The 72,089-nt window shown below is 33.5% G+C and overlaps 1 protein-coding gene and 1 pseudogene across 1 annotated transcript; both read left to right on the plus strand.

Moving 5' to 3' along the window:
- Nucleotides 1–31,209: 31,209 nt before the first annotated feature.
- Nucleotides 31,210–32,573, plus strand: LOC104901185 (cationic amino acid transporter 1). The gene has a single exon (XM_010688736.3). The coding sequence runs from the start codon at nt 31,243–31,245 to the stop codon at nt 32,557–32,559; it is 1,317 nt and encodes a 438-aa protein (XP_010687038.2). The 5' UTR covers nt 31,210–31,242; the 3' UTR covers nt 32,560–32,573.
- A 9,136-nt stretch (nt 32,574–41,709) lies between these two features.
- On the plus strand, nt 41,710–44,261 carry LOC104901217 (uncharacterized; annotated as a pseudogene).
- Nucleotides 44,262–72,089: the final 27,828 nt, after the last annotated feature.

Here is a 72,089-nt window from a genome sequence, read left to right on the forward strand (position 1 = left end):
GTTATGTTCAGTTCACCTTATTTTTGCTTATTTCAGATCTAATCAGATCAGATCAGATCAGATCAGATCAGATCAGAAAAAATAAGTTCAGATCAGATCAGATCAGAAAAAATAAGTTCAGATCAGATCAGATCAGACCAGATCAGATCAGATCAGATCAGATCAGACCAGATCAGATCAGTTCAGATCATATCATGCTTATATTTAAAAACTCATTATTATTAAATATCTTTCACTACATATTAATAAAAATTATAATAAATGAATATTAATAAAGTACTCATTGAGACGAATCAAACAAGACCCTACATGACTATATTTTTTCTTATATATTGAGAAAAATCTAAAAGATTATCTCTAATTGTGAGTAGTGTCAAGATTCTAAGTGAGAAAAAATACAAAGGGAATATTATTATTTACTAGTACATTTGTTCAAAAGAATTATTATTGTTGTTGTTGTACTTATTAATTATTAATATTGGTAATTATTATTAATCTTGTTGTTACCATTATAAATGTCATTGTTATTATTATATTAAGTTTTTTGTTGTTATTAAATAATAGAAAATTAAAAGCCACGTGTTAAGAACATAAGATTGACGCAAAAATAAGAAATATATAAAATATGATATCTCAAATTCATGACAACGAAACTACTAAGTTCGGATTACATTTCAAAATAAGCTAAGTGTGAGATACAAATTATAAATTTAGATTCGGTATACCTTTTCCTACCGAATTCCAAATCTCTCTAGCTATTTGAAGTTGCACGATATTTATTTATTTTTTGCTCAAGTCATAGTTGTTTGTATATCTTATTCTATTTTATATGGAAAAAAAGAGTTGAGTTTGCCGACTTCTCAAGTGTGAAACTTTTTTTTAAGGGAAAGTGTGAAATAACATTGTATAAGTGCTCTTATAAAATAATGACTTGAGTTATATAATTATTTTTAGTAATAATAATAATTATGATTATAATTATTATTTTTGTGCTTATAATAATGATAATAATAATTATTATTATTAATAATAAAAGTTGTGTAAAAGTTGTAATAGAAATAAAATGATAATAATAGTAATACTATAAAGAAGATCTTATAATGTATTGCATAATAATGATTTACAAAGTAATAATATAATAGTAATAATATATTTTACATAAGATCAGTTCAGATCAGATCAGATCAGATCAGTTCAGATCAGATCAGATCAGATCAGATCAAATCAGATCAGATCAGATCAGAAAAAATAAGTTCAGATCAGATCAGATCAGAAAAAATAAGTTCAGATCAGATCAGAAAATTTCAGGTGAACTGAACATAGCCTTAGTCCAATAACTTTCTGGTTCTTTGGTTTGTTCTCCAGGTGTCAGGCCTTGTTTCTCCGGAACTCATTAAGTTCCTCTTGCATGGTATTTATCCAATCAACCTCTTTGAGTGCTTCCATATGATCCTTATGTTTGTCATAGATAAGAAAGCCTGAAAAGCACAAAAATTCTTTATTTGGGATCTAGTTTGAGTTCCCTTTTCAATATCGCTTATAATTAATTCTAAGGGATGAGAATTTAGTTGTTTCCATGGCTTTGGATCAAATCTCCTGGTTGCTTCTTCAGTTTCTTGAGCTGGTTGATTTATGTGAGATTCTTCAAGTTCAAGTATCACTATATTTTCTTAAGCTCCTCTTGTTGCTTGTTCCTAGGGTGGATCAGGCACAAGGTTCTTTGGATCACGAACTAGCTTCTTCTCTTTTCATGCAGGGGTTATTTCCTCATCATAATGATTAAACTCTTCTTGGCGAGTCAATCTAATTTCAAAGCCATCATCATGACTTTGCTCGTACAAGGAGTTAGTTTCGTCGAATATAATATGGACACTTTCCTCAACACACATTGTACGTCTATTGTAAACACGACAAGCTTTACTATTTGAGGCATATCCTAGAAATATAGCCTCATCGATTCTAGCATCAAACTTTCCTAAGTTGTCTTTTCCATTATTACGTACAAATATTTGCGTCCAAAAACTCGAAAGTAAGAAATATTTGGTTTTCTTCCTTTGAGCAGCTCATAAGAAGTCTTCAATGTAATCGGTCTTAGCATGACTCTATTGATGATGTAGCATGCTGTGTTTACTGCTTCAGCCCAAAAGTTCTTCGAAAAAATACACGCAATTAACATTGTCCTTACCATATGCTCTAGGATTCGGTTCTTCTTTTCTATTATACCATTCTATTGTGGTGTTCGTGGAGTTGAGAAGTTGTGATCTAGACCCTCATTGCTGTAAAATTCATCAAACTTGGAGTTTTCAAACTCCTTACCGTGGTCACATCTTAGTTGTTTTACTTTAAAACCACTCGTTCGTTGAATCTTTTTAGCAAATGTTAATAATTCATTAAATATTTCATCTTTGCTATGAAGAAAGATTAACCCAAGTATATCTTAAATAATCATCTACAATAACCAATACATATCTTTAACCTGATTTTCTTTGAATGCGTACAGACCCACACAAGTCTATACGTCTGAGTTCGAATGGACCTCGTGTTTTTCTTTGATTTGAATGAGGATCTCACTTGCTTCCCTATTGCAGATGGATCACAAACACCATGGTTTGAGAACTCAATCGTTGGTAATCCAACTACTAAGTCTTTCCTATTTAGTTTCTTTAGTGTGGACAAGATGGCATGACAACGACTCTTGTGCCATAATAGGGGATCTTCTTCAATCACACTTAAATTAAACATGTGAGATTGTTCCTAGGAACAAGGTTGAGATCGACCATGTAGGTATTTCCTTTCCTTGTTCCTTCAACTATCTTGGTTCCTGGACTCTTGTTGCTAATAACACATGACTCATTAGTGAACTTCACTATATTCCATTTATCACAAAACTGAGGAATGCTGAGTAAACTATGCTTTAAGCCCTCGGCCAAAAATACGTTATCTATGGAGTGTGACAGAGACTTACTAATCTTACCTACAACTACAATATAACAAGTTAGCTTGTCTCCGAAGGTCATTGTTCCTCCATGGTATGCTGAGAGTGAGAGAAACTTGGATTCATCACCGGTCATATGCTTAGAACACCCGCTATCGAGGAACCACAAGTTGTTCCCCGTCACTTCTGCCTGTATCCAAAAGAAACTAGTCAATGGTAGGAACCTAGTCTTGCTTGAGTTCCTTTTGTGGACTCAAATCATCCTTTACTTTCCATACCTGTTTCACTAGGTGTGTATTTTTTTTTTCTATACGTTCTTCCCTGATGGAATAGCCAGAAACTATGTGTCCATTGTTCCCACAGTAGGAACATATCGTGCTACTAGGCAAATTAACATATTTTTTCTTTTTTATTTTTCTTCTAGTGACTAAAGCTTAGTCCATCTCTTCCTTTATTTTGATACTTTTGTATCCAACTTATAAGGTCAAGTAGTTTGTTCCTAGAGAAACCTAGTTCATTCTCCATGTAATCCCCCGTAAATTTATGGATTTTATAAATATACTTGGATATATATATATATATATATATATACATATATATATATATATATATATATACATATATATATATATATACATATATATATATATATATATACATATATATATTATATATATATTATATATATATACATATATATATATATATACATATATATATATATATATATATATATACATATATATATATATAACATTATATATATATATATACATATATATATATATATATATATATACATATATATATATATATATATATACATATACATATATATATATATATATACATATATATATATATATATACATATATATATATATGTGTGTGTGTGTGTGTGTGTGTGTGTGTGTGTGTAAAATTTGGTTTAAAATAATTTATTTATTTAAAAATTTGAGTAATTTGAAAGTCAAAGGAATTATTTTAAGGATTTAGGGAAGTTAAAATATTTTGTTAAGGCATGCTTTCAATATATATTTAAAATGCTATTTGGATTTAAAAAGGAATTTAAATGTGGCTTGAGGAATCCAAATACTAATTGGTTTAGGAAAATGGACTTATTATGATGTTCGGAGTTTTATTCATCATTCAAACTCTACTTAAAACCCAATTGCCTTTTTCCTAAGCCCAAAAGGAAAATATGCTTATAAATACATTTAAACCCAAATATTTTACCCAGAAAATTTTTCTCTCTCCTCCCTATCTCACTTAAAGAACCGCCCACCATTTCTTTTCCTCCCCTTCATGTTTTTCCCTCTTTCTCTTCTTTTCTTCTCTTCCAAGAAATACTTTCTTACTCAACAAGAAATCCCATAACTTTACACCACCACCACCACCACCACCACCGCCGACCACGTGATGCAGGTGCTGTTGTTGTCCTTCGGCCGACGCTCTTCCCTTGTTCTTCTTTTCTTGTGTTGGTTTGACTACTTTTCTTCTTCTTTAAGTTTTGATTAAAGATTATGTTTTTATGTTTTGTTTTAGTACTAATTATGATTAGAAGCTTTAATTTACAATTTTAATGATGAGTCTATGATTATATAAAATATATATTGAAAGAATAAAAATTCGGATTTGATCATTATATTTAAATTGGATTTTTAATTATCAAAGCATGGATTTTAAGGGTGTTAAAGATTGAAAAATCATAGTAGCATGTTAGAAACTATAAAATTGATTAAACTTATGAATTTAAGCATGTTTAAGTATGTTTAAAGGGAGTTTTGATAAATTATAAGTTGCTAGAATTTTAGAAAGGTTGTTTATTAATGGAGTTTTATGGATTTTAATGACTAGTATAGTAGTATTATGCTAGGGAGTATAAGTAATTGAAGTTTTAATGATGAAAAAAACTTTTAAATATTTTTAAAGGAGATTTAAAGTATTTTAAAGGTGCTGGAATTTATTTGGAGTATTGATTATAAATTCTATTGGTTATTTTAAGAGGAGAATTGTCTTTAGGCAACTTTTAAAGTTGTTAAAGTGGCCTATCAATTTGTCTACACAATGTACGTATATATATACCTATGTGTTGTTTGATGTGGTATCATGAGTTTAGGAAGGAATCAATCTTGGGTTATAAGTTGTATGATCACTTATTTAATCCTAAGATAAAAGAATAAAGTTGTAGATTGTTGATTATATTTTTTATGTGTTGCTTCTTTGTCATAACAAGTAATAATTGATAATCATGTAAAGTGAAACTTGGATAGTAATAAACTTTAGACTGGTGCACGTCTGAAGTTAGACAATTAAAAGTTTGGATACATGGTGAGCGTGCCATTGCTTTTTCTAGGAATCGGATTGATAATGCAAATGAGAAAAAGTAAAATGAGTTTAAAAAGTTAATGAGAAAAACGTAAAATGAGCAAAAATGTTGTGAAATGAGCTATTTTTATTTAAAAGGTTCCTCGATATCGTAGGTCATTTGGAATACGGAGTCACGAGCGTATTTCATCTTCCTAGGTGAAGGTTAGTTTTTAGTTAGACAACTCGGTCCAATGACTATTCCATTAAAGTAATAAAAACGTTGTTAAAGTTTAGTTCAGTAAAAGTTATCCGCAGATTGTTATGTTGTTATTTATCCCCGCTGACTATTTATTAGTATCATGTTAGGAATGTTTATTTATTATTATATTGTACTTAGCTTTGCTGACTACGTGCTTTGTTTGTATGTATTGATCATGGCTTTGCCTTATTGATCTTGCGATGATCCATTTTTAGTGAGCGTTTTCTCTAGTGCATTGACATTCTACATGTAACACCTCGTAATTTTCACCCTTAATTTTTGGTGTTTGTTTATATTAAAATGATATTTTTCATAGAAATAAATAATTTATTATTGAAATTATTTTGAACATGTTGTGAAAATGTGTATATATTTTTATATGTTGTGATACATTTATGTAATATTTATTTTTAAAGCTTAGTTATTTATTTTATAAATTAGGATGCGGTGTTGTCGCGTAGCGTTTTTGTATTATTGATGGACCAACTTGGGTGGTGAAATGTTGCATCACATATGGCGTGTCATGCTGGCCGAAAATCAGCAATTGTGGTGTGGAGGATGAAGAAATTTGCTGTTCATTAAGCTAACCTTTGAATATTTTGTAACCCCCACATTTAATCCTCCCATTAACCCACCTTAATGCACCATTAAACCTTTGTTGAATGATATGATCAATCACATTATTTACTGCCCTCAAAAACTAAACCCCCCCCCCCCCCCTTCACGTCAGCCTTAGAGAGAATGAGAAAGAGTTTTTCTCCCTTTTCGCATTTTTGGCCATTTATGTGCACCCATCTTGTTTACCCCATATCTTCTTCGTCTCTTATCGGAATTCGACGTGTGAATAGTCAAAACTCATCTACTCGAAAAGATCTTGCTCATGGTGTAATGTTTTTTTGAAGAAAGTGAAAGACGCATCTGCAGTTTTCATTTCAAACAGACAACTCGTCCGGTTTTCTTGGAGTTTTTGGGAGCAATGTTATCCTCTTCTTTATTTTCCATTCTAATATTATTTTCTACCTAAAATCCAGGTAACTAGTAGTTATCTTAGAATAAATAGTGATTAGTGTATTATTCGGTATTAGATTATTACGCTAGGAATTGTTTAAAAATACTTTTTAAATGAAATTATTGATGAAATTTGACGTGAATATATTTGATGCATGCTGTATGAATATTGTATACAGAAAAATAATTTTCGTCTGATTTTTAGTATTTATTCGATTTATTTGGTATCTTGTGTGTTTTTGGCTTATTTGCAAAATAATTATTGAACGAATGTTAAAATTGCTGAAATCATTTTTCGTGAATCACGTTTATGTGTAATATGTATTTAATGCCTTGTAACAATTTTTTTCTACTGTTTATAGGTTTATTTAATTGCTTTAACTATTTTTGTATTTTCGTGTCTGTCTGTATATAAATCGCGAAAATTATTTCTAGAGGCTGAAAAATTCATTTCTTTGTATATTATGTATTACCATGAGTTTATAAATGTTATATAAATTTTTGGTATGTTTTGGGCGTTTATTTTTGATTTTTAATTATTATATTGGCTTTATTGAGTATTATGTAAATTAACATTTAAAAATACTTTTAGAGTCCGAAAGTTAGAAATAAAATTTGTACCATGTCATTAGAGACATAATGGTTGTATGATAATTTTTGTGCTATTTTACTGATCGTACTTATTAGTTTAATAATTATTATTGTGTTTTTGTTGTGAATTTGAGGATATTCTTTTTAATTATTTAAGGGCTTGAAATAATTTGTGACCTTTTATGTTCTTGGAAGCTGGTGTTTAGTAGGTTACTGTGAGTATTATTGAGTATCATTATATGTACGTTTGGTTTATGAAAAAATGATTAGTCGTGTACGTTTCATTTATTTAATAAGCCTTGGAGTTAATTGGTGATCTTATTTGATATGATGCATTTCTGATTGGACTATTAGTGCTGTCAAAACTAGTTTATTATCATTGTTGATGCTTAGTGATATTCAAAGTATTAATTGTTGGAGATATTTGTTATAAGTTTGTAAGTTACTATTTTGAGTAATTTTGAAGAATTGTTTTTTTTTTTTTGATGAATCATGGGTATAAGGCTGAGTGGCATTCCTTCTCTCTTCTTTTTGAAGAATGGTTTTGAGTTGGTGAATACTTTTTGATTTTATTTATTTTGAGATGAGAACATCCTGTGGGATAAATGTAGTCCCCGGTGAAGAATATGCCAACCACGGTAAACCTGAGTTAATTGTTGTCGTCTGAGAGGTCAGGGAGTTCTGCGTGTTCTACCCTACATCGGGAGTTTGACCATTCTTAGACACAGGCAGTGGGGCACGTAAGCCCATAGACTGACCTGGAGATTGCAATCTGACAAACCTTTGGAAGTGAATTGCGATTCACTAGCGTTCGGTTTCTAACTCAATAACTTGTGGTACTTTTGTTTTATTATTATTATTTAAGTATTCTAGAGTTGATTTACTCACTATATCTTGTTTACTTGATGTTGACTATCACTTGTATCACTTGTGAGATTTATGGTTTTGGATGCATGTTATTGTTATCATGATCGTATGTTTTCCATTCTTATTAATCTATGTCTGAATCATGCTTTGATTCCTTTTGTTCTGGGAGAACTGCTAGTTACTCCCCACTGATTGTGGATATTTGTTACATATTTTGCAGGTTCTATTGATGGGGATTTACTTTAATTTTGGGCTTGGGTTGAGATGCGAGAAATAATCTATTAGTGTTTTAGTTCTAGACTTCTTTTTAGTTTGAGATAGTTTTCTCATTTCGATTTTAATCTAAGTAATTAATTTATTTAGAGTATTTATATAAGTTTGTTTGTATCACTTAGTTATTTAAAATCTTGGAGTAGTGACATTCCTAGAAGACGATGTTTCCGCCATTGTCCTATAATACTATTAATATTTCTTTCTTTTTCGCTTTGAAATTCTGGGGTGTTACACTACCGGTGTGCAGATGATGCATCATGGGGTTTCTTTAATGGAGAGCTTGTATAGCATGTTGATTATTTATTGTGTTATTGTGGATACATTATATTTAAGTTTTATTTGGAGTTAAAATTAACATTGTTATTTGGTTTAAAGGTTACTTTGTTATATATTATATTTCAATTCTAATGTTTAATTATATGTTTTCCGCTGCAAAATTCGGAATAAGCCGATACGTTATCTCATGGGCGATAATGTTTGATGATTCGCTAGTTTTATATTTGGAAACTATTTTTGGAAAAGAGAGAATTATCGAGGTGTTACACTTTAATACCAGATATACACTTAAAGTATTTTCATAATCAGACTTTAGTTTTTCAAAATTTGTCCTGGTACTAGTTGAAGGAACAGATCCTTCAGGAACAAAGAGTTTCAACTCTGCCAGTTCCATGTTTAAACGATAATTCTCATTTTTAACCTTTTTGAAAACTTCTTGTATACTTTGGTTTTTATCTAAAAGGTCAAAGAACTATTTTTCAGTATTGGTTTTTAAAGAACAAAGCCAATTTAAATGTTTCTTATTGACTTTTAAGGAATTCTCTAGTCGATCCTCCTTAACACACGTAGCCTTAAAATCATCTAAGCTTTCAAGAAGTAATTTCACAAGTTGGCTTTTTTTAAGTTATGTAAGCTCTTCTTCTATAGTGTTAGGACATACCTTGGTATTTGATGACTCTCCTTCATCTTCGGTTTTGGCCATGAGACATAGGTGAGTAGGTTCTTCTTCTGCCTGTTCCTGCTCCTCTTTAGAATCAGATTCTCCCCATGCATCAACCATGGCTCTCTTCATCTCTGTTTTTGAAAAAGGGTTTTGGTTGATCGTTGTTCCTTTCATTGAATTTTCCTTTACCCTTCTCGGTATCCTATTTGGGACACTGTTTGATGAAGTGGTCTGGATTTCCACACTTGTGACAACTTAATTTGGTAGCCTTCCTTGTGATCTTCCCTTTATAGTTCTTGTTAAAGAACTTCTTGAATCTTCGCACTATCATAGCAGCATTGTTGTCATATGTCTCTGACTCTTCTTGATCATCTATTTTGAGAGCCAGAACCTTCGATCTCACAACATCTGATTCATGAGTTTCTAGATGCAATTCATGGGTCATCAAGGAACCTGCCAGCTGCTCTACATTGAATGTAGTGAAATATTTAGTTTCCAATTAAGCAGTAACTTTAGCCATCCCCTTCTCATCATGTGGAAGACTCCTTAGAACCTTTCGAACTTGTTCCACTGAAATAATGATTTTTCCAAGAGACTCAAGTTCATTTATGATGTTTGAAAAGTGTGTTAGCATTTCTTGAACAGGCTCTTATTGTTTCATTTGAAACAATTCATACTTATGCATGAGCATGTTGATCATTGATCTATTCACTTTGCTTGTTCCTTCATGCGTAACTTAAAGGAGTTTCCACATATGTTTTGCGGTCTTGCACCTATTTGTTGTGTTCATGAGGACCAAGACCACAATGGAGTAACTTTTAGCTAAGTTGTTCATCTCCATTTTGTCGAAATCTTTTTTATCAAATTCTTCTAGGGTTTTTGGGATCAGCTCCCCTTTATCATTTTTCTTAGTAACTTCGAAATTACCAATCTCAATTACTCTCCATACTTGATAGTTTCTCGCTTTTATAAAGATCTACACACGATTTTTTCAGTATGGATAGTGCTTCCCATTAAACATAGGAGGACGTTGAGTAGAATATCCTTCATCAAGTATTTCACCTGTAGTGTTCATGGTGTCAGGTACTAGCTCCTTAAGGTTAACTGATTTTTGGAGGTACTAGGGTTTGATACCAATTGTTGTTCTTGTATAACACTAAACCAACTACAAGAGGGGGGTTGAATTGTAGTTGAGGGAAAGTTTACGAATTTATAAAGCGGAGTAAAGTTAAATTTAAAACTTATGAGAAAAGACACACGAGATTTTACATGGCCGGAAAACTTCCTAGGCCCAATAAGAAGAAAATCCTTGACCACAAGGGATTTTAACTAAACTTTCTTTACTGAAATAGGCCAAAAGAATCATTCTTTACAACCTAACAAGGACCTTATCTATTCCTCTAGGAAGCTGTTCCCAGTCACTCAATTTCCCTTGAACTGATGGCACTCACTTTGACTTCACTAGAAGTCCTCTTTTCTCTCGTTCTTTTTCTCTTTTTTTCTCAAGGATATTCTCTGAATTTTTTCTCTCATCCAAAAACTTAGAACATTACAAGGGAAAGTAAAAGAAGAAAAATACAGAAAAAACTTTCTAAATAATAATTGATTTTTTGAGCTAGAAAGTTGTGTCTTTTTCTTTGACTAATCTTCTTCTTATATAACTGTTGTAGTTGATCATCTTCTACCGAAATTTGATTACTCCATGATCTCCTAATTTCATGCTTGTAATATCGTGGAGATCATGGCCTTAGTTGATCATCTTCTACCGAAATTTGATTACTCCATGATCTCCTAATTTCATGCTTGTAATATCGTGGAGATCATGGCCTTAGTTGATCATCTTCTACCGAAATTTGATTACTCCATGATCTCCTAATTTTATGCTTGTAATATCGTGGAGATCATGGCCTTAGTTGATCATCTTCTACCGAAATTTGATTACTCCATGATCTCCTAATTTCATGCTTGTAATATCGTGGAGATCATGGCCTGAATTGCTGCACATACTCCACAAGTATAACAACAGTAAGTAATAGCTTCCATTATCCTTTAGTGGGGAGGAATTCCAACAGGTAGTTACTCGGGAACGAAGCTCAGGATCGAAATTATCTGACTAGGACATCGTTGCACAAGTCTTCATTGAAAAACATGTTGAGGGATAACTACGTATTTACTAGTCAAGGACCACGTAATAGATTGGATGGTTAATTAGGCTAATTTATATTTGAATTTAGTTTAATAAGAGACGAATAATTTTTCTTCATCTTAGCTTTATGGGATATTTAATTGGAAATATTTCTTTCAAGTTAGACAAAATATTATTAACAAAAATTCTTAATAAAAATACTTAGGAAACAAAATATCAATAGTAGGAACTCTCTTTCAAATTAGATTCAGAGATGAGGATCAAATTCTTTTGTCACTTCTTAAAAATTGCATAATGCTTTAAAGATTGGTTGATTGATGGGGTTGTGTGTGCTCCCTAGATTTATGTGTTTACATGTAAAATATATAGAATAGAAATGATTTAGTAACCTGTATCATCGGAGGCTATATAAAAAACATGAAACATAGAGTTGAATATTTTCATACTATTTATATAAGCACTTCATAACCATATCTTTAGAAATTTTTTCTCTCTCTTTTCAATTCATCAAATGGTGTAATTTTCATTTGGCCATATTTTTTTTATTTTAATTTAATCATCCAGGTTTGCAATATTATTCATTTTTTCTTTCATTATTGGAGTATTATTATGACCTCTTATTTGATTTGTATTTTTTTGATCTCCATAATTTGTATTTTCTACTTTCGTTACCTATTTTCTTCCTATCTTGTTGTGAAGATTGCAATATATTCATCTGTGGCTTGTTTTTGAAAGGAAATGAGAAGATACATGAAAAGGAAGCGAGGGTGAGAAGATTCTAGCAATTTCTAACGCTTATCAATGTAAGTCAATCCTTTTTTTCATTAACCTCATTATATATTAGGTCTTGAATTCTATGTATGAATATTTAATATTTACATATCTGACATGTTCAATGAAGATATGGATTATGATTACATTTTATCAACGTACATGTATTCCTTGAAACCATGTCTTAGCCATATAATTATTAATTTATTTTTGAAATAAAAGAAAAAAATATAATTAAATATTCAAATATGGATATGGAAATCTTTCATTTCAAAGCTTGTGTCATCTTTGTTAAGGTTTAGGGAGCTGATGACTTATACTTTTAGGATGGAAAGTGAAATCTAAAATTATGAGAAACGATAAGTGAGCTTCTCGTTAGATAAGATCTAATCCCTTATGATAGAATAATCATATTGGTACTAAGATCCACGTAATTAAACACCCATTCAATAAGGAATTATAAACCTAGGCTCTTTGAAGTCAAATTAGATTACATTTTACGTGTTGATAGCATCAAACAAAAGGACCTATAAATTAAAGTGACTAGAGATTATGACTTAATTACATCGTAGAGAAATGTTAAATATTCAATTTGATGATTCTTATCAATTGTTTATTCTAAACTTCAAAGGCAGACAATATGTATACGAAAAACACTTAATATCCTTTATTCAATATACAGAAGCATGGTAATGTGGATAACTTTAGGCGAATGTTCTTAGAATTAAACTAAAACTAATACAAAAGTCTTGCGCAGATTAAAGAGGGTAGATAGTTTGTGTGAAGGATTGTGTGGTAATTTATCTTATGCTTTTTGCTAACTAACTCTTAATTTTATATTCTAAAGAACATAGGACAAAAGAATCTCTTAAAGGTGACGGTACTCCTCATATATAAGCAATTTATATAGTTCAAAAATCTAGTTATATTGATAAATCAATTTTGGATGATAGGAAAAAAAACTATTGTGATGTCGGAAATAGATTTAATGTTGAAATGTAAATAACCAGAAACTTGGAATAAAATTTCTTTTTCGAATTTTAAGTTGGAAAGTGAAAATTTGAGATGTCATAAATTTAGTGCTTGGACAATGATAGAGTTCTATATATTATTACAAATTAAAGGTTTGTTACTTTCCTTTAATAAAATAAGTTTCAGGTTTAATGTTAATAGATATTTAAATGTGACATGAGAAATTGCGTTACTTACACGTCCATAAGTCTTTTCGGGATGACTTGTGAACCCAATACGACTATTTGAAATGAACAGTTTTTAGAAACATTCCTTAAGATAACGACATTGACATATCCATCTCGTAACCTATAGAATAACATTCGAAATGAGAAATGAATCAAGCTAGGAGCGAGCTTACATTCACCCAATAGTTAGTCTCTACTAAATGGTGATTGGCAATAATTTTATGAAAAAATATAACCCCATAAAAACTAAATACTCTAAAAGTAATTAATCCAATGTGGGTGAATTAATCATAAGTTACAAAGTTTTGGGTGACGATTTATAGAATAATTATTTTTACAATGTTACTTACAAATTCACCAAGGGTGGAAGAGATTATTTAGTTCTTGATTAACAAAAACATTCATAACGGTTATATCAATATAATTAAAACGTGATCAAATCAAAATAACCAAAGAATGTAATTTATTATATCAAGCATGATCATGCAGTTCCGAAATTTTCAAAAATCTACAACTTGAAATATACAAGTCAATAATGAAGAAGCGAAGATAAATAAAGAGCATAAATATTTAGTTGAAGATACTCAGAGTTATACTTCGTCTGAGTTGTTTTTTTAAGGCATCTACGTCTGAGTTGTTTATGTTTAGGAATCTTGATCGAAGAACGAAAGCTTTTGAGAAGAGGTATGTATGTGAGAAAATATGACAAATTTGTGTTTAAGGTATTATTCAATTATGTACAAATGAGCTCAAAAATCTATAACAATTAAGTGTAATTATGAGGAAATATGGATGTAAAAGAAAATACAAAGCCAAGCAAGTAGCCGCCTTCAATTGCATGCCACAGGCACCTTATAGAAATTGCATAAGGCGACAACTTGCACATTATCTTGACATTGTTTTAAATTCGAAACTCCCTCAAAAGGTAGGAATTGTGCAACACACAAAATGGACCATGTGCAATACATAATTGGCATGCCCTAAACACAACCAGGTTGCTCCACATGCAAGGCATAAAAGAGAACAATTGAGATTCAAAGAGAAATGCTCTCTTTAGTTAACCTGCTTATTTAAGGCTGCTACATCTTCCAATCAGATCGAAGAAGTAATTAGCTTTAAATCTAGTTTCTTTGATATGTCTTTATTTTAATAGGTTTTTTCAAAGATATATTCTAATTTTTAAAAATTATATGAAAGGTAGAAATACATTTTGCAAAGATATATTCTATTTTTCAAAGATTGTAGAATACTAAAAAATACTTATATCTCTTGAGTCAATGCTCTAATCTCTATGATTCCCTTTGAACTGATCTAACTAATGTATTAATGTTAAATCAATTAATACAAATTTTTCATATTCTGGGAACTAAGAATTACTTTTATATACTCAAGATTTTGATAAATGATTGCAATAGAAAAGAGACTTCGAAATCCTATTACACAAAAATCATTGAAATAATATGTACTCAAAGAATATTTTCCATATTATCCTATATTCCCTCTTCCGTCCATAATGTAGTGCTTGTTTCTCACTTCTCACGGGAATTAAAGGAAGTAAAATATATCTTAATTTATATTTAATGCTTTACTTGTATTAGGTAGTCAATGATTATTTGCCTTTTCTTTTTTTAAAAAAACTACAAGACAACATTATTTAAAATTTGTGGTAATTAAATTGTGCTCAATGTTTAATAAAATGAACTTCAACAAATAAAAAAAACGAATATGATTAGGATAAAGTTAATAATTAAAATATAAAGATTTCACATAGACATTATATTTGGAACACCCTAATTGATATATATTTTGGGACGGAGCTAGAATTGCGCACCGATCAAGGACGAGACTAGAACCGTGGACTGGTGGACCAAAATCAAGAAATATTTTACTCTGATCGGGTCTAAACCGAACCCGTTGAACCGGAATCTGTATTTTCTATAAAAATAATCTCTTTTCTTAAATTTAAACATATTTACAAATTAGATACATTAAAATTTAATAATTCTAACTACAATAATCCTAAAGACTAGGTTTTTTCCTTCCTAACTTTCTAATTTTTTAAACTTTTTATGAACTTTAAACCTTTTTTTTAATTAAAAAAATAGAAATCTCGGTCCAACGATCCAGACCAATTTTTTTGGGATTTGGAATGGATTGGACAGGAAAACCGAAATCACAATTTTCTGTGGACCGAGGACTAGGCCGGAATCTTCGATTTGGTCCATTACGAATTCAAATCTGACCCTGATCTTTGAACAGTCCCAAAAAGAGTGATGTACAGTAAACTAGTATAATTACATACATTTGTTTTTGAAAAATTGGTCATTTTATCTAGATATCATAAAATTTATTTTCCAATTAGATCATTCAACATTATTTCAACTCAAATATTATAGAAACTTACCTAGAATCGGGCTCTTAACCTTTACAAAATCACATTTAACGCCTTATAATAAACTTTAAACTTAATTAAGCATAGAAAGCAATAAGATCATGTAGCTATAAGATCCGTCTATAACATGAGAATTTATAAAAAATAATTATCTGTATTAGATGAAAATAATAATACATATAGCGTGATTTTTTTTTGTACTATTGAAAATATATCATTAGTGTTCCATACAATTAGTTTGAGGTATATGAAAACCATATTTGAACAATAGGTGATGGGCTAGTGGTATTGGCATCTCCTATGATCCTAGAGGTCTTAGAATCTAGTCTCATCTTTTACATGGGTTCCTAAATTCTCCTCTCATTGCAAGAGACTTCAACTTACCTACCTAAAAAAATAATATATGAAAACCATATCCAACTCACAAATATATGAATGAGCACAAATTCAAAGGATAAAAGGTAAACAAGTTTAGTACGTACCTTCATTGAATTTACTTAATACCTCCATTAAAAGAAATTTATTTTTTTCCAACTTTAGAAACTTGTAGATCAGTCTCATAACCATCACTATGACAAAGTAAAGGAGAGAATAAGACGTGTATGAAGGAAAAACAACCATCTTAATGAATTGTATTTCAAGTAACTCCAACTTCAAGACACCATAAGTCCCTTTAAATTGATTCATTATGGTGATATTTCTGTAGTAGCAACAACTTTTAGTTAAAATCAGGATCATAAAACACAAAAAAGGGAAAAGAACTGGCACCTCGCACAGGTATAACCAGCAAAATTTGCAGGTCAGATTCCTTGGAGGGAGGAGGATGGTAAAGGAAACCTCACCCTCAAGGAGCCCCTAGTGGGATTTGATCCCATGAAATTGAAGTCATGAGGTCAATCTTTACCAGTAGGTCAAGCCGTGCTTAATCAAAGTATAACCGGGTAGACATATTTATGAGAGAGAAAGAGGAAATAATTTTTTTAATCTTAATTTCAGGTCGTCGTGGTCGGGTTTAATATCACTAAATATAATATTAAGAATTCCTCATTTATTTATTTATGTTTTCAGCTTTTTCTCAAAGAATATAATATTAGGAATTCCTCATTTATTTATTTATTTATTTACATATCTATTCATTTATTTACTTATTTACTGATTTATTTATTTGTTTAATTATTTTTTTATTAATTAAATAATTAATTTATATATTGATTAATTTATTTATTTATGTTTCTACTGTGTTTCCAGCATTTGAGATATATAGGGATACCAAACTTAAGTGAGATGATAAAAAGGAGAGGATGCTCATGTACAAAAGAAGATTTTCTACCAGAAAACTCATTTCAAAGTTGGACCAATTACTTAAATGCTCTTAAGGAGATACCAACTCGATTTATAGATCGAGTTGTGGCTCGATCACAAGATTACATAGAGTTACATGAAGTGAAGGCTCGAAGTCAAAATGAGATGATTAAGATTCTTACCGGGTGGGACCTAATATGGTTTGGCGTAGGCTCACTAATTGGTGCCGGTGTATTTGTACTCACTGGACTTGAAGCTAAGGAGCATGCTGGCCCTGCTGTCGTTGTATCGTATTTGATAGCTGGAGCATCGGCCATGCTTTCGGTTTTGTGTTACATTGAGTTTGCTATTGAAATTCCAGTTGCAGGTAATAAACGTACATATTACTTCCCTCGTATATGTATAAGTGATACACTTTCTCTAAGAAGCTTTCACATCAAAATGGACAAGTGTATCACTTATTTAGATATGAAGGTTAGTAAATTTCTTGATTTTTCCTTTATTCATTTAAGAAAATGCTTTGATTATTCAAATTATTAATTAATTAAATTATTTCTAGCCTTATTTCATTTTACTAAATACACTATCTAAAATCAAATACATAACCATCTTTTGAAGCATTGTTATTATAAGACTACTACTGACGGACAAAGATGATATTTTTTTTTCTTCTTTTATATAGTTCTAATGCAATATCTATTTATATTAAGGGAAATATTTCATTTGTTACTCAATCGATACATTATTTTGATTAAGAATACTGGCTAATGTATGCATAGTTTTGATCACTAGTAACTTCAATTGTATATTCTTAATATATTACAAATTATTGTATTAGAAGGGTTTATCTCTATTATATAAGGAAAGGGAAGAGAAAAAATTACCGTTATTGATCTAACGATATGAAAAAAATAACAAAATGAAATAATTTAATAACCCTTTCTCATTTCAACCTGTCATTCTAAACAAGTTAAAAATAATATATGCACCAAATATTTCAATCAAAAAATTATATGGAGAAAATCACATCTTGACTTTTTTTTATAAGAGAAGATGTTATACATGACATCCACCTGAAAAATCTAAAACACTCACTATATTTGATACTCTTCAATTCAGTCAAACCAACTCATTATGTCTATTGTTTTTGCTCAACATTCATTCACAAAGAGTTAATATCAAAAAACCCTCACAACCCCTGTTAGTTTTTTACATTAGTGAATTAATATATCTAATTGTAATAATAATTATAGTACATAAGGAATATCTAATATAATAACAAGTTTTGGATTTAAAACACGTATCATGTATATATAAGGCTAGTGGTAACTTATTGTACAACGATGGCTAACTTTGCATCCGAATAACCCGTTTAATTAAGGTAAAAAGTTACATGTTGGACGGGGGTAACTATGTTTTATAAATGAATCACTTTACCTTATATAGAAATGAGCATCTAAGGTTAACAAAAGAGCATGATGAAATAATTCTTTACTTTCCCTTCAAGCTGGAATTTGGATAGAAGTTCAAGCTTGGAACAAAGAGCATGATGTTGTGTAGAGGATAATGACATAGTGAATAAGTATGCCAACTTGTTATCAAACATAGTGCATATCTCTTTTGAGATGTTTAGTCTTCTCATGAAATTTGGGATTCTGAGCTAGATGTTCTGCAGATGAATTATCACAACACATTGTGATAGGAAGAGAAATAGGAACTTCTAGATCTTCTACTAAACCATGAAGCCAAACCAACTCACTTATTGTAGCTGACATGCTTCTATACCCAGCTTCAGCTGAAGATTTGCCAACTGTAGATTGCTTCTAATTTTTCCATGCCACTAAATTACCACCAAGAAAAACAGCATAAGAACTCAAAGACCTGCTTGTAAATTGACAAGCACTCCAGTTTACATCACTATAAGCAAGAACATCCAGTTTGCTATGAGTAGAATAGTATAAACCATGATCCATTGTACCCTTAAAGTAGTTAACAACATGTAAAGCTGCTCTAAGATGAGGAACCCTTGGTTGATGCATAAATCGACTTAGATGTTGCACTAAGTATGATAGATCAGGCCTTATGAGACCTAAGTATAGCAACATACCAACCAATCTTTTGTATACATCAGGCTAAGATAGAATGTCATCAAATTCAGTTGATAACTTCAAACCAACGGGCAAAGGTGCAGGATAAGGGTAACATTGTAGCATCTCACAACCTGTAAGGATATCTTTGATATATTTCTTATGAGAAAGAAATATACCATATGAGGTTCTTGAAATTTCAACTCCCAAAAAATAATTCAGACCTCCTAGATCCTTTATTGTGAATGGACTATCTAGAGACTTCTTGACAAAATTAATTATTGAGTCATGCTTGTGCATGTGATCACCATATCATCTACATATTCTAATATGGCCAAGAACTGATCATCCAACCTCCTAGTAAATAAGGAATAATCCTGTTTAGATTGCAAAAAACCCAGGATTTTAAGGAATTTACTAAGTTCCTTATTCCACTGTCTTGAAGCTTGTTTAAGTCCATAAATGGACTTTTTCAGTTTACAAACTTCACTTTTAGTAGCTTTAGAATACCCAACAAGTGACAACGTATAAACTTCTTTTTCTAAATAGCCATGTAGAAAGGAATTATTGAAATCCAATTGACAAAGAGGTCAACCTTTAACATTAGCAACAACGATCAACAACCTGACAGTTGCAAGCTTTGCCACATGGGAAAAGGTTTGAGTGAAATCTTGACCTTCTATCTGTTGATACGCAATAGCAACAAACGAGACTTGTATCTTTCAACACTCCCATCAGGCTTTAATTTAGTTTTAAAAACCCATTTTGAGCCAATAGCATGCTTTCCAATAGGATAAGAAGTCAATCCCCATGTTTTATTGACTTCAAAAGCTTGTAATTCTTTTTCCATAGCCATAATCCAATTAGGATCATGTTTAGCCTGGTTATAATTCTTAGGTTCAGTAATATGAGAAGAGTTAACAACAAAGGATGTTGACTCTGAAGAAGGGGAAGGTAGTTTGTTTAGAGTAGTTTTGTGGGGAATATATGTAGTAACAAAGTCTGTCAATTTGACAGATGGAACAACTTGTCTAGAAGATTTTCTAGGCAAAGGATGATCAGGAGTAAAAGAATGTGTATGGGTAGCAGTTTCAAGTTCATGAGATATGATAGAAGAATTAAAAAGAAAGTTTGGAACAAAATCAAATGTTTGAGAAGATTTAGTGTTTAGAGTAGGTGAAGTTGAATCAGAAATATGAGTAGGAATAGAAGAATATTTAGTTGAATTCTGAATGAAAGAAGAAGAAAACATTTAGGGGTTTGTGTTTTAATATGAGACGAGTCTGTATTATTATCTTCAGTACTAAAATTGACAAGAATTGACAAGAGAAGCAGGAAAATGAGTGAGAGTAGAAGAGTACATCTTGTGGAATATGGAAAAATAGTCTCAAAGAATATCAGATATCTAGAGAAAAAACAAGTGTGAGAATGCAAATCATATAATTTGTTTCCTTTCTGGTCATAGGGGTATCCCAAAAGGATTCATTCTGTGGCTCTTGTGTTAAAATTTTCCCTATTAATGTGCATGTTATAAGCATCACATAAATACCCAAATACTCTCAAGTTTGCATATGAAAAGGACTGATGAAACATGATTTCATAGAGTGACTTCCACTGTAAAATTTTAACAGGTAACTTGTTGATAATGTGTGCGGCTTGAAGAAGACAATCTCCCCAAAACTTCTTAGGCAAATTAGCATTAAATCTTAATGTCCTAGCCATTTGAAGCAAGAATTTATGTTTCCTCTCAACTCTTCCATTTTGTTGAGGAACTTAAGGAACACTTATCTAATTTATTATACCCTTGTCATCAAACAATTTAAAACATCGCTCCTTGATAATTTCAATCCCATTATCATATCTAATACCTTTGACTCTTGTATTAAACTGAGTTTCAATCAATGCCAAGAAATTAGCTATAGTTTTAAATACTTGAGACTTACTGCGCAGCAAGAAAGTCCATTCAACTCTATTGTGATCATCTAACGTAGTAAGGAAATATGATGCTCCATTTAATGCCTTCACTTTGTAAGGTCACCAAAGATCTAGAAGGATTAGATCAAAACAAGCTGAATCTCTAGTTGTACTTATATTAAAAGGAAGTCTGTGCTGTTTGGAACATAAACAAACATTACAATTATATTCGTTTAGTCCAGTACAATGACAAATGGCAAGATGTTGCATTTTGGATAAAGACACATGACCTAAACGATAATGTGTCATGGACAAAGTTATTTCAAAACTACATTTATTTTTGGTACTAGTTACAGTTTTATCAGGCCATCTCATACTAATTGGAAACTAAGTAACAACGACATTGCATGAACTATCAATACAAGATAATTTATTACTATGTACCTAAATATCTCTTGATTGCTTGAAACACTCAGCATTGAAGATTTATAAACCATGTACTTTCCTTGTAACAACAATAGTATCATTACTAAAGAGGCCATGAAAACAACATCCATTGCTTGTAAATGATACTGTAATTCCAGACTTTGCAATAAGTTATCCTATATACATCAAATTGTTCTTGAAACCTTCCAACAAAAGTACATTAGGAAGTACTAAGTCTTCACTTAACATGAATTTCCTAATCAATTTTACAACCTATAGTACCTTCAGGTAGCCCTACTTGAATAGGTGTCGACATAACTCTTTTATCTACTAATAAATTAACATAAAAGATCATATGATCATGTGCCAGAGTCAATAAGCCAACTTGCATAATCAATCACAAAACAAGCAAGTGAATTTAGTTGTATACCTATAATGCTTGCAAAGCTTCCAACTCCAGTTGAGGAATCAACCACCTCTTTGCCCTTCATGTTCTGTATAACTTGTAGCAAATAGAAACTACTATATCTGGATGAGATGTTTGAGAATTTGTACTAAAATTATGAACTCCACCATATTGAGCTCCACCAGAATTGTCAAAATCCAAAGGTGAATCTTCATAGTCAGTATATGCATTGGCAACAATCTTGTGTCTAACATTGTTGTATGCATTTCTATCTTTTTACCAGCCTTGATCACATTATACCACTCAGGATGTTCGATCAATTTGAAGTATTGATCCATAGTATGACCTCTGACTTTGCCATTTTCACAAAAAAATATCATTTTTCTCTTTCTTCGAATCTCTCTTAGCCACATTAAATGAGGATTTATGTGACTGTTAGGATGAGTTTCTATGCGTTCTTTGTGTTGCCATGACACTACTTTCTGCAGTAATTTCTACATTGCCAGCACTCACTTCCTTCTGTTTTTCAATTTATTGAATAATTGAAAAGGACGATTAATAGTAGGATGTAGATCCATATAAAGAATGTTTGAAAAGTAGAATTAAATCCACTATTTAAACCAAGCAAGAACTGCATTAAGCTGTCTTCAACTTCAAGATCTTGTAATCTCTTCAAGAAATGATTACAAGTAGAAGAACTCACTACTCCACAACTTCATATTGGAAAATTCTTCAAACTTTGCAATTCATCCCATAATTTCTTAATTTTTCCATAATATGCAATTATATTCATTCTTTCTTGTTTCAAGATATCAATTTCTTTCTTTAATTGATAGATCAAAGGTCCATTATATTGACCAAAACGCTCATGTAATTATGTCCATAACTACATGGAATTCTACATTAATCCGAATTCATCTGCTAACTCAAGATATTGAACTCAATATCCAACTCATCACCATATAATTAGGATGTTTCCACTTCTAGAAATTCTTGTCCTTCTCATCAGGCATAGATAAGAATCCATTAATGAAACCTTCTTTGTTTTAGCTATTAAAGCTCTCCGCACATTTCTACTCCATCGCATAAAATTTCCCCCAGAAAATACAGCAATAACTAAAGAAGAAGTAGGATTATTAGAAGAAGCTATGAAAAGAGGATCTATATTACCTCCATTATCAACATTGCCTTTATTTCCACATTTTTCACCATTCAAAGATACCTCTGAATCTATCGCCATGAAATCTTGAAGAAACGAATTGATTACCAAGATTTAAGAATAGTAAATCAAACGCTGAAGAATTTGAATGAAAAACACTCAAATTCAACCTCAATTTAATCAGGAACAAACAAAATGGAACTGAAATTTCAATTTCAAAACAACAATGAAACCTCAATCTCATGAAAGTGATTGTGCTCTGATACCATAAAGAATCTGAATATATAGATTCCTTTCATTATTAAGATGAAATCTAGAAATAAATCTTACAATGAGTAGAAGAAGAAAACTGTAATAATGAGCTTAACCACATAATGTAAGAGAGGAAAAGTATTTATACATCAGTTTGTTATGAACTCTAACTAACATGTTGACTAGACTAACCGACTAGCTTTTATAATAAATTATAAATAATCTTATATAGGTCACTTGAATAGATATGTGAGAAATTTTTTTTCTTAAAGATGGATGTCCAATGATTAATAGTGAACATTTATAAAAGGGAAGTTATATGATTTAAAGAGATGGACGGAAGTATATGAATATGCCAAAGACATAATAAGATTGTTACAGAGATATTGTATCCATATCTATCTTAAGCTTTACTTCTTACTTATAAATCCTACATTTGATTAGTTTATAAATCGAACTTTTATTACTCCCTTCATCCCGAAATAATATACACTTTCATATTTTGTTTGTCCAAATTAACCTTGAGCATTCCATTTTTGGCAGGTTTCCACTATTATTATATTCTCCTTCTAACACCCCTTTGACTTTCACTCTACTTCTAACCAAAATACCCAACTCTCTCTCCTCCAATAAAAAAAAAAAAATCCAACTTTCTATCTTCTTTGATAAAAAAAACTCTATCAACTCCACCAACTTTGACATGGGTGCACCTAACACCACAAAGTTCGACTAGTAGTCAAAACACCCCAAACTATTGACATGAGTGCATCGAGTGTCATAAATGACGCTGGAGCTAACTTTTTTTTGCCAACTTTGGGGAATCCATGTTAACTTTTTTTTTCATATTCTCCTCTTTTTCTTTCATATATATTATATTGATTGGAAGACTAAGTCACGTGAACCTGTGTCGAGAAAAGCTAGATTCGGTGTCATTTATGACACCTACTGCACCCAGGCCAATAGTTTGAGTTGTTTTAGGTAAGAGTCAAAGTTGGTCGCGTTGGGTGCACCCGCGCTGTGGTGTTGAGGCCAGTTTTTCCTTTATTTTATCTTAATGGTTGGGATTGTAAAAGGTGGTTTATCAAAGGTACATTAGACAATTAATGTACACTCATGTTTTGATACTTTCCGTAAGAATAAAGATAGTTAGGAAATATATGAAGTCTTTAGGCTCGTAAATTAAGCATTAAATACATTTTCTAAATATTGAAACATAATCTGATTCCAGCTCAGTAGCTCCTCATAACTAACTTATCTTCTCCTTTCTTTCTAGTTAGTTCTTTTTGTTATTGTTTAGTTGCAACAAGATTGATGGTAGCTCAATTCTAGTTAATTCTTGTATAAGTATATGTACTCCTCTCCTTTGTAAATTAATTCATTCATCACAAGAAATAAAATTTCCATGAAGCTGTATAATTTACAACTTAGTCTCTCTATTATGTTCATTATATTTCTTTGAAAATACATCTGATTTCTTGCAAATTATCATGGTATCTAGCAGAATCTTGTTCTGCGATCCTGAAATTCACCAATTTTTTGAAATTCTTCATTTGCAATTCGAATTTTCCATTCAAATATATCTCCATATGAAGATCTAAAAAAGAAGTGTGCAATTTAGAAAGACTGATGTATTCCTTCTTTAATTTTATTATTGAATTTGAATCTAATTCATTGACCTGGATGATTAGAATCGATATTAATCTGAGAATTTGTTGCTGAGATCGTTGAAATGATTTACAATTCACTTATCAATTGAACATTTGTTGTTTGATTATCTGAAATTCTAGTATGATTTTTAGCTCATTAATTTGAACTTTTTCATTTTTGAGGTTCATAAGATTCTACAATTAGACTGAACGATAGATTCCTGATTGATTCTTCATTTGATCATCTGAAATCATTCTGGAGCTGCTCTGAAATTGATCTGAAGTGACTCTTTCTTCTTGATCATCTAACATTGTTATAAGATCCTTATGAATATGATTCTTCTTCGTTCTTGAAATCATTTTTTCTGTTTCAATTCCTAATATAAACATGCCTGAATCAGAAACTACAAATCCTACACAAAACTCTAATCTACCTCTAAATCAAGATCCTAGCAGTGTGTATTGCATTCATCCTTCAAATACAAACTCAACTCAGATTGTATGTGTTAAGTTCAATGGTAGTGCATTCAATGATTAGAAGAGATCTATGATGATCTCATCATCTGCTAAGAACAAATTATAATTTTTTGAAGGAAGTTTAGATGTTACTGGCACATGAACAACCGAGTAAGTTGCTTGGGAGAGGTGTAACAATTTAGTGATATCTTGCTCCTTTCTAATCTTGATCATATTGTTAAGAAAAGTGTTCTTTTCTTTTAGACTGAAGGAGAAATATGGAAAGTTTTGAATGAGAGATTTCATTATTCTTCCATGGCTTAAGTGTATGCATTAGAACAGAAACTTGTTGAAGCAACTCAAAGGAATGCTAGTGTATCTAAATTTTACACACAACTGAAGATAATTTGGGATGAGATCAATGAAGTTAATCCATTACCGTATTGCTCTTGTCATAAATGTACTCGATTGTAATCTTACACAAAAGATACGTACAAGAAAGCAGGAGTAAAGATTGATCCAATTTATGATGAAATTGAATGAATGTTTCTCTATTGTGACAGGAAACATTCTATGTCTCAACCCTTACCCAAGGTGGCTCAAGCTTATAGAATAATATTTGTTAAGGAAAAAAGGTATAAAGAAGTTGATGCACTTTCCTCAAATACTGAATCACTAGCCTTTACTGCTACTGATAGAAATAGTTTCAAGCAATTATAAACTCTTAAAAGTCTTGTAGTTTAACCAAGCCTTCAACTCTGACTAGCAACAAAAGACCAGGCTCCATAACTATTGCATTCACTTTTAGATACCAGAACACAGTATGTAAAGATGCTTCAAAATACATAGGTTTCCACCTTGAGTCAAAGGATTTTAAGAAAAAAGAGGCAGCCGTTTCACATTCTTCAGAACATACTGATTCTTCTTTGTCTTCTGAGCCTAGGGTTGATTCTATCTCTACTAAACAATTTCATAAACTTATGAGCCTTCTCCAGCAACAAAAATAAACTAGTACATGTCACAAGGTTGGTGGTCATGCTCTCATGCCAGGTACTTATTGCTTATTAACTATTCTTAAATATAACTTGGTTGTTGGATAGTGGTGCGACTGATCACGTATGTTCAAATCTAGCTTTATTCCACACATATACTCGAACAAATGATCCTAAACATCACATTACTATACCTGATGGTAGACACAAACCTGTTAAACGCATTGCTTCTGTGCAATTGACAAAATACATTACGTTGACAAATGTTTTTCATATTCCTAATTTCCAGTTTAACCTCTTATTAGTGCATAAATTTTGTCATGATTTAAATTGTTACATTATATTTACTCATAGTAAATGTTATCTTTAGGGACAAATAGGTCCTTCAATGCCTCTTGGTAATTTACAAGGAGGTCTTTACAATATCACAACTTCCTCAGTGACTTCAGTGGAGGATTCTTCTCTTAATGACTCCATTTCTTGTTTCTCTGTTATAGATATAGCTAAACTTTGGCACCTTCATTTAGGACATTTACCTTTTTCTAAAATAAATCATGTCTTGCCTGATTTTAATGTTAAGTCTTGTCATCATGATATGATCTTCAAGTTTGCCCCACTATAAATTAAGCAAACTCGGAAACCATTTCCTATGAGTAGTATCAAAATCACTAAGCCCTTTGAATTACTTCACATAGATGTCTAGGGTCCTTACTAGACTACAACACATTTTGGTTGTAATCTTTTCTTAACAATAGTGGATGATTTCACCCATTTTACATGGGTGAATTTTATTTAACACAAGTCTTATTGTGCTAATATACTTGATATTTTTTTCACTTACATTCAAAAAAAAATTTAACTCTTATGTCATTTATGTGAGATCTCATAATGCCAAAGAGTTGGAAGAAGATTTATGAACAAAGGGGAATACACCATCAAACCAGCTACTCTGACACTCACCTAGCAGAATGAGGTAGTTGAAAGAAAACACAAATATTTGTTAGAAACTGCAAGAGCCCTATTCTTTCACTCTAAAGTTCCAGCAAGATTTTGGAGAAATTGTTTCATCTATGCAGCCTATCTCATCCAAAAAAATGCCCCTAAAAAGTCTTCAATCTACCACTCCATATTCCAAGTTATTTCCGAAGACTCCTACCTTGGAGCATCTCAAAGTCTTTGGCTGTCTATGTTACTTATGTACTACAAAAGTTCATAAGCATAAGTTTGATCCTAAATTTTATCCTGGAGTATTTCTTGGTTATTCTGTTACACAAAAGGCTTCAAAGTTCTGGATCTTGTTACTAATCAAGTAATTGTTACAAGGGATGTCACTTTCCATGAGAGACACTTCCCGTTTCACTTGCTTACATCTGATTCTACAGCTCAAGAACCTTCCATTTTTTGTTCCCAATACTACTCACGCTTTCTTTGATGATGATTATCCTTCTTTCTATCCTACATCTCTAGCTCCATCCACTAGTCCTTCACCTTCTACTAGATCACCATCAAACAGTTCTACTTCCAGTTCTGAACCTTCTACTTCGTAAACTAAACCTCCTTCTATATCTTCTTCCTCTCTAGTAGTTGAGTAAATTGATTCATCATCATAGACATTATCTCCTTCTAATCTAGTTGACTTTAGTCATCTACTATCACTACCATCACCACTAGTTAGCAGACACTCTACAAGAACTATTAAACCTCTAGCCTATCTAGTAGATTATCAATGTAATCATGCTACTGCCAAGTCTATATCTCAGTACTGGTGTAACTTGGTCTTTATTTTAGCATATGCTACTTCAAATAAAGCCTTCTTATCTGTCCCATCTTTTGGCATAAAAAATACGTTTCCTATGCTGCAACCTCAACCAAACTTAAGTGGATTACTTCTATGAACAAAGAAATTAAAGCTCTCACAGACAACAATACATGGGTACTAGTTCCTCAACCTCAGGGCAAGAAAGATGCAAGATAAATATAGTTGCCAAAGGTTATAATCAAGGACATGACATTGAATGAGGAGACTTTTTCTCCTGTAGTGAAAATGCCTATCATTAGATGTCTCATTGCACTCGCTACTCATCAAAAATGGCCTATTTTTCAGCTAGATGTCAATAATGCATTTCTTCATGGAGATTTACATGAATAAGTATATGGTAACACCCCTAGGTGTGCAGGAGCCCACTAGTAGCTATTGTCCTCTTTGGATCCTAGCCTACAAGGATTTTCTTTGGTATAGAACCGAATTCCTATCCAAAAGGTGCCTAAGATCTTGGCTATCCCACGTCGAAAGTTGAAGAGAAGGAAGCCTTTTTTATTAGGAGGTGGACACCTCAACCTAGTGAGACCTTTCGGGTAGGACTTCGATTCTGCACCAAAGCAAATCCTTGCAGGTCAAGGCCCAAAGAGGACAATATCTACAAGTGTGCTCTTGCACACCTAGGGGTTTTGCAGATGGTAATAGAGCTAGGGCCCATTTCGATGTCCTGTAATGCCTACGGGACGCAGGCTCCTTAAAGGAGGGGAGAAGTTGCCTAAGATCTTGGCAATCCCACATCTAAAGTTGAGGAGAACGAAGCCTTGTTTATTAATAAGTGAACACCTCAACGTAGTAGAGGCCTTTTGGGTAGGATTCAGTTCTGCACCAAAGCAAATCCTTGCAGGCTAGGGCTTAGAGAGGACAATATCTACTAGTGGGATCATGTACACCTAGGGGTGTTACAAGTATACATGAAAGTGCATGTTGGTTTCCCTAATCCACATAATCACGTATGCATGCTTTGAAAATCCTTATATGGCCTTAAACAATAGGCAATGGTTTGCCAAGCTTGTGTGTGAACTTACTACTCAAGGTTTTTCACAGTCTAAGAATGGTTACAGTCTTTTTTATTGAAATATCTGAGCTACATATAACCATAGATGTAGTGTATGTGGATGAAATCACCCTGATTGACACAAATATGTAATCCATCACTGCCTTGATCGGAAGACACATCTTTATCATACTTTCAGTATAAAATACCTTCGTACTCTTCACTATTTCCTTGAAATTGAAGTTGGATATGTTCGTGAAGGGGTCATTTTATGCTAGAAAAAGTTCACAAGAGAATTAATTGTTGACTGTGGCTTTAATCTCACTCAGAAACCTTCTACGTCTCTCCCTCTCAATGCTAAACTTCAAGCTTATGTTGGTGATATTCTTCCTTGACCTAAAAGTTTCTAGATCACTTGTTGGTTAGCTTAATTTTCTTACCAACACTAGACCTAATCTAGCTTACTTAGTAATAACACTAAGTCAATTCACACATTGTCCAAGAACTTCTCACTTGAATGCCTTACTTCACACCCTTAGATATATTAATCATTATGAAGGGCATGTTATTCTTCTTACTGGTCATGATTCCTTGACTTTATAAGCCTACTCTAATTCTTTCTGGCATCATGTAATGACAGTAGAAGATCCATCATTATTTATCTTCTTTTATTTGGCAAATCCCCAATTTCTTGGAAATCCAAGAAACAAAGTATAATCATCAAATCTTCATTAGAAGCTAAGTATAGGGCAATGATAGTAGCAATTGTAGAAGTTACTTGGGATGTCAGGTTGTAAGAAGAGATAAGTGATACTAATATTTAACTAGTTACCTTGTTTTGTGACAATCAAAGTCCATTGCATACAACAAAGAATCAAGTCTTTCATGAGGAATAAACACATTGATATAGACTGCCATTCTACAAGGGACAAAGTCATGGAGGGTCTTTTGCAACTATCTTATTTGCCTGCTCAATCTCAACTCGCTGACGTCCTTACTAAGTCTTTATCTTCTCCTCACTTCAGGCTTCTCCTTTCCAAGTTGGGATTGGGATAAGTTGATTCTACAGCTCATACATCCACCTCCCAACTTAGGGGGGGGGGGGGGGAGGGGGTATTGGAACATTACCTGATTCCAGCTCATGAGCTCCTCATAACTAACTCTTCTCCTTTCTTTCTAGTTAGGTTTTTTTTATTAGTTAGTTGCAACAAAATTGATGGTAGCTTAGCTCTAGTTCAGTCTAGTATAAATATATATGTACTCCTCTCCTTTCTAGATTAATTCATTCATCAAAGAAATAAAATTTCTTTGAAGCTATAGGATTTACAACTTATTCTCTTTATTTTCTTCATTTTATTTCTCCGAAAATACATCTAATTTCTTGTAAATCATCACTAAAATAGTACTCCCTCCGTCCTATAATATAATGCTTGTTTTTCGATTTACACAGGAATTAAGAAGAGGAAAACATGTTATGATTAACATTAACAAAGTTGCATGGGAAGTGTGTACTTAGATACGTCTTGGGGAATAAAAAATAATTTGAAAAATGTTGTTTGGTACCGCACATGTCTACGATTTTACGGAGTATTTGGAAAGTGTGTCCTCCTTCACAAAAAGACGATATTTCTCCTTATGCATTAATGAGGGATTAAGTCTTGAGGAAGAGGTGGTAACTCAATGGAGTACCACCCTGAATTTGAGGGCATTGTCCAGTGTTTGAATCCTCATCCCAACAATATGTTGGGGAATTCGTTTCTAGGATGTTTAGTTTCTTGTACCCAGCCTTCGAGCGGGTGGTATAACCAAATGGAATACATGCACTATATTATGGGAAGAAGAGAGTATTAATTTATGAATTTATAATATAACCACACGTCAATTAATGCAAACTAGAAAAAATTCCATTTATTATTGAGAAAATAACTTTTATAAAAGTGCCAAAGAAAATTAAATCGGTTTGAACTATTAACATAAATGTTAAGTATTCTTTCATATTAGTGTAATTGCAAAAGATTACGATTGATCTGAGATAATAAGCACAAATTATATTTCAGGTGGTTCATTTGCATATCTAAAGGTTGAATTAGGAGACTTCATGGCATTTCTAGCTGCAGGAAACATTTTATTAGAGTACATCCTTGGTGGTGCAGCCTTAGCTAGAGCTTGGACATCATATTTTGCTACATTATGCGATCACGTTCCTGATGAATTTCGTGTGACAGCACCTAGCCTTGGCAAAGATTATAATCAACTTGATCCAATTGCGGTAGTTGTTGTTGCAGTAATTTGTGTCTTGGCTGTTACTAGCACAAAGGTCTCATCTCGTGTTAACTTCTTTGCAACCATCATCCATATGGTCGTCATAGTTTTCATCATTATAGTTGGCCTTACAAAAGCAGACATTTCAAATTATAAGCCATTTGCACCATATGGTGTTAGAGGTGTATTTCGGTCTTCCGCTGTTCTATTTTATGCATTTGTTGGATTTGATGCTGTTTCCACAATGGCGGAGGAAACAAAAAATCCGAGTGAAGATATTCCCTTTGGTCTGATTGGATCTATGGTTATTGCAATTGTTTCCTATTGCTTATTAGCAATTACCGTTTGCCTTATGCAACCTTATTCACAACTTGATCCTGATGCTCCATTCTCAATTGCTTTTCAAAAAGCCGGGCTCGGATGGGCAAAGTACGTTGTGGATATTGGTGCTCTTAAAGGCATGACAACTGTGTTACTTGTTAATGCTATGGGTCAAGCTCGATATTTGACGCATATTGCTCGAACCCATATGTTGCCTCCCTGGTTTGCACAAGTTAATAGTACATTTGGGACTCCTGTTAATGCAACTGTTGTAATGCTCATTATTACTGCTATCATTGCCTTATTCACCGACCTTCTTGTTCTTTCTAATTTACTATCAATTTCCACATTAGTTATGTTCATGATGGTTCCAGTGGCTCTCTTAGTTCGAAGATACTACGACGCAAATGTAACCTCATATATTAATCGCATCAAATTATTTTGTTGCATTGCACTTATACTTAGCTCTGCTATTGGAAGTTCTATATACTGGAGCATCAACGATACACATTGGATAGGATATATCATAACAACATCTATTTGGTTTATATCAACATCATTTTTAAAGATATTTGTACCACAAGCTAGAGATCCTAAGATATGGGGTGTGCCATTAATGCCATGGGTGGCTTCAGCTTCTATTTTCATCAACATCTTTCTACTGGGCTCAATTGATAAGGATTCTTTTACAAGATTTGGCATATGGACTGGAATCCTTATGGTTTACTACCTGTTTTTCGGATTACATGCTTCATACGACATTGCTAAAGCTACGGAGGATAATAATATGCGCGATTTGAAAAATTTGAAAATGATTGAACAAAGTGATTAGAAATCTAACATAGATAGGGCATTTAAAAAAAATCCTAAGTTGGGAATTTTTCTTCACTATTCTAATTTGTTCCTCTCTTATTGAATTATTCAAAATTGTTAACGTTAACTTGTGTTGTATCATTCATATTGTACATTAAAGTTGATTCTTTATTAATGATAGAAAGTAATAATTTTTTTTTTGAGGGGATGATAGAAAGTAATAATAATCGTAACATGAATTGTTATTTTATTTCATTGTACTTTGAATATGGTTCTTTCCATGATATAAGTAATGGTTGTAAAATTACAAGGATAAATTTACAAAAAAAATAAATGAATTAAGCAATACAATCTATTGTTCTTACTTCATCTTGACGTTCTACTAGAAAATCATCAAAAAGTTTGCATAAGACATCTCAAACTCATAACTTTTTTGATTCAAATACCTCATCCGTTCTGAAATAAATGAAACACATATGTGAACAAGCTCTCACATAAAAGAGAGAAGCATTCCATTTATTTAAGAATGGAGGAAGTATTATGATCTCACCACCAAGCTTCATATTTTACATGCAACCAAATTACAACAATTAAATCCTTATGAATTTTCATAAAATCTAAATGATAAAATGACAAGAGAAAAATCAAATACGAAACACAATCTATTATTATTATAAAGCATGAGCGAAAAATGTAGCATATGTATTATGTGCCTAACTAATTATATGTCACGCTTGTCTCAAACAATATTATAAAACTTCATAATAGCAAAGTAACCAAAATAAAGAGAAAATTCATCCTTATCAATTATATAACTTCATTGCTTAACTTCTTGAATTTTAATTTATTATACTGAAACTCTCTTTACTAACGTAAACATAGTGTTTTTCCTTAAGAAATATGAATAAATTATATAATATTATTCACTAATCATCGGATGAACAATTGATTCCTTTCCTTAATCAACAAAACTATCAACTTGTAGACATAAAATAAAATAAATTAATTTTTTATTTGCAAAATTGAAAATAAATTAATTTTTTTTTAGTTTGTTCGATAGTTGGTTAACCAATTTTTCTACTAGATTATGATTAAGAAAGATAGTTTAGATTTATATATGTGTAGCATCCCCAAAATCCATACATGTCTAAACTACGTCGCATCGACTTTGGGAGTATTACCGCCGCGGTGAAAAGCAAGGCTTATTGAAATGAAATAGTAAGTTAAAACATTATTACGAAAACTAAACTGTAGCGGAAATAAAATGTTAACTACGACTCAGGAATCATCATTGACCCCTTTTCATTCAAACCACAAACTAAGTAAATTATAATAGTTGTATAATGTTCAACCAAAAAATTTAAAAGTTTAGGAACCAGAGAATATTCCTCGTATGCCCATTCTCCTGCAGCAAATCCAGCATACCTAGTCTGCTTCCCATTGAAGCATCAATGGTTCATCACAGGTCAACAACAAACACGAATAACAAACAATCAACTATGCTGAGTACGTACTAAAACATTGAGATAATATACTAAGCATAATAAAAGCAATGAAAACTTTTTCTAGATATGATAGTACATAATATTACATATATTACTTTTATAATTTAGTTGGTAGCGAACGGGCATCGTCATCTTACTAGAGTCATACGAGATGCTTAATAATCCTTAATAGACAACATGGTGTCTTAGATGAGATGCAAATACGGTTTTGTTTCATCCCACTTCCATCACCTTAGTATGCATACCCCCAAGATTGTACAGAACCTTTCGCCTACTTGAGTTATCAAAATTTACAAGGACACTACTGTTGTCACAGTAGGCCTGCATAGGAGTGTAGAACAAGTCCCACACTCCACCCATTGTTCATTACTCGTAGGGAGTCCGACTACAAGTTTATTGCCAAAATCCTTTCTTAATATTATCCATTCACATAACATTAAACATGTAATCATTTAGTGTTCTTGCTTAGATACATTGCTTAATTCCTTAGCTCTTGTAACATCCTTCCTACACAATAAATCAAACGATTCCAATCCAATACATTTAATGCTTGTGGTGCGATAGAATTACACATTCTAATAATAATGCAATCCAATTCACAAGTCAGACAATCAATCAGGTTGTACATACAGATTTCCAATCCATTTCATGATACCAAACAATCTCATCAATCATAATCATACAATTGTTCCTTATCATGATTCTAGGTTCCAATAAAATAATTCATTGTTCCTTATCATGATTCTAGGTTACAATTGTTCCTTACGCTGACTATTTAAACGCCCCGCTTATGAATTGGGATCTTATCGAATAATAAAATATTTCAGTGCTACAACCTTGATATTATGAAAATAAAAATAGCTTGACTAACTATGTAAAACTTAGTGTTCCGAAATAAAATAAAACCAATCTTCTTGTTTGAACTTCCTTTCTCATAAACTTTATTGACACTAACGTCTTTGGAAACTAATAAATAATATGTTTGCAAATATGATTTTACTTAGCTTATATTATACTTACTCATAATAACCAGAACTTAACCCAATATGTACCAGTCTTATAAAATCATATTTGAATAATAAAATTACTATAAAACTACAAATATAATTGTAAATCTGATTTCCTTACTTAATTTATAAGTTGCTAGAATTTACAAATTTAATCAAATTACAACTTAATCAAATTACAAACTTAACCAAATTACAAACTTAATCAAAGATACATTAGAATTACATAAATTAAATTTTACAAATTCATTTAAAATTAAAATGAGAAAATTTATATATTTTTACTGAACGGATCGCCGGTGAAAGAATTCCGGCAGCACACTAGCCACGCACCACCGCTTGCACGCACGGTACACAACTCCCACACACACCACGAGCCTCGACGCACTCACGCGACTCGCACACCAGCACTGCACTTTGCACTCGACGCACCCCTCGCAGCCTCGCACTCTCACTCCACTGGCTCTACCCTCGACGCACAGCGTGATCCTCGCACCGCACACACACGCAGCCTCGCTCGACTCGCCTCGATACACCTTGCATAACACCCACTCCTCGCACACTCTCGAAGGCCTCGTAAATTCTTGAAGGTCTCATATGCCACACACACAACATGACCTCGTCGAAGGCCGACGACATTCAGGGAAGGGGAATAGTGACGATAGAGAAGAAGAGAGGAGAGAGAAAACTTTGAGGGAAGAATGGAGGAAAAACGGTTGATTTGAAGGAGTTATGGTTTAGTTATTTGTTTTCTTTCTTTTTCTCCTATTTATAGCATGGTAGACCTCGGTTTAATAGGATCTGTTTCCAAATCAAATTCCTATTTGTTATTTTATCTACTTCGAAATTGAATAAACTAAACCATAATATAATAAGGTATAGAAGGTAGGTTGTATATTTAAGTTATAACTATAGGCTTAACCATATTATATTTTTTTGTAAATGATATTAATATATTTTCAATTATATTCTTTGTATTTTCTTATTTACAAAAGTAACTCCCAAAAATACGGAGTTTTAGAGGCTTCCCCCCTTAAAAAAAAGTTTTGTCCTGAAACTTCAAGGTAGCCAGTCTTAATGACGATCTTTTGCACTTCTATGTCCTAATATTTCTCAAGCGTTTTCTAACTTTGGCACGTCACATAAACAATAAATACACATAATTAAAAGACTTAACAAACTTAACAAACTTTAGGGTGGAAGCGCGAAATTTTATCGCATTCTTCACCCTTTAAAAGAAAATTTATGTCCTCGTAACTCACCTACCTCTTGAATTGAAAAAGATCAGGGTACTTCAGACGCATCACATCTTCTGCTTCTTATATGGCTTCTTCAATTTCTCCACAACACTTTGACAATTTTGACGTCCTTATTTCTCGTACTGCGCACCTTTTGGTCTAGGATCTTGATGGATTTGTCTTCGTAGGACAAGGTTCCATTGACCTTGACGTTTTCAGGTTCTAGGACATGTGACTCGTCAAGTACGTATTTTCGGAGTTGGGATACGTGAAACACGTTATGAACCCTTTCTAACTTGTTGGGCAATTCCACGCGATAAGTTACTTTGCCTACTCTTGCCAAAATCTCATATGGTCCTATGAACTTAGGGCTCAGCTTCCCCTTTTTCCCAAATCGTGTCACTCCTTTCATAGGGGACACCTTAAGCAACACTTTTTCTTCAACTTCATAATTCTCTTCCCTTTGCTTTTGATCCGCATATGACTTTTGCCTGTCCTTTGCAGCCCTAATATTTTCTTGAATGACCCACACTTGATCCACTATCTCCTGAATCATTTTAGGACCTAACACCATAGTCTCACTAATGTCGTTCAAACATAAGGGACTATGATATTTTCTCCCATACAATGCTTCAAATGGAGCCATTTTAATACTAGCATGATAACTATTGTTGTATGAGAACTCTATGAGGTCCAATTGGTCTTCCCATGATCCCTGGTAATCTAAGGCACATGCTGTAACAACCCGATTTTTGAGCTGCTAGCTAAACACACTTAAGATTCACTAATCACAATCAACGCTTAATAAATCTCGAATTAAATATTTACTCGCAGCGGAAGCATAACCTATAAAATGATCATGGACCTGTGGGTTATTGCACCCACAAAACAAAATCCTTTGTATAAGACTTCAATTACATAGTCATTGAATCTCAAATTCAATGGCAAAAGAATAATCTATGTTATAAGTAATTCTAAATAAACTCCTCTATATACAAACTTAATCCTTAATCTAGGACGACATCATAATCTTGCTTCACTTCCATTCTCGAGCTCTTGATGCCTAACCTGTAAATTCAGAGAAGAAATACAAAACAAACAAAATTCAAAAATGAGTGGAAAACTCGTAACCTTTACTTCATCCCGTTATAAACATTTTATTTCTCAAATAATTTTCATCTCGTTACAATGCTGGCATAGCTCACTCTCTTAAACAAATCAGTGGCAAGTACAGGCTTTGAATAAAGGACAAACGCTACCTCCAAACTTCACTATGGATCCCAGCAATACTACCTCCAAGGTTCGTTATGGAGCGTAGCCGACCGTATCAGGTTAAAAGAGTAACCATCCTCCACCCACACCTTTCCCACTTTCTATTTTCAGTTCATAAACTAAGCCAACAAAATAATTGCGTATGCATATTCATCGAATAACATTTCCAGAATCAACTCACAACATCACATTCAAAACTATGGCCATAGTACGAACTTAAGTATCAAAAACAGAATAGAGATCCACACACACATGGGCATGAGTAAATACATTTTTACTGAACATAACCGCAATCCAATTTCTTAATCTCGGAATAGTACTCCACTCCATGACCATCCTCCAACAATCACCTCATAACAACAACAGTAATCAATAACCAAACTTAGACTAATATAAACTAGAAAACATAATCATAACTAATTCCCAATTTAGAAATTATCAACCTTTAACATCCCTATTCCATAACAATCCTCCAACATTAACCTCAAAATAATATCAATTTAACAAGACTAATTACTAACCATTCTCACAAAATCTCAATTAAAGAAACTAATCTAATCAAGCAATCTAATGAACCTTTCTTAAAACAACCTACTACACTGATCAAACTAAATCCCAGAATAAAACCTAATGAAACCCATTTTCATAACTCTTAAACTTAACATCAAACATAACCACTATAACTACGAATTCAAACTTACTCAACTAAGAAATAATTCATTAGAGTATAAATCTAAATTAAAACTAAGACTCAATCCAACAACTCAACAACAACCGTTACAACGCAGCAACAATAACAGCAACAACAACGTAACAACACCCACTGCAGACAACCACCACCCAACAGTAGTGGCACAACACCACCACCATAACAACACATCACGACCACCAACAATCCCAGCAACAACATAATAACAACATCGGTAACCACATCGCAGCTACAACAAGAACAGAACAACAACAGCAATACAACAACACAACCAACAACAACCACCACAACAAGAACCACCACAACTCCTCTTAATTAAACTATACTCCATAATTAAACTCCAAATCATAATCTTAATATAAATTAGGCTTGAATTACTAATCAAGGAGTTTGAATGAGATTACCTATACTCTACTAGGAGCAGCGAAGAACAAGGGACACAGGGGGTTTCGAGGCCTCTGTACCCAATGGTGGAGCACCAATGACGTAGTGACAGGCCATGGCGGCACCAAAACCGCCACCACAATAATATCAACGAACAAACAGAATAGAAGGTGGAACCACAACACAAGAGAGAGGAACACGACAATAACAACAACATCGGTGTGGTGGCTTACGAGCAGCACCACACGCACAGCTCCGACGAGTAGCAAGGCTAAGACAACGCGTTTCACCGACGATGAAACAATCGGATTCCGGTGAGGCAGGAAGTAGGGGACGAGAGAGAGATTGCGGATTTAGGGTTTTGGACTTTCTTTTCCGGGGTTTGGGGTGTCCTTCTTTTTGGTGAGATAAGGATGAGGGAGTTGGGGTTTAATTCATGGCCTGACAAAATAACAAAAGGGGGAGGGGGTTTTGGTTACCTCCTTAAACCGACATCGAAAAGTAATAGTACGAGAAACCGACTTTGGTTTCCTAATCGGGTATATACAAATCCAGAAATTACTTATTAAATGCGATATATAAATAATATATAATAATAACTCCATAAAATTAATATAACATATATGTTACAAGAACGATAAATAAAATTCATACTCGATAACTCAAATAAAATAATATTTTTAGAATATAATTAGCTTAATAAATATATTTATCTTTCAAATAAAGACTATTAAAAATCGAGCTATTACACATGCTCTTAACATGTCTTCCAAGGTCTGAATGGTTCTTTGTGTTTGATTGTTTGTAGCAGGGTGAAAGGTTGTACTCATCAGTAGCTCACTACCAAATGCTTCTTGGACCTTTTTCCAGAAATTCAAAAGGAATCACGAATCCCTATCCGACACTATAATTGTGGATACTCCATGCAATGAAATGTCATGTTTAACGTATGCTTTGGCTAGGGCTTTCATGCTCCACGTGGCTTTCATGGGTATGAACCACACGGTTTTGGTTAGTCTGTCCACTCTTGTGTTATTGCCTCCCCGACTCCTAGGTCAGGCTACAACGAATTCCACGAATATCGAATCCTACTTTCATGTTGGAATAGGTTAAATTTTTCCTTGTGGTCTCTGGCTTTCACTCTTAACCTTCTGACACGTCAGACATTTGGAAACAAACTCAGCTACTACCCTCTTCATCTCAGGCCACCAAAACATCTTTTTGAGGTCCTTATATAACTTATCCCCCCTAGGTGGACGGAATAGTTCGTGTTATGGCCTTCACTCATTATTTTTTGCTTCAACTCCTCATATTTTTGCGGTACACACCACCTCAAATCAGTTTACCACCACTCCTAATCATCCAAATTCTCCCAATTCCATTAATAGATTCTTCTTTCCCATCACAATTCCACCTAATTACCCTTAAATTTCATTCCAATTTGCAAGAATTCTTCATTCCCAAATGTCATCAATCTCCATCAATTAATTAACCATTCTCAATCTCCATCAACTCCATTAAAATTTGTCATTTCTAGCTCTCTTCTCTTTCAACTTTCTGTCACAAAATAATTAAAATTAAAAAACTTCTCTACTGAATTAGCTCCCATTTCATCCTCTTCAAATCGTTATCTTTAGGGTTAGGTTTCAAAATGGATCCCGTTGCTTCGATTGTTGAGAAATTAAAGTCTTTCGCAAAATCCGGCGAAGATTTTGTCAACGGTTTGCTGTCAAATGCTGAATTTTGTCTTATTTTTGGTCAATTATTTATGCTAATGTACAAAAGTGCTGCAAATATTTTCTTGGATAATGTCGATTTCTGCCATATTTGTTTGTGAAGTATTCTTTGTGACATTTGTGTGGATAATTGGTTTAGTATTGGTTTATTGTTTTAGTATTTTCTCATGATGATTTTTAGCTTTCCTATTGTTTTCTTTCTACTCTTATTTGCAATTCTACCTCCATTATTCTTTTTGTAAAGATACTCTTTAGCCACTTAGAATGCTTAGATTCCCATTGTTTACAAGGAACATTTCGATCCTGCTTGATTCTTACTTGCTCTATTATTCTTGTTGTTCATCGAGCATTCATGTTTTACCAAATAGATTGAGAGATATGTTGGGGGTCCTTCTTATTTGTAGTCAAAGGTTGTTGTAACATTGACCTACAACTCTATAATGTGGATGTATGAGCTACATTTTTGGTGAAATATTTTATGTTTCATGTACAATGTAGATACCAACATACGTAATGTATGTCCTGCACTTGCTTCTTTTATCTATATTAGTATTAATTATGGGTATTTGTACAAGAAGGCTCCAATAACAAAAGCAATATTACACTATGTTTATTCATCATAAATAATAATTAAAATATATATGTGAAACACCATAGAATTGATATATGTTATTTTGGATTGTATTATAATTCCATTACCTTTAACATATATAACTGTTTTTTAGTGCCTAACATGTTTCTTCATGTAAATTGTTGTCTCTACTATGTTGCGAGCTCTCAATTTTTAATTGAGGCTTCTGTTTCTACTTTACTCTCAAAACATGCTACTTTATTTAAGCAACTAAAGTATTTTCTTTTGTCGTCTCAAGCCGGAGGAGAGACAAAACTAGGGTTTCAACTTGCTCGCAAAGTAAGATTATACTTGCCCTTTTAGTTGTTGCTTCTTAGTGGTTATGTTATAAAGGGTTTCAACTATTGTCTCACTGGATGCCATATTATGCACTAGGTTTGTACAATATTTGGTGAGATTTGGTGCTTATTTAGAAAATCAAGATTATCTTTTATGCCACTGGAGGTTCTGGAATAATGCCCACAACAGTCTACTACTCTACTCTGGAGAAGTTTTGGAAACTTTGCGAACAACATATTCATATATCAAGTAAGTCTTTCTTTGGCTCCTAGATAGTCACCACTATAATTGGTTTCATGAGTGATTGATTGGTTCATTACTTCCTTTGGATAAAAGTTCACTAAGAGGGGTTTGCTAGATAATATTGGGAAGTACCCATTTGATTATATTAAAATCAGATTATTTCTAATGTTTCTAAGGCTTGATGTGCAAGGAAAATTGTTGATGTCAGAGCTTTGGCCGGGTGTAAATTATGAGATAGGGTACGTTGTTAAGTTGACAAAATCAGCATCTGGGTGGGAACATCCAGTTAATTTGAGATTGATTGTTCCAGGTATAGAAAAACCTATGATTAGGAAAGTTAGCTTGTTAATGAATCCAATAGAAGAATGGTTTGAGCTAAATTTGGGCAGTTTTAAAGCAATGGAGAATGAAGTTGGACAATTACATTTCGATATCATAAAAAATAGCAATCATTGGAAGAGTGGGCTCATCATCAAATCTGCCATCATTAGGCCAAAACAATATAGCTACGTCGTAATTTCCTACGATCTTGTTAGGATTTTATGATATTCAGTTGATTTTCTGTTAATTGGTTGTTTCATTTGAATAAATATTTTATGATCAAATGTATTCAAATTTGTAGGAAGTCGTCGAAATGCGATGTTTTTTTGTAGTTTCACGGAAAATTAGTTGTTTGTTAAAAATAAAGGAAAGGGTAAAGTAGAATATAATGGATAAATAGCTACTTGATTCTATCAAAATTTGTAGGGAGTACCCATTTGATTCTATTAAAAGTTCACAATTAGTTGTTTGTTAAAATAAAAGGAGAGTATTGGTGGTGAATTTGCTTTGGGAAGATTTATTAGCTTGATCTAGATTTTCTTAACACAAAATCTTCTATGTGGTAAATCTCCAATACGAAACCGAATGTAGTGGACCACAACTTGATGTGGATGTTCTTAGCAAATAAATCGATTGGTTCGTACCAAATTGGCACGATATTTAATGAAAGTGGAGATAACTTTACATGCATGCATGGGGATCTTCGTAGGAGTTGATTTTTCCGATTATTAGACTATTTCATGTTCAAAGGCTTTGCTCGAGTTTAGAAGTCAATGAAAGATGAATGTTAAATGCCCGTCAAGTACAAAAGTAGAAAGAATGAATAATGATATTGTAGCATAAATGATGAAATAATAAATTGGGCATTCCATTATGATCTATAATGAAAAGGAACTGGTGATCATTTATTCTATAATGTATTTTTTTTTTCTTTTGTCATTGAGATCAAATGATAATCTCTTATGAGTTATGACTTAATAAGCCACTGGAATTTGTGGTTCCATCTTACATGTTTTGGTTTGGTGATACTTGCCCTTTGAAAAGGGATGTAACATGATATTTTACTTTTGACTTGGCAATTAGATTTCTTTCTGATGCATTATATCAATTGTATTAGTCGAGCTCTCTAGCTCATGGATTGACAAATAACATGGATCTTGATGCTAGAATAATTTGAAAAGTTTGGTCTATGTTGCATTGGGTGAGGGATTTCGCATGTGTTTTTATGGTCTTTTTGTCCAGCTTTGTTTAAGTTAGTCCAGCTTTGTTTAAGTTATCTTATCTCAAAATAGCTTTGAGCATAAGAAAAAGAGTTTATTTTAAACGTAGTTGTCAGAAGCAATGTGTGATATACACATAAGTAGAATCTTTTTTATGCGGTCCTTAACAATTGTATACTTATATTGTCTTGCTAGGTGGTGATTTTGGATGATGGGCGTGTTGATGGGACGAAAAGAGTCGCTTTTGACTTCGTCAAAAAGTATAAGGTGGACAATGGCAGGGTTCTCCTTCTTGGAAGAAACTATGACAAGGGAGAAGCTATAAGAAAAGTGAGTTAACTCAGGCTAGTCAGCAACTTCTACTAGGAAGTATTTTAATGCTTCTCAAGAAATTTTGTTGTATGCATGCAATTTAGCAATAATTGATTGCAACTCTTTACTTATGTGGAAGCATTGTGTAACAGGGAATAATGCTTGATTCACATGGTGAATTACATCTCATGCTGGATGTAGATGGAGCGACAAAGGTCAATGATTTGGAGAAACTTGAAACCCATGTTGGTGTCAATTATATAAATTTAAGATCAAGTAATGTAGAGAATGATGGAGATTAAATAATTAGATGCATACTTGCTCATAGAGTAGCTGATTTATTGCCCATCAGATCCGTACAGTTGCTGGAAAGGAGTTATAATTGGCTGCTGTTGCTGGTAATTTAGGTTTGGAAATACCTGATATTCCTATTGTTGCATTTTGTTCTCGAGCTCATCTTGAGGAGAAGGCTCTCGCCGTGGTTTGGCTCCTCGAGCTTGATCATACCCTGTAAGTTGTTCTTTGACTTACAAAATGAAAACTAATATATCCCGTTTTGCTATTTATAATCAGAGAAAATGGCATCGTAACTTTTTGATGAAAGGATTTCATCTGGTTGTTCTCTTAGCTGTTGGTCCTGGGAGTTGTGATACACAGGTATTCCTCTATGGCTAGGGCTGATGAATCTTTTCCCCTCATAGAAATTACAGTATTTCTTATTTTTGTTCTAGAAGTTTTGTTAAGTAAACCTGAAGATGTGTCCTTACCATTGGTTTTGCTTGCCTCCAGTGTGGTTTTAAGATGTTTATCAGGGCTGATGCGCGGAAGCTTTTCAGTAATGTCCGCTTGAAAAGGTTACTTTAAGCTTTTTTTGCTCTTGTGTTCATATGCTTTAACTTAAATTAGAATGTATTATCTGTATTGTAGTGAGATTGCTCTATGTGATATATTGTGACTTCATTTTATACGTATATGTGTAAAGTGGAATATTCATGCTTTCTTGCATTGTGCTTGTGGTATCATGATATGTGATATTGGACGACTGACAATTTATTGTGCTTGTGGTATGTGGATGGGTGCTAGTTTGCTTTACGTCGATGGTTCTTGCGTTTGAGCCATTCTTGAATTTCAATGTCTAGCTCATATATGTTCTCCAATTTCAGTCGTCTCTTGTGATTTTCATACTAAAAAGTATAGGAAAAATTGATTCTAATAATCCAACCTTTGGGCAGTTCGCTCAAAATAATCCAACCTTTTCATTATTATTTAATAATCTAACCTTTGAGGACAATTTGCAAATAATGCATCGTGACCTGTTGAAACAGGTAGGTGACTATTAGAATAGGTTAATTGCACACGTGTCTTGCTCTGATTTGTTGTGATCTAATTAATCAATGTTAATCTTAATTAAGATAACCAAACAACACCCCACCCCCACCACCACTACTGCCACTCCCAATAACTCCCATTTCACCCCACCACCACCACTGCCAACAATGCCCCCCACCACCACACAACCGCAGTACCAACCATCACTGCCAACCGCATCTCACCCCCTCCACCACCACTGCCAACCGCATTTCACCCACACCACCACCATTGCCAATAACCCCCATTTCACCCCCACCCCAAACAACACCACCACCACACAATCGCAATACCTTACATCACACCACCAAACAACACCCCACCCCACCACCACCACTGCCAACAACCCCCATTTCACCTACACCACCACCACACAATCGCAGTACCAACCACCACGAAACCATTTGCACAATCTGCCCCAAGATTGGAGGCGTGGCATCAGCAAGAAGAAGAGAGATAGATTCGAGGGGGGGGGGAGGCGATGCTGCGGGATTCGAAGGGGGATGTGGGGCGGAGGAGAGGGTGGGGGAGGGATTCGAAGGGGGATCGGGGGCGGGGAGGGGAGCGGGATGGGAGGAGATGTTGTGGGGAGGGGGCTAGTAGGGTGGGGTGGGGTGCTCAAAGTAGGGTAGAGGGCAGAGGAGGGGGCGGGGTGCTCACACTGGGAGTTGGGAAGGGCAATGGAGGGGAGGGGGTGCTAATTGTGGGGGTCGGGGAAAGGAGAGGGGGGAGGGGGCAGGGGAGGGGAGGGGGGTGGGTGAAGTGATGAGTAAAGGGTGGTATAGGGGAGGAAGAGAGATAGGGAGGGAGGAGTTAGAGAAAAAAAAAAAAGAAATATGGGAAATAAATTAATTTTACAACTTCGACAGGTTACCGGTTTCATGGATCATTATGAGCAAATACAACTTCAAAAGGTCGGATTATTAAATAATAATCAAAAGGTTGGATTATTTTGATCGAACGACTCAAAGGTTGGATTATTAGAATCAATTTGCCAAAACTATATGTAACTCTTGTTGGTGCCTTGGCGTGGTCAGTGGTGTTTCTCTTTTGTTTGCAAAAGATCAAGAAAATAATATAATTATGAAGAATAAGATGTTGCAGTGTAAAATGTTTGTGGGAGTTAGAGATAAATTAGGGTTTAATTTTTTTTTTTTTGAGAAATATGCTTGGCATTTACCATTCTCTTTTTGTTTTTTTCCTTTTTTCTTATTTTTTGGTGTCCCCTATGTGTTGTCTTATATAATAGAGATACATATATATACTGATTCTAACTATAATTATCTGAAATTATTTTGTAGTACTTTCTAGCAATTCTTAGTACTTATTCCCAAGAGATGATTGACGAACGAGCTAAGATATATGGGTGAATTATTTAAACAATCAAACACAAGATGATGAAGATTGAAGATGACGGTGAAGTTTGAATTGTACATATTATTTGATTATCTTAGAATTTTAGTTTTAGTAGCTAGCATTAGATTAAAGAAACTTTATTTTAAGACATTATTAGAAGAAATTGATGTTTTGAATAAAATTGGTTTTGTATATAAATTCAATATAGCAAATATTTTTGACATGATGAATAAAGCAAGCAAGAATTTATATTTAATAATATTAATGTGGCTATTTATAAATTGTTATACAAACGTGTAAAAAAAATTAAAAAAAATTGTCATTAAAAGCGAAGCGTATATACAAGGAGGCGCAAATACACGATAATGTATGTATAATATAACATTTTAATTAAAAAATTACGTATAATAAACCTAAGAAACCGGTTGTGCTCAATAAATGGTTTCACAGGGTAAGGTAGGGAGACCGGTTTTTAATGTTAAATGGTCTCCTAACCTCTTTACATATTATATATACACTTATCTAAGAGACTGGTTTTACCTGTCAATTGGAGAAATGTTATAGTTCGGTTTCCTAAGCCATTTTCAACTGGTTTCCTAGGCCTTTTTTGTAGTAGTGGACCCCTACAGCGTATACTCACATCTTCATGGATTTCAAACCCTTTTGCTTTGTGCTCCTTAAGTTTTGCTTTGACTTGCTCATGTTTTATATCCCCAGGCTGACTCTCTCTTATTTCATCTAGAAGGTTCGGTTGCATGGTTAGGGCACTCAACAACTTTTCTACTTCCCCTTCATGAACCACCTCTATTTGGTGTTTAGAAAATTACTCACAAAGTTTGTCGGCAACTACCAAGGTGTTCAGGCTATGGCTAGATTATTTGCGACTTAATGCATCAGTGACAACATTTGCTTTACCCTTATGGTATTGTATGTTTAAGTCATAGTCCTTAATAAGCTCTAACCATATGCGGTGTCTCATATTAAGGTCTTTCTGGGTGAAGATGTATTTGAGGCTTTTGTGATCGGTGAAGATTCGACAGGTTACCTTGTAAAGGTAATGTCTCCAGATTTTAAGGCAAAAACAATTGTAGCCAACTGTAGCTCATACGGTTTAAGTTGACGCGACGCATAGGCTATGACTTTTCCATTTTGCATAAAAACATAACCCAACCCATTCTTTGACCTATTACTATAGACATCATATCCCTCATTCACATTAGGCAAGGTTAGGACAGGTGCTGAAGTTAATTTCTCTTTTAGCGTTTGAACGACTTTCTCACTGTCCTCATTCTAGTTAAACCTAAAGTCTTTCTTCATTAAGTTGGTCATGGACTTTGCTATTTTTGAAAAGTCTTTCACAAACCTCCTATAATAACCGACTAAACCCAATAAACGTCTTATGTTTGTGACATTCTTTGGTGTAGGCCATTCACTCACAGCTTTTATTTTTGCAGGATCTACTGGCACACCCTCCTTAGAGACAAAATGACCCAAAAATGATACTAGATCTTTCTAACAAAAATTAACACTTTGAAAACTTTGCATACAATTGGTTTTCCCTAAGTGCCTGTAAAATAAGCCTCAAATGACCCTCATGTTCCTCCTTGCTCCTTGAATAGTTCAATATGTCCTCTATGAATACGACTACAAATTTATCACGGTAGGGTCAAAAAATCCTATTCATGAGATCCATGAAAATAGTAGGTGCATTGGTTAACCCAAAAGGCATGACGGTAAACTCATAGTGTCCATATCTAGTCCTGAAGGCAATCTTAGGTATATCTTGATAAGAAATCGTCAATTGATGGTAAACTGACCATAAGCCTATTTTCGAGAACATCCCTGCACCCTAAAGTTGGTCAAACAAGTCATCTATCTTAGGTAATGGATATTTGTTTTTCACATTGACATTGTTCAACACACGGTAGTCTATACACAATGTCAAACTACCATCCTTCTTCTTCACAAATAAGACAGGGTCTCCCCATGGTGACATACTAAATCTAATATACCTATTCTCGAGTATTTCTTCCAACTGGTTTTTCAAATCGTTGATTTCTGCTTGAGCCATTCCGTATGGGGCTTTGGAGATAGGTCCAGTTCCATGTACTAGGTAAACAGTGAACTCTACATCTCCCCTTGGAGGCATACCAAGTATTTCTTTAGGAAAAATATCCTGGAACTCTCTGACTATAGGCACATCCTCAGGTCTCAATGGATCATTCTCAACCCTTCTCAAAGAACACATAAATAAAGGCCATCCTTTGTCTATATAACTTTTACGTTGTATGGCATTGATCACTTTAATCCCAGATTCTCGAGGTATTCTCCTATATGACACCCTTCTTTCCCGAAGGATCTCTCAGTTCCACCTTCTCTGCATCACAATCTGTCTTAGCATTGTACTTCCCAAACTAATCTATTGACAAAATAACGTCTAGGTTCGATAAATTAAACTCTATTAGATCGGAAGGAAAGAAGCCTCCCCAATTTTCAGCGACACATTTAGGCTTCTTTTAGAGCAATTATAAGGATCCCCTGATGGAAAAACTATAGGCATAGGAATTGACTCGGACTCAACCAGTGCTAGATTTCTATCAGTTGTATGGGTAATTAAAGAAAATGATGCTCCAAAATCGAACAATACTTTAATACGAATATAGTTGATAGAAAAAAGTACCCGTGACAAAATCCCTACAAGCTTCCTCTTTGCTAGCCGTCATCATATACAACTTCCCTTTGCCATTATTATCATTGTTGTTGGTCACATGATTCCCATTTGGTGCCTGATTATTGGTATTTGCTGGTGGTTTGGAGTAATTGGAGTTCCCTGACCCATTGTATGCATTTCCACCATTCTTAGGCTTGTCTCCGTAGTTCCCTTTCTTTTGACCATTGGGGTTAGCTTTATTCTTCGAGTACCACTCATACGCTATATGCCCCAATTTCCCACATTCACGACACTCCACCATACTACCCTCGTAATCTCTCCCTGGATGGTTGTTTGGGCACTATTTACACCTGTACACATGCTCAGGTCTGTGGTTTTTCGTGTTATTGTTGCGGTTATTGTTGTTGTGGTGAGTGTTGTTGTTATTGGGTCCCTTACTGAAGTTTCTTTGGGATTTCTCGTGGTTCTGGTTCCCATGGTGTTTCTTTTTAAATCGTAGAACCTCGGGTTATAGATTCTCCTTTCGTTTCTCACCTTATTTACCCCCTTCATCTCGTTTCCTTATGGCATATAAATGAGCAGCTTTGCCAAAAAATAGTCTAACAAGGTGAAGGTATCTCCCCCAGTCTCCCTTGCAGGTCAAGGGTGATCCCTAATTCAAAATATAAGGCCTTAGTTTCCTCAATATGGGTAATTACAGGAGCAAATATCATCAGCTCGATTAAATTACGCTAATATTCCTCAACAGACATGCTCCCTTGTTCTAGCATCATAAACTCACGGGCTTTCTGCTTTTTGAGGTATGGTGGGTAATATTTATCCCTTAAGACCTTCTTGAAAGCTTCCCACCCAAAGCCAAGTTGTTTTAAAAGGTTGTCCTTAGCTTGAGTCTACCAAAAATGGGCATGTTCCTGTAGGTAATAGCTAGCTAAGGGCATGGTCTTGTCATCCGGACAAGTGAGGGTGAAGAAAAGCTTATCAAACTCCCCAACCCATTTCTCCATTTCGTCCTCCCCCCCCCCCCCCTCCTTTCCCATTTAGTACTGGTGGGTTCCTACGGGCAACCTTTTCAGACAAGTCCCCATACCGCTTATGACCTTAGGCTAGGTTACCTGTAATTTGCACTAGGTCACGTATCGATTTATCGAGAGTCAGTGAGGTCTCAGGTGTGCCTCCTGATCGAACCATTTTGCGCTAAAAATAACACAACAACTATCTCAGTGACATACACATAATCATTCATTCGCTTAGCCATTACACATTTTCACACACTCATACAACACGTTTTTATTGCGAACAAATACTAAGTCTTTATTGACATGCAACATAAACATCTCAAATAAGACGTCACATCCAATAATAAAAGAATGAAAAAAACTGTATTATTGTTGAAAATGGGAAATTTATTATTTTAAAGGAAACATGATATAAATAAATAAAGGAATGAACAATGCTAGTTTACTACTTGGCAAGCAAGCCTTATTAAAACTAAAATGAATAAATAAAAGAAAAATAAAATAATACTTTAAACCTAATTATATTTTTTTCAAAAGAAACTAGGGGCTATAATGGTGAGCTTCGTCATCTGACTCAAGATTTTTTATTCCTTCTTCCATGCCAGCTTCGTCCTCAATAGGCTCATCATCCTTTTGGGGTTCCTCTTCCTCCAGGGGTTCTTCCTCATCTTTCATAGGCTCATCTTCTTCTTCTATTGGCTCTTCTTCCTCTACATGCTCTTCCTCAATCGGATCCCCTTCAACAGGCTCATCTTCATTTTGTAAAACCCCCAAAATCCATACATGTCTAAACTATGTCGCATCAACTTTGGGAGCGTTACCGCCACGGTGAAAGGAAGGCTTATTGAAATGAAACATTAACTTAAGACATTATTATGAAAACTATATTGCAGCAAAATTGAAATGTTTACTACAACTCGGGAATCATCATTCCCGCTTTTTATTCAAACCACAAACAAAGTAAATTATAATAGTTCTATAATGTTCAACTAAAACATTTAAAAGTTTGAAAACCAGAGAATATCCCCCGTATGATCATGCAGCAACACCATCATATGTAGTCAGCTCCCCATTTAAGCATCAATGGTTCATCAACGGTCAGCAACAAACACAAATAACAAACAATCAGCTATGCTGAGTACGTACTAAAACATTGAGATAATATATATACTAAGCTTTATAATAACAATGAGACTCATTCTTAGACATGATACTATGATAGTATTACGATGTCATCAAGATACACCACCACACATCTGCCTAAGAAAGGGTTCAACACCTCATTGATCAACTTCATGAATGTGCTAGGTGCATTAGTAAGTCCAAAAAATGGCATGACAAGCCACTCATATAGCCCCATCTTAGTTTTGAATGCAATTTTCCACTCATTTCCTTCTCTCATCCTAATTTGATGGTAACCACTCCTCAAATCAATCTTAGAGAAGATAGTAGAACCATGTAACTCATCAAGTAGGTCGTCCAATCTAGGGATAGGAAAACGATGCTTCACAGTGTTGTTGTTAACAACCCTACTATTAATGCACATGCGCCAATTGTACCATCCTTCTTAGGTACCACCAGTGCAGGAACGGCACATGACTCATGCTTTCTCATACATGCCCTCTAGACATCAGTTCTTCGATTTGTCTTTGTAATTCTTATGTCTCTTAAGGATTACACCTATAAGCAGCCTTGTTAGGAAGAGATGCACCTGAACTAGGTCAATTTGGTGCTCTATGCCTCGAATTAGTGGCAATCCTGGAGGTAGATCTTGAGGAAACACATCACTGTACTCATCAAGTACATCTTAAGATGCTTAGGGATCTTGTACCCTTGCTGCTCCCCCTCAACTTCACGTGCAACCAAGATGTACCCTTCACTTTCCTCTTCCAATTCCCTTTCAATCTCCTTAGCACTCACCAAAAATGAGCCCTTTGATGTAGGAGAGGATGACAAAGGTTTCAAGGTTGTTTTCTTACCTCCCACAGTAGTAATGCACACATTTGAGCGCAAGCAATCATATTGCCATGGTCTCCCTAACAAGATATGACAAGCATTCATATTGCATACATCACACAAAACCTCATCCTTAAACTTGCCAATTTCGAACATGATTAAGGCTTGTATTGTTACTTTAATACCATTATCATCACTAAGCCAATTTAACTTGTAGGGGCGTGGGTGATCAGAAGTAGGTCATTTTAGTTTATCAATGAAGGTGGTAGACACAACATTAGCACAACTTCCATTAGTAATGATCAAGTCACGTACCCTTTGTTTCACTAGGCAACGAGTGAAGAAGATCTTGTCCCTTTGAGCTGGTTGTGTATGCAACATGCGCCTAACAATGAGTTGTTGGCCTTCATGGACCGGTTTCTCCTCATAATCTACCTCATAAGCATCCTCATCTTCATGATTCTTATCCCCATCATGCTCCTCTTCTTCAAAGTTATCCCTAGCATAGCCAGCATCAATCTCTTGGATGTCTCTTAAAGTCATGTCCCTATTGTTGGGTCAATCCTTCAAGATATGGCCATAACCCTTGCATTTGAAACAAATGCGCCTATATTCAATAGCTAAGGGTGTGGAGGACTTCCCTTTGTCACCTTTGAACTTCTCAAACCTAGTTGAAGGTGTAGAGCCACTTACTTCGTCTTTTTTGGCGCCACTTAGTTTGTCCAAGTTCTTCACAAAAGGCTCAACGGTTGAGGCTTTCTTGGCCTTGACATACTTCTCAGCCCTCATGGCCACTTGCACTACCTCCTCGAAACTCCAATAGGGTTGGAGACCAACCTTCTTATCTAACTTCTTGTCTAATCCAGATATGAATCGAGTAATCTTGTGCTTGACATTCTCATCCACATCACAAAGCATGTTGATCCTTTCGAGCTCCTCCACATAGTCTTCAATACTTAAGGTGTTTTGTTGAAGAACTTGAAGCCTTCGAAACATGTCTTGTGTGAAATTAGAGGGGAGGAAGCGTTTCTTCATCCTTGTCTTCAACTTCTCCCATGAACGTAGGCTAGGCTTGACATCCTTGCGCCTTTTAGTCCTTAGGTTCTCATACCATAGGCTAGCATATCCTATGAGTTTTAGAATAGTCACCTTGAATATCTTAGCATCATCATAGTCCTTTTAGTCAAAGACTCTTTCCATTCTTTGTAGCCACTCCAAGAATTTCTCAGGTTTCATGGCGCCATCAAACTTTGGTGGTCTTCTATGCCTAGAATTGTTAGTCTACTCATCAGAACTAACCTCTTGGGTGCTGGTTAGAGTACTCCTAACAAGACTAGGAGTGTTGTTGCGTTGAGTGCCACACATACCTTGTTGCATCATGTGCATCAACTCGTCCATGTGTGTGATTAGATCTTCTAACTGTCGATACCTACGCAAGTTTGGGCTGGGTGGGCTGGATTGGCCCGCACTGTTGGCGATCTCTACTTTCAACACTCGACAACTAGTAATGATGTCCTAATACAAGTATAACTAGGAAAGCAATAAAGATAGTATCAGTCCTAATAGAACTAGAACTCTCATAGACATGTTAATATCACACGCCTATTCCACGCTACCTAAGTTGGTTAGCAAACATGATACCACCTTGGTAGTCATCCCCATGAAGATTCCTCCATGTACATCAATTGAGCCAAGGTCCACTGAGACATTCTAATGAACAAGAGCTAGTAAACTTGCATCAACTACTCTTGTATCATGTTAGCTTGGTAACTATTGAAGATATAGATATTCAACATAGTTGGTATTATGATGCTTGCAAAAGATGTAATAGTGGAGTGGGTTAAGAAGGAGATGTAAGTCGATGTAGGAAGGACAATTATGTTATCAAATCAACCGTCCCGATGTAGGACGTAATTTCATAATGAAAATTATTTTTTATGTTAGTTTTATATTTCAATAATAATAATAATAGAAACTTTGTTTTTGTTGTTTTCTTTGTTCCACAAAATACTAATATAATAGGTTCAAGATCAAGTTCATCGTATCAGACAAGACTACCGATACTTCTTTCATAATGATTGATAAAGAAGTATCTAACTTGGTTGGTAAGACGGTCAAAGAGATACTAGACTTGTAAGACAAGGTTGTTATGAATATAATTACATAAATTAGTTCACAGTTTTTAGATTTTTTATTTAATTAAATTCATTCTCAAAATGATCTCTAATATATCTGTTAAATTATTTTTCTTAAGGATTCTATGGAAACTACATTCCCTTAACAATTCAAGTTTTTGCTTGGTAAAATTTTTTATTTAAAGTGAAGGTTCCATATAACAATGTTGTAGATGAAAATTCTACCTACACTGTTGTAAGCACCACTGATGAGATTAGTGTGATCGACAAGTGGATGGGACTTTATATCATGATTGACGTAATTACATCATCAACAACAATTTTGCCAATTCAATTGAATGAATGTTTAGTAAAGTACTCCCTCCGTTTCATTTTAATTGTTACACTTTGACATTTTATACTATTCACAAGTTGCACTTTGACCCTCGTTTCTGATTTATACGTGAATAAAAATATAGTCATGCGGGATATTGTTAGATTCGTCTTAGTATGTATTTTATAAATATGTAATTTTTATAATTCTTACAATATAAAACTAAAGATATATGTCCTCAAAGTTTTGCATTGGCATGCGTGAAAAGTGTAAGTATGTAGATTCAAATGAAACGGAGGGAGTATCTTCTTATACTAATATTTGTTATTTGTATTTTTTCGTTTTCATAGCATGACTTATATATGAAGAAGCTAAATGAGGCTGAAAGTGTCAAAGATGGTAGATGTGATAAGGGATGTTGAAATTCAAATATTGTAAAGTTTAAAATCAATAGTACTATTAATGAAATCAATGTATTTTAAGAAAAGAATATATGCAAAAAAAATATATAACATTGTTAGATATGTTTTCTTGATTTGTAATAAAAAATTTATGTGAAAAATATTAATCAATATATACTATGCATGGATACATATTCAAAAATACTTAAAAAAGCCGAAATTCCTTTACAAAAACTAATATTTACTTTCCTTCTAAGAATTTTTTGAATAAGTTATCTTTGGTCAAAAAATATACTTTTAACTTTGTTCAATAAGTAAATAACTATAATTACATATATGTTGCTATTAGATCATATATTATGATCAAATATTTCTAGGAAAGTATAATTTTCGTATAGTTGATCTCATGAAACCAAAAATTTGTACAATAAAATTGTAACCTAGATATTTTTAGTTATATATTAAAAAGTTCTTTACACAACTTAAAAGATTCAAAATTAACTAATGATTTGATGTGTATCCTACACTAATTCTTATTATGAAGCGTAATTCAGAAAAAAAAAATCTATTGGAGTGCCTTCCAAAAGAAATTGTGGTAGACATAATTTCACCTGTTGCAGCTTTTTTTATTGGTGATTTGTTTAGGTGCAAAATAAGGTACATTAAATGTTTAACAATTGATTAAAATGTTCTTAATGTAGTTGCAAGGGAATTAATAATATTTTTGATGATAAAAAAGTTCTACAAAAACTGTCTATTGAAAGCTTGCTAAACTTATCATGGGATTGCATTGGTAAGATCGATTTTTTTTACGCGATGTTTAGAGTGCAGCAATCTTGAGGCTATTGTACGAGTTGGAATGGTAATATATATATTAATTTTTGTACATGATTGTCTATGAAATATTAGTTTATAATTTTATAATTTATCAATTTATTGATTTATAAACATGAAGGGATATAAACATGATGTTGATATTTAAATTTTTATTAATACTTCTAGGTACAGTATTTTACTCAAATGAAGATAAAAGATGGTATTGCAAGTTTTGAGAAAGCATCAAATGAAGGCTATTTAGTTGCAACCTATTTACTAGGCCTAATATCTCTATGCAGTGAAGACGTGAATTCTAAGAAACTTGGTTTAAAAATGATACCAAATACACTAATTAAGATGGGATTGGAAGAGATTGTAGAATGTCGAAAGAAAATCTGCTATAATTTCGCGACTATATGGATAGAAAATAAAATTATTATATAATCGGAATTCTTTTTATGCGATAACAAAAAAGTGAGGTCAAAAAGAACTTTTGGGAAGGTGATGATTACTATTATGAAGTTTCAGATGAACCTAGCATAGTATGTAATTGCAAATGTAATCAAGAACTTATTTTCTAACCTATTATTTATGTCATTATTATAATTAGATGTTTAATTTGTAATAAATTTCATTTTTATATTCTTTAAGTTTTGTCTTCATATTGTCTCTCCAATATATATTATGGATGAGAAATGTTTTTTAAATGTAAGATTGTTTTATTTCGTACTACGTCCAACAATTAGTTTTAGCCATCGTATTGGTGATCATAATAATATAACCTACATTTTATTAATTTAGTGAAATAGTAAAAAAAAAACCGTTTATTTTTTTGGTAAAAATAATTATTTGGTTGGTAAACGACATTTTTTTTGTAAAGCATAAAAATTGTCTAGAAATAGAGTTAAGTTTTAGGCATTTTGTAATTTTCAAAACAAGTAAGTAAATTTAAAAAAATTGTCATATAAAACTTGGTTTTCAAATTTATTTTGAATAAGTTATATCTTTGGTTAAAATATATGCATTTAACATGCTTGAAAAGGTAAATAACTATAATCACACATAGTTTTTAATTTAGCATATATTATGATCTATTAAATTTGGGAAAATAAATATTCACAAAATCAAATCTTATGAAAATCGATTTATCGTACAAAAAATCGTGTAACATAGATACGTTTAGTACTATTTCATAAAAATCAACATATATATAACGTCTTCTTGATGCATAAATTCATTGTACATATAAATAAGTTATTTATACAACTTATATGATTTGAAATTTCATAAATCCAAATAGTATAAACTAATTCTTACTATGAAGCCCCAATATCGAAATATATGTATACTAGAACGCCTTTCCAAAGAAATTGTCGTTGAGATTATTTCACATGTTGGAGCTTATTATATTAGAGATTTATTTAGGTATAAAGTAAGGTATGTTACATGTTCAATAAATTATCCATATGTTTTTAAATTACTTATATATAAAATCTATAAACATCATTCTTTTAATATAGGTGCAAGGCATTCAATATTATTTGTGAAGATGACAAAGTTCTACAAAAACTATTATTAGAAAGCTTGCTAAGCGTATCGTGGGATTACATTGATAAGATGGATTTTTTATTTATACGATGTTTATAGTGCAACAACCTTGAGGCTATTGTTTGAGTTGGAATAGTAACTTTTTTATAATAATTTCCTCAAAATATTTATAATTTTATAGGACTTATAATGCACATTATAAAACAATGATATGTGATGTTTTTTCCAGGTCTATTTTACATTATTTTATTCATATATGTACATGTTTTTTATAGGTATACTTTTTTACTCAATCAAATATAGAAGATGATATTGCATTTTTCAAAAAGCATCAAACGAAGGATATTCAGTGGCAACTTATTTATGAGGGCTTATATATCTATGTAGTAAAGACGCGAGTTACAAAGAACTTGGTTTCAAAATGATACCAATAAGGACATTAATGAACATGATTTGAAGGGATTGTAGAATGTCGGAAGAAATTTCGTTCTAATTTTTCGTGAATATGGATAGAAAATAAGATGTCTATTGAATCAGGATTTTTTTAATGTGATAAAAAAACAAAAAAAGTTAGGTGAATAGAAAGGTTTTCGAAGGTAATGATTGCTACTACGAAGTTTCAGATGATCCTAGAATAGTATGTGATGCTTGCAATTGTAATCGAGACCTTATGTTATGTTTAAGTATAATTATATGTTCGTATTTTTAATTTATTTCATTAAAAAATGATTAATTTGTGTCTCCAAATTTTCTACTCAATGTATATTTGTTATTATAATAGTTTTAAAAGAATGTAGGTTTTATGTAGTTGGAACTTCGTCCAACATTTTAAATGTGACTTGAATTTACTCTCATCCCTTTTTTCAGTATAACCTTCAACTAATCCAAAAATTATGTTTACAGTTAAATAATATATACATATTTACTCCTACCATAATGCAAGACGTTCAACCTTAATATATATACAAGTTAGTATTATTTTTATTTAAGAATTTTTTAAATCGTAATTAGTGTTTATTAACAAGACGTATGCAAGATTTCAGGTAATATTATCTTATAATATCCATTGTGATTCTGATTTTTATGAATTAAAATATATATTTCGAATTAAGCTTCTATATATGTTACATTATAATTTAGACTAATTGTAGCTAGGTAATATTTGACAACTCAAATTTAAAAGAAAATCAGGATTGTGATCTTTGCCAACCATAAATAATCTACTCCTATTATATAATATATATTATGTAATAGTTTATAATATCCACTCAAACAATATACGAACATACTCAGGGTCATTCATTTCTAATCTTTCAAATTATTCATGCAATTCGAGATGAATAATGAAAATGATGATCCAAGAGTATCGAAACAAGATGATCACGTTAAGAGGGAAAGGGGTTCAAAACAACTTGCATATCATACAGGTATGTATTCCTCTAAATATTTAGTACTTAGCTTTTATATGTTAATAATATGATATTCCACCTTCTTGCTAATAAATACAATGACCAAATAATTAGATTACATATTCACTATAAGTAAATTACAATAACTAATTATTACATTAAACATTTCACGATATATATATATATATATATATATATATATATATATAATAAACAAGTTAGTAGGTGAGATTTGATTTATTTGTCTTTATTTTAACATTTATGTTATGGATATCTATATATAAAAAAATCTTAATAAAACACACATATCCAACGTGTTATTTGTAAAAAAAAAAAACTTGTTTTTTCAAGTGTAATTATAATTTGTTTTCATTTTAATTATAGAGATGTTTATAGACATTCAAAATGTCATGGTAAAAATGGATTGCATTTCATGAAATTTGCGAAATTCATATGGTGTGGTTAAGTATGTATGCTTTTATCTAATTAAGTTCTTTTATTAATTTTTCTTGCATTTTGTTGTAACATATTATATAAATATATTAATATACTATATCAATTTTTCTTGCATTTTGCAATATATTAATGCATTTCGAGATGAATAATAAAATGATGATCCAAGAGTATCGAAACAAGATGATCATGTTAAGAGGGAAAGGGGTTCAAAACAACTTGCATATCATACATGTATGTATTCCTCTAAATGTTTAGTAGTTAGCTTTTATATGTTAATAATATGATATTCCACCTTCTTGTTAATAAATACAGTGACCAAATAATTAGATTACATATTATCTATAAGTAAATTACAATAACTAATTATTACATTAAACATTTCACGATATAAATGAAATATCAAATATATATATATATATATATTAAAAACTAAGTATAAATGAGTTAGTAGGTGATTTTTGAAAGCAATAAAAGATAATATATAAATAATCTAATATATAGGTATTAGGATTCTCACCTAAATTCTTCATAAAACTTGTGCCATTTGGTGTAAACTTTTGAGTTAACTCATGTTATTCGAATGCATTTCCACATGTAACACTAGTAGAGTAAATGCTCTATTGCGGTCGCGCAACAATTAAGGACGTAGCAATAGGTAATTCAACTATTGCTGAGGGTTTTAACCACAGCAATAGAGCCACATATTATTACGGTTCCTACCCAAAACCGCAACAACAAGTTTTTTTTTAAAATAAAAAAATGAAACTTATTGTTATGGTTTTTGCCCAAAACCGCAGTTTTAGGTCCAGGTACAAGTAATTTTGTTTTTTTTTTTGCATTTTGCCATCAATTTAAAAGGCAAAAATGTAGAAAGATAATAAAAACTAAAAAAAGATCCAGCTGATACCGCAACAATCCAAAAAAGAGTTCTTAAAACTACAAGATCAGGACCATTAAGATTAAAAGTCGGAACATGAAATTGGAAATAACTTCAAAAATTGGGACGTGAACCTCTTTAGTCACAAATTGGAGACTAACAAATCACTAACACTCATCGTCCATAAACGAAAAACAACACACTCATCTTCCAAACTAAGATGGAGCCATATTAAAATAAAAATGATAATCCAAAAAAGCAAGTATCACCAACCTAACATGATAACTTGTAACGAAAAACAAAACCTAACTAAAATAGGAAAAAACAAAAACAAATTGAAAATAAGAATCATTAACACCGAGCAAGACTTATCAGATCTCAAAATATGGCCATTAACACCGACGAGCACCATTAACCCTTCTTACGGTCGAGTGACATCGCTGGGCTTCGCAAGCAACGAGTGTCGGCCGTGTATTTTCGGCAAAGAAAGAGGAGAAAAAGGTCGTGTATATTGAGGTTCCAGCCATATCAGGTTGATAAAGAATGATTCGCATCTGACGAGTGGGAAATTGGTACATGTAGTTTTGTTAGGATTTGATGGAGTAGGAGTCATTAGGGAGGCACCTCACAGAAATGTAGAGAGAATTTTTGATGAGTATTTTCGACGACCAGTGAGAGAAGAGATAGTGAAGGAGGGGGAATGGTGAAGGAGTAAGGCGTTAAGGAAGAGAGAGTGAAGGAGGGTGAATGAGAAAGGGAATAGTGAGAGGGAGGGAGATCTGCGAAAATGAGGGAGGAAGGCGTAGGAGTGAGATGGAGAAGTGTGAGGGAGGGAGGCGTGGTAAGTTATGTTAGATTTAGGGTTTTGTAACATCTAAGGCTGCGATTCAACAAACATAATATTGAGCCTTTTTATTGCCGTGTTTATTTATAAAAATTGCAAAAATAGATTAAAATTGTAGCACTCCGTCCATTCATAGGCAATGAATAAACAAAATAGAAAGATTTATTAAGTAGTGGACGACAGCGGAAACATCGTTAAGACGAACAGTGTCACTCTAAAGCTCAAATCTAAAACAACAACAAAAATAAATCCCAAAGATCATTAATCCAAAAGAATCTATAACGAAATAACATGATCCCAAAATCCCACAAATAACGCAAAGAAACGAAATAAGTAATCCTCCTAATTAAGCTCGTCGGTATCTCTCAAACCCCATGACAAAACCATACTGCAACATATTAACCTGCAAAAATATCCACAATTAGTGGGGAGTAACTAACAGCTCTTCCAGCTCAATTAGAATCCATGTAGAAGTTATCAAGCATTAATGATAAGTCCCAATCAACATAAAATAACAAATCGAACCAAATAACAGCCAAACAACAACTAACAGTTTAACATGGTTAAATAAAGTAAATGATGATTAATAAATTTAATATAAGCATACAAGATCCATAACACAAGCCTCCAAAATAATTAATCAAAATAATATAATAGGTTTTGAGAAATAACAGATGACAGTGGATCGCAACCCACTTCCTAAGGTTTGTCAGATCGAAATCTCCATACAGCATATGGGCTTACGTTCCCTACTGCCTGTGTCTAAGAATGACCAAACTCCCGATGCAAGATAATACCCAGCTAAGTACTACTCAACCTCTCGGATGACAACAATTAACCCATGTAAGACCCTTAAATCGCAACCTAGGTGGTTGGCATGCTCTTCACTGGGGACTACGTCTATCCCACCGGATATCTTAATCTCAATAAAACAGTTCTACAGAAAAAAAATTACTAGAATGTATTCTACAGTTACTCATCAAATATAAATAATAAGGATGCCCTTCAGGCCTTATACCTTAAATCAGTAGAAACTAGGATCGCAATCCAAGAGTCACAATTGAACAATATTTATTCTTCCCGAAGTAATAGTAATAGTAATACTAATAAAATCATTTCATCAAACTAAAAAGAAAAAACCTTCATTAAACATAAATTATACGCCATGTAATCCTCCATAATTTTAAATGATTTTATAAATATATTTAGTATTTATATATTTATATTTAAACATAATCTAGTTTTAAAATGATTTGATTATTTTAAAAGTCAAATGAAATTATTTTAAGGTTTCAAGAAAGTTAAAAATATTTTATTTAGGCATGCCTTGAAAAACGTTTGAAATATTAATTTGACTTGGAAAAGAAGTCTGAGTGGGCTTGAGGAACCCAAAATTCTAAATAGATGTGGAAAAGTAGTTATATTGATGTTAGAAGTTCTATTTTATTTATTCTATTCATCATCAAACTTTAAATGAGCTCAATTTCTTTTTCCTAAGCCCAAAAAGAAGCCTCCTTATAAATATTCTAATACCCAATTATTTTACCCCGCACAGATTATTTTCTCTCTCCTCACGGTTTTCTTTTCCTCCCTTCACTCGTTTTTTTCTCTCTCACCCGAATCTGATTGACCATATTTATCATAGTTTCGTTTATTTTTAGCCAAAACTTCCTTCTTAGAAATTGTAGATTTCGAAAATATATTGAACTTAGGCTCAAGAATCACTTGATTCCGATTATTATTCTATCAGTTATGGCCTCTGAAAATTTCGCAATTTTGCTGCCATATTTCACTCGCGATTTTGGTATTTCACTCTTTTTCTTCCTTTTTCTTTTGATTCTTTTCCTCATTTTCTTATATATTGATTTCATATATATTTATTTAATATTTTGTTAAATTATTGTTTAAAGATTGTCTCTTTAATATTTCAGATTATATGTTTAATATTAGTAAGTAAAAGAATTTCAGATTTAATATTTTATGTTCAAGATGAGATTGAAATATTAAAGTCTTGATTTTTGAGGTTTTAAAAGCCTATTTTAGTAGTATCATATTTTAGGGTTTGAAATATATAATCTTTGGCGTCAAAAGAATTTTAGAAAAGGTTTTGACACGTTTTTAAGTGAAGTTATATTGCTGAAAATTTATTGGTATACAGGCGGAGATTATTCCCTAGGCAACTTTTAGAGTAGAAAAGTGGCCTATCAATTTGTCTACACAATGTACGTACATACCTGTGTGCTATATGATTAGTATCCTGATTTAAGGAGAAAGAATTTTTGTATCATGTATAGGAACTTATTAAGTTCATATGTGTTTTATGATATTATTGATTGTTACATGTTTTATGCCTGTCTGCAAGCATGTTATTTTGAGATTTATTATGAGTAAAGATTTTCATGTTTGTATGGAATAATTGATGCAAGCATGTGGAAAGGAATTTTATTTATTAATTCACATGAGGAATTAATATTTGTTATAGGGATTGAATCATGTTATTCTTATGTTGCCTTATATATTATTTTCAGTACATTATGAGGACTGTGGGCCTTATTTGGTAAGTTGATAAATCATGTCTTTGTAAAGGTAAGTTGGATTGTTGGCTAGGTTCAACAAATAAGATGGATTGAAATTAAAGGAAAATCTCTATTATATAAGGGAAGGGGGAGCAATGGTATCCTCCTTTGAAATGCCTATTTTGCCCCTCTTCCCATTCTAAATTACAATTCACTTACAAATCAAATGGGGCTTCAAACAAAAATTCTAAAAATATAATTATAACAATCACTCACAAGTCAACTAAAATCATAAAATTGCATAATTTACGTTATCACTAAAAATGAGGAAACTTTATAAAAATTTAAAAATTGACTTACAAACTACAACCTATGAAAAAATGTACTTAAAATCAAAGTGTCCACTTTCTTTACAATTTATGAAGTACTGTACTTAATTCAAAAATCAACTAAAAAATTATAATATTAGAAATCATAAATAAATTCAATAAATTTTCTATTTTGTTCATAGTATTTAACTTTGAAAAGTAAATAACTTTGTATGTATGTCTAATGTTCAAATTTTGACTCTTATGCCAACGAAAATCGAGTTTCTATTTCGAAAAAAATTCAAGCACGCATCGCGTGCAAAAAATTCTAGTAATCTTGGGTTGTAAGTTGTGATCACTTATTAAATCCTAAGATAAACGAAGTTCAGTTGTGACTATTTGGTTGTTATTTCTGTGTTACTTGTATGTGTGTCATAACAAGTGATAATTGGTAATTAACGTAAAGTGTAATGAGAATAGTTGTAGACTTTAGTCTGCTGCACGTCTAGAGTTGGACATTGGGAGTTGGAGTACATGGTGGTAGCCCATGGCTTTTTCTAGGAGATGGATTGATCACCATCCCTCTTTTTTTTTTCAAAGGTTCCTCCATATCGCGGATCATTCTGGAATACGGAATCGCGCCCGTATTTCATCTTCTTAGTGAAGACATTGGTGGTAGGACAGCTCGGTCCAATAACTATTCCATTTGAGTAAAAAAAAAAAGATGTTTAGAGTTAGTTCAGTAAAAGTTGTCTGCAAAATGTTACTCCCTCCGTTTTTTTTTAGATCTAACATTATACTTTTCACATTTGCCGAGGCACAACTTTGACCGATAATATCTCCAATTGTATAAAAGTAAAAATTATAAAAAATATATATTTGGAAAGTGTATACCGTGACGAATCAAACAAGATCCCACATGACTATATTTTTTCTTATGTATAAATAACAATTAGTGGTCAAAGTGTAATGGATGAATAGTGCCCAAAGTCAATATGTTACATCTAAAAAAAATGGAGGGAGTATATGATTATATTATTATTTATCCGTGCATGTTGTTTATTAGTATCATGTTAGGAATGTTTATGTTTTAGTATGTAGTACTCAGCTTTGCTGATTATGTGCTTTGTTTGTGTGTGTGGTCATGGCTTTGCCTTATTGATCCTGTGATGACCCATTTTGGTTAGCAGATTCAGTAAAGTATTGACATTACAGGTTCGCAGATGTGCATCATTGGGAATCTGGAATGGAGAGAATGTGTAACTAGTTTATTTTATTTTTCTGCATTAGTAGGAATACACATTAGTAAGTTGGTGGGAATAAGATTCATTTAGATTGTTGATTTTCAAATACGTGTTTATTTATTTATTTATAATAAAAGGTTAAAATTTAGTTATATGTTTTCCGCTGCAAAATTTTGAATAAGTCGATATGTTATCACACGGGCAATAATACTTGGGTAATTCTCTACTTTTATATTATAAAGGTATTTCTGAAAAGGGAGAATTATCGGGGTGTTACACGCCAAGACAATATAGTCAAATACTCCAACTCCTACACTTTCATTGTCTAAGTTTGGGTACAAGGTTAATTACAACGTTAGTTATAATACCCCTGGTACATAACTCTTGACGAAACGGTACTAAAGACAGTATTATTCTCGCTCGAGTACTGAAACATCGACAACTTAGATAATAATTTATAAAACTACAACAATATATATATATATAACCTCAATTTGATACAAAGAGACAAAAACATTATAAAATAATGAATTTATTCATAAATATTTTACAAAGATGTAGCCAAAGCAACTTACGACCATAACCAGTATAATAACCAGAAATAAGAACTCAACTATTTATAAACATACAAACATATCACAAAAATATATATAGTCTTAGACCAAACAGTGATATATTGAATGTAATATACTTCATAACACCAAAGCATAGTACTTCTTAGCATATAACACATTTGACATTTCACACCAAACTGGTAAACCAACTAAGATTTGATGAAGCTGCCACTGCTCGAATAACATATAATAAAGGAAAGTAAAAGAAACTAAGTAACTCATATAATAACATAAAACAAAAGGAAAAGAAAGAAGGAAAGAAACAAAAACTATTAAAGTGGTAATACATAACACGTTGAACAACAATGCAACAACAAACTAAGCTTTCTGCATGCCTCATGAAATCATCGAAAAATACAAGAGAAGGCAAGATTTACACGCAATGAAACTATCCCAAGTCTGATGCAAGAACGCTTCTCACGCATGAAACACAACCACAACTAAACAACAACATTACATCCAACAAAAGCCAACACCAATAACTACTCACTCATCTCTCCAATGCAACACAACAATACATCACTTCTAAACATGGCTAAACAAAAACACTCTAACAACACAACAAAACCACGGTAACTAACAATCATAAAATCAGGAAATTTCAAGAAAATAACCACACTAACATATATATAATTTTCCCTACCCATAATTCTAGCATGATACTAACCGAAACTAATTACCCATTAAAATTAAATAAATCCCAAACGGATTCTAATCGTACTAAGATCGTCGTTAGTCACCTGGGCCAATTGGAGGAGTGAAGCAAGGTCGTCTACATCCGATCCTCGTGCGTGGATTCGTTTTTCAGTAGGAAAAGGCCATGTGTAATTTTTTTTTTTTTTTTTTTTTTTTGTGTCGAGTATAGAGGAAAACAAGGTAGATAATTTTTGTATGATGCATAGAGAGAAAATTTTCAGCACTCCTTTTCGCGAAATGCAACGGCAACAGCTAAGTAGTTTGAGTAGAAGAATTTTCTATCCAAAAGCACCTCAAATATGGCTAAAAAAAGGAACGAAAAGGGGGTTACAAAGGTTAATGATGGGGGTATGGTTATCGTAATAATAATGAGGTATTAAAAAAGGCAATACAAAGTCTAAAAAAGAAAATCATAAAATCTCCCTCATAATCTAAACAGTTTCCGCCCTCTTGAGAAAACAAAAAAAAATGAATTGGTCCAAGTGTCCGAGCTTCAAATAGTCCAAAATGCGTTACCGGTCCAAAATATAAAACGTATCCTAACACATATTTTAACTACCTTAAAAATAAATATATTTTTTGAAATAAATATAACGATAACATATACTAAATAAATATAGTTTTAAGCAAGTTGACAAAATATAACCTCTACGATATAATTTTTTTTAGAATAAATTACTAGACTTTTAGTGAATAAATATCAACTAAGGGACAAATAAGCTCAAAAAAAATTAAGAGGGAAAATCCATGGTGTTACAATCACTCCCCCTTAAGAAAGTTTCGTCCTCAAAACTTAAAACACCAAGCAATGCCTGGGATGAATAACTCGGGATACTTGAGTCTCATCGACTCCTCGGTCTCCCAGGTGGCTTCTTCAAATTTGTAACTCCTCCAAAGCACCTTCACTAAGGGAATGACCTTTCTCTTCAACGCTCGGTTCCGACGGTTAAGAATACGAACTGGTCGTTCCTCAAAGGTCAAGTTCGGTTCCACAGCTACTGACGCAACTGGAAAGACATGAGAAGGATCGCTACGATACCTCCGCAATTACAACACATGGAATATGTCATGAACCCTTGACAAATCTGGCGGCAAAGCCAACCTATAAGGCACTTCCCCTATTCTCTCAAGAATCTCATAGGGACCTACATACTTCGGACTTAGCTTGCCTTTCTGACCAAAACGCATCACCCCCTTTATTGGAGATACCTTTAGCAAGACCTTATCAACCACCACATAGGAAATAGGCTTACGACGAAGATCAGCATAGGATTTCTGCCTATCTTGGGAAGTCTTCATCTTAGCTTGAATGACCTTCACTTACTCCACAGTATCTCGAATCAGCTCTGGCCCCAAAACTAAGTAAACACTAATAAATGTCGCTCCAACAGGTAGGGCTACGACACTTCCTCCCATACAAAGCCTCATATGGAGCCATCTGAAGGCTAGCCTGATAGCTATTATTATAAGAGAACTCCACTAAACCCAATGACTTGACCCAAGATTGTTGAAATTCTAGGACACAAGCATGAAGCATATCCTCCAAAGCCTGAATAGTTCTCTCAGTCTGGCCATCTGTGGAAGCATGAAATGCAGTACTCAACTTTAACTTTGTACCAAAAGCTTCTTGCAGAGCAGCCCAAAAATGCGATAAGAACCTTCGATCACGGTCAGAAACGATATCCTTAGGAACCCATGCAGACGGATAATCTCACTAGCATAGGCCTCGGCTAACTCCTCGATAGACCAAGTATTCTTCATAGCAATGAAATGATCCACCTTGGTCAAACAATCCACGGTCACCCATACCGCATTCTTCCCACCAGCAGCTTTCGGAAGACCCATTACAAAGTCCATCGAGATAGAATCAAACTTTCCTGTAGTAATAGGCAATGGTTGCAGCAAACCATCAGGCCTTTGATGCTCAATTTTTACTTTCTGACGAACAGGCACTTAGCCACAAATTCAGCAATCTCCTTTTTCATACAGGGCCACTAAAAATTAAACGTAAGATCCTTATAGAGCTTATCACCCCCAGGATGGATAGAATAGGGAGTGTTATGAGCCTCCTCAAGAATTTTCCTCTTATTATCCCCAACATTAGGCACGCACCAGCATCCCATGAATCTCAATTTACCATCAACACCAATCCCAAAATTCTCATTTCGACCTTGCCCTTTTGCTTCACGAATCTTCTCGAGCTTCCGGTCATCTCTTTGTTTACTTCTCAATTCCTAGAACAACTCTGGCTCGACACTCATAGAGCCCAATAATGCCTTAATGGAACCTTGAGGCACCACCTCAATATCAAGATTTCCGAACTCATCACATAAATCCTTAGGCAAAATCATGGCAATGTTAAGAGAATGTTTTACCTTTCGACTCAGAGCATCCGTCATCTTATTAGTCTTACCCTCTTGGTACTCCAGGGTCAACTCATAATCTTTAATAAGCTCCAACCATCTGTGCTGCCTCAGGTTTAGATCACGTTGAGTGAAGATGTACTTCAAACTCTTATGGTCAGTATACACCTTAATTACATGGAACACCATACAAGTAGTGTCGCCAAAGCTTGAGTGCAAATACCACTACTGCTAATTTGAGATCACGAGTCGCGTAGTTCCTTTAGTGAGCCCACAATTGCGTCGAAGCATAAGCAAGTACTTTACCTTGTTGCATCAAAACACAACCCAGACCATTTTTCGACGCATCACTATACACCTCATACTCTACCCCATCAGAAGGTAAAGTAAGAACTGGAACAGATGTGTGACTTTTCTTCAAAGCTTGGAAAGCCTTTTCGCAATCCTCAGACCACAAGAACTTGCACTCCTTCCTCATCAACTTGGTTAAAGGTTGAGCAACTTCGGAGAAATCTTTGACAAAACGTCGATAGTAACCAGCAAGGCCTAGGAAACTCCGAACCTCATACACATTCTTCAGACTCTCCCATTCAACCACAACCTTGATCTTGGAAGGATCAACTTTTACCCCTTCTTTACTAATCACATGGCCAAGAAATGCGACCTCTTTCAATCAGATTTCACATTTGGATAACTTGGCGAACCATTTTTTCTTCCTCATGACGTCCAAAATTAGCCTCATATGTTTCTCATGCTCACCCTCATCCTTAGAATACACCATTCTTCAATAAAGATAACAACATAAGAATCCAAATATTCATGGAATGATCGGTTCATATGATCTATAAACACAGCTGGAGCATTCCTGAGACCAAAAGGCATCACTTCGAACTCATAGTGCCGATACCTAGTTCGGAATACAGTCTTAAGGATATCTTCCTTCTTCACAGGAATCTGATGATAACCAGACCTCAAATCAATTTTGGAGAAGACCCCAACACCCTCAACTGATCGAACAAATCTTCAATTCGAGGCAACGGGTACTTGTTCTTGATCGTTACCTTATTCAATTCACGGTATTCGATACACAAGCGCATAGTCCTATTCTTTTTCATGAAAAACAGAACAGGACCACTCCAAGGTGAGATACTAGGCCTTATAAAGCCCTTATCAATCAACTCTTGCAATTGAGTTTTCAATTCTTGCATTTCGGGAGGCGCCATTCTATAAGGAGCCTTTAAAATAGCTGCGGTACTAGAAACAAGATCTATATCAAACTTAACATCCCTTTCTGGAGGAATACTTGTTAGCTCTTTAGGAAAGACGTCCGGATACTCACGGACTACCGGAATACCCTCAAGTTGCTCTTCAAGAGTTAGATCCTTCACCATACACAAAAATACCTTATCTCCCTTCTGCCGCATTCTTCTCATTTTCAAAGCAGATACAATTTTCACTCCCTTCTTCACTACGATTCCCGAATAGAAAATCCAATTACCTTTAAGACCACGGAGTGAAATCTTTAGATCACGATAATGGATGCTAGCATGATACTCGAACAACCAATCTACACCTAGAATTACATCGAAATCGGACAAATCAAACTCCTTAAGGTCGGTCGGAAGATCGATTCCCAAAATAACCATAGAGACATCCTTATATTGAGCATAGCAAGGGTAACTCTCTCTAGACGCAAGGGATATGAGACACCTTATGGAGGAACTAGAGGTCAAATTTGATTTTTTCACAAAAGCACTAGATACAACAAACACAAATGCACCATTATCAAATAAAACATAAGTAGGTCCATTATTAATAAGAAAAGTACTAGTAATCATATATGGATGAACATCTGTCTCTGTCTGAGTCATCACATATACTCTGTTCTTAGGAGGAACAAAAGACCCGACTGGCTGAGTAGGACCTGTAGAAGATGATGTAGCACTCGAGTTCTTAGGGAACTGAAATGAATTGTGCCCAACCTCTCTACAATAGTAGCAAGTGATCGTAGTGCCATCATAGTTCCTGCTTGGGTGTATCGCCTTCTCACATAGATGACAATTAGTCGCATCATAAACCCTACCGATAACCAGAACCTTGTTGGTAGCCCCCACGGCTACTAGACTCATACCTCTGCCTTTTAGACGGACTCAGGACGAAGGATACAACATGCTTCTTCACAGCAACAACCCTAGCAGCCTCTTCTTCCTTCACGGAATCATGAATATTTAAGGCGATCTCATAAGTCCCCTAAAATGTAGAGGCTCCCTAACTCAGCACATGGGTCCTAACCTTCGGATCCATTCTCTTTATGTACCTCTTCATCCTCTCAGCCTCTATAGGTACAACAGTAGTAGCAAAATGGGACAACTCAGTAAACTTGTCCGTGCACTCCTGAATGCTCAAAGTCCCCTGAGATAATGAGAGGAACTCCTCCTGTTTCTAACAACGCAGCTCATCTGGGTAGAACCTCTCCTTCAATTTAGCAATGAACTATGCCCAACCAAAGTCTGGTGTAGCCATGCAGCTTGCACAAATCGTGCTCCACCAGTTGTCTGCCTCCATTTTCATATAATAGGTACCCATAGGGACAATTTCTACAGCTGGACATCTAGTGGCTGCAAACAATTTTTCCATTTCTCGGAGCCAACCCTCTAAGACTAAAGGATCAACAGCACCCTCATGGGCCGGAGGCCTATGACGATCAAACCTATCAAAGACTGACTGCCCACCAGCAGGACCATAACCACGGTTGGCTAAAGAGATGATGGCATTTTCTAATGCCTGACGTCTCCGGCGAGTCTGTTCCTTTCGTGCATCAAGTGTACGAGGGGTAGGCATACTACAAAAAGGAATACATATTAGTTAGTAAATCACATGAAAGAAACATATAGCACATCATGTAACAAAAATAATTCTCGGGACTTTCTTCCTACCCAAGTAACTCTCGCTAAGAATCTTTTCTTGAAACCCAAGACTATAGTAATCGTAATTACATGACTACATACTTCATATGAAACATGTAGCAACTCAGAGAGAGTTTTTGGAACGTTTGCTCTAATACCAATTGTAACACTCCGTCCATTCATAGGCAATGAATAAACAGAATAGAAAGCTTTATTAAGTAGTGGACGACAGCAGAAACATCGTTAAGACGGACAGTGTCACTCTAAAGTTGATAATCCAAAAACGCAAGACGCAATCCAAAAGTCTGAATTGAACAATATTTGTTCTTCCCAACGTAATAGTAATAATAAAACTAAAAGAATAAACCTTCATTAAACATAAATTATACACCAACACAATATAGTCAAACACTCCAACCCCTACACTTTTGTTGTCTGAGTTTGGGTACAAGGTTAATTACAACGTTAGTTATAATACTCCTGGTACATAACTATTAGCGAAATGGTACTAAAGACAGTATTATTCTTCCTCGAGTATTGAAACGCCGACAACATAGATATTGATTTATAAAACTACAGCATTATATACCCACAATTTGAAAGAAAGAGACAAAAACGTTACAAAATAATGAATTTATTCATAAATATTTTACAAACATGTAGCCAAAGGAACTTACGACTATACATAGTATAATAACTATCTTTGTAAAATAAAAAAAAATTAGAAATCATGACCTAAATATTTCTAAACATACAAACATATCAGAAATATATATATATAGTGTTAGACCAAACACTATTATATTGAATGCAATACACTTCATAACACCAAAGCATAATACTTCTTATGCATATAACAAATTTAACACCAAACTAGTA

Source organism: Beta vulgaris, chromosome 8, assembly GCF_026745355.1.
Source record: "Beta vulgaris subsp. vulgaris cultivar EL10 chromosome 8, EL10.2, whole genome shotgun sequence".
Classification (NCBI taxonomy): domain Eukaryota; kingdom Viridiplantae; phylum Streptophyta; class Magnoliopsida; order Caryophyllales; family Amaranthaceae; genus Beta; species Beta vulgaris.

Bases quoted from the DNA above. Each gene is read 5' to 3' on its own strand.
- LOC104901185 (XM_010688736.3), top strand. From the start codon at position 31,243: ATGGCATTTCTAGCTGCAGGAAACATTTTATTAGAGTACATCCTTGGT.